Source organism: Ambystoma mexicanum, chromosome 5p, assembly GCF_040938575.1.
Source record: "Ambystoma mexicanum isolate Mex_15411 chromosome 5p, UKY_AmexF1_1, whole genome shotgun sequence".
Classification (NCBI taxonomy): Eukaryota; Metazoa; Chordata; class Amphibia; order Caudata; family Ambystomatidae; genus Ambystoma; species Ambystoma mexicanum.
The window spans coordinates 1,009,540,936-1,009,613,024 of NC_090930.1; positions in this window are offsets into that span (position 1 = coordinate 1,009,540,936).

Below are 72,089 nucleotides of genomic sequence, written 5' to 3' on the forward strand. Positions count from 1 at the left end.
AATGCAGCCATATCTGTCTATGGGCAATGCGAGAAAAAATTACTCGGGAGTTTGGAAACATGTCCATGACTTGCCCAAGTGCCCCCTTCATCGCAAACTGCAGATGGTAACATGTCCTAAACTGTTCCCTCCACAATGAATAATAATAACATCTGGATGATCGAACGCCACCAAAGTGGCACATAGAGGAACCAAATTCAGCCACTTCATTCCACGCACTCAATACCAGTGGACATCCACATGATGGAATCCAAGATGTGCAGCCACTCCACAGTGTTCTGCATGCAATTGCAACCAATGTATCCAGGAGTCCCCAAAATCCATACACTGCCTCCTTAATGACACAGCCATAACCATAGCCATCTGCACTCCTCTCTGCAAACAGACCTTCTGCCACAGTCTCTCCTTACACACCACACCCAGAAAACCTTATTGACCAATCCCCTGGCCTCCACAGTCCCATTTCCATGCCTGCCATCCTCAAAAGCTCCAGATGTGGCACATGTGATGCTCGAACTACTGCAGTGTCCGTGGACATACAGTGCTTTGCGCAGGGGTGTGGGAACATATTTTAACCAAGATAGGGGATTTCCTCTTTAGTGGTGGCTCTGAAAAGAACCTTTTTTTGGTGCTACTGAAGAAACACCTTTTATTTTCTTATTCTTTTTGGGGGATTTTCTCTTCTCTTTCTCTTCGTTTCCTCCTTGCTGCCTGACATAAACTTCTGCAAAGCATCCCTTAGATTTCCAAAAAATGAGCATTTCCAAGGAAGGACAATGAAATGCCATTTCCAGTAAAGTAGTGTGCACTAAGGGAATCAATGTTCTCAGTGGAGGAAACAAACATCTCAGCACTTCCCAAAACCACATCCATGCCGCTATTAACAAGGCACCTTGCAACATTTTGCTGGGGATTGAAGACATTGGAATAATTCCATAGTGCTCTTGGTATTATTTGAGAAAATGCCACCTTTGCATTAGGGAAAAGCACAGTTAGCTTTTCCACAAACAACTTCAATACAGGAACCAAACTTGGGGCACTGATGTAGCTCAAATGCGCTCCTCCACAGTGCACCACCAACACATCAGGGCGACCAAAAGTAGCCATGTTTCTACAAACAGCAAGCAGTGCCTGCAAATTGTGGCCAGGCACATTGCAACATAAAGCCTCCATGCCTGGAAAACCAAGATCTTCAGAAAACCCTCTTGCCTTTGCATAGCTCTCCAGATCACATACAAAATAATATCCCACTATCCATACAGTAACTCCTGCCATCTTCACTACACAACCAACACAGCAATGAAACAAAGTATTGCCATCCTTTCCTGTTAAGCACACTCTGAACACCTGATTGGATAATCCCCATAGTACACTCCCATTTGCATGCCAATCATGCTAACAAGCCCCGGATACAGCACGTGCGATCTGTGGACTACCGCATTGTCTTCGGATCTGGCATGACAGGGGCAGCCCTTCTTCCTTTTCCACTTACACTTTACACCACTATCTCATTGGCTACTGGTAAGCAGTCACACAACCATCCACCAATCACATCCATGATTTCTACATAACTCTATCATCTCCATCCAACACTCCAGATTTACTGTTAAACACTCGTACAGGTCTCCTGTGATTGCAAAGCACCTCCAGCTAAAATTACTGTAAAACTATCCAAGATTTATGCTCCCAGATTCATCCACCAACACAAACTACAGGTAGGAATATGTTTTGTGCAGTACATTTGCAACTCTTTTATAAGTGCCTGTGAACAGGGTACCTGCCACTTATCCACCATACCTACTCAAAAAACGTACTATCATTTGTCCCATCACCTATCATCAAGTGGCACTTACAATGCTACAATGCTATATTCTTTGAAAGTTTTAATTTACCCATATCACCCATTCTAATGTTCAAACTGTTATTCTCTTATTTCCTTCTGTCATTTTGTCAACCTCTTCCCCCACTAACACACCTCCTATAAAATTCCTAGAATGCACACAGAAAAGGAAAACAGAATGTATCTTACCAAAGCATACCAATCACATACATTGCATGCATGTCAACAGGGTGCCTGCCACTTACCTTGCACAGTTCACAGAATGCACCTTTACTTAAAAAGCAAAATAATGTATGTGTGCATTGAGAACAGTACCATTTATAAATGCGGATAAATAAATCAAACAACTGAAATGATTGCTCCACTCATGTAGCAAGGATATATCTGCAGAAAGGTTAATGCAATTGCACACATGAAAACATTCTCCTTTCCAATCTGTACATCTTTCCAATCCTTTTTCTCACCCTACTACAACTTACACTAATCCATTTCCAAACTAAATAGTCCTACAGCAACACACACACTTGCTAAAGTAAAAATAATCAAAATGTGGGTTTGATCGCACTCATGTGCGCTTTTGACCACTCTCACGTTAATGTGTATCAATTAACTCAAAAGGTTTCGGTGGCAGCGAGCACACTAATCCCCACAAACCTCCCACAAGGTTTGCAAAATGTAAACAATGAATTATGGATTGGGGAAGGTAACTCGCGCTCAAACACCAACAAGTGTAGGTTTGAAGAATGCTACAAAAATATATATATCTGACAAGGATCTGCTACACTTTCTGTCAGATAAACCGAAATTCACTTTAATCAGAGCTCAGACGATCAAGCAGAAATTGAGCCATTGAGCCCTTCCTTTTTGAGTAATCATGAACAGAATACTAATAAGAATCGGCACAACAAAAGTAATGGTTTTTTTAAATGTGGTAATTGCAATTTCTGTAAATATGCTCATGACAATTGTCAAATCTTTTTAGATGCTTCTGGTACAAAAATAAGGATTCATGATTTCATAAACTGCAAAACATGCTATGTTGTTCACGCTATTATATGTGTTTGTGGTAAATTGTATTTTGGAAGCACTATCAGACAGTTGAGAGTTTGCATAAGGGAACACCTGATGAGTCTGAGAAGTGTTGACCCTAAATCTCCATTGGCCATACATTGGCAGGAACAACATCAGTTGAGTAATAAAGAGGATCTGCGTTTCACTGGGCTGATAAAAGCAAAGAGGGGGAAAAGAGGTGGAAATATTAGGCTCAAACTAAGACAATTCGAATGTAAACTAATTTGTTTTCTCAGGTGTTCCATTGATGGCTACAACTGTGACCATGAGATGCACATCTTTTTGTAATTACTCACTGGAGGCCTAAACTGATATCTAAATGTCGGTATCTAAGAAAGAGCATTGTAAAATACTATTATTATGATACATATTGTTTAAGATGTGATGCCATTCTGCATTCCTATTTAATTAATGTTTATTCACATTAATTGAGACTTCCTTTATACATATACGACTTCGGTTGACACTAATAAGGGGATAGGTCTATCCTCCCAACATTCGCATTTTCAATGGAATACTTTACCTAATATTTTGCTTTCATATACTTTAGGTAGATTAATATCGTGTTCAGGAGGATCAGGATTCCGATCAGGCAGGTTAGTAACCCAATAATTAATTGTAATTAGTCCACACTAGTATTTTAGTTTTCAACAATATTAGGCATTTAATCTTGTATTTTCCATTTCAAACCCAGCAGGTGCTTACAGCTATAGTTAGTAAATTACGTGTAACTTGTCATTTACTAACTCTATTTCTTTATATTTCTGACTACGGTACTTTTAACCAGGCAAGTTAGATTTAACGGAACAACATCACTTTAAACATGACGTTACCTTGTTTACATCTGACATCATGCGTTGCTGTACGCATGACATCATCACGTATGAACGCATTTGCGGAAACATATACGCGTTCTCTTCAAACTGGCCCAATGCAAGAAATACATATTGCGGGCAGCTGCCGAGCGAAATTGTTCGCAGGATTTATCCATAGTCTTTATTCCCTATACTATTAAGGTAACCAGATCTGCCATGTTGTCAGTTTGCTATCAGAGAGGCATGTGTAACTCTTTCTTCAGGTTCATATTGATTTAGCAACTAACGAGGCTGCTCTATCATAGCAGACACACTACAATGTAGTGAAGACTATGAATATTTAACAAGCAAATCATTATTTAAAGAGGAAACTAATGTGTTTGATCTTCCCTGGCCGTACAATTTATATTTGATACTTGGCTCAATCCCAAATCTCATTCATCATATAGTCATCCTTATCTTTTTAGGTTCTACTTAATTTTATGGACATGCATACTATCTAGCGTTCGAGAATCATCGATAGTATCCGAAGCTCTTCCGTATTATCTACATTCCATTAATGGACACATCATTTGTATCACACTAGGGAAACCAGAATACAGGTAGGAGCTATTTAGAAGTTGCCTAATGATTAATGTCAATGACATACTTCAAAGTCAAAGAAGAATGCAATTGATGCTTATATTGCAAATAAAAAGCACTTTTTCATGTGAATGGCACTACATTTCCGTGATATTTGGCCTGAATTAAACTGGCTGTTTACAAGAACACTCAATCCTACAAGAATATGAATTATTGTCTGATCAGTGGGGTAAGCGTGTAGATTCATCCCTTATCATGCCTCACCTTTTAATACATGATTTTACAGTATGCACCAAAATTTGTCACACCGAACTAGAATTGAATTTTATTTAGAACCCCATACTAATAGCACAATGCATCTTCCTTACAGGATGTGGTGCTTACACTTTAGTGGACAATACTAGTCGCTTGATTGAATCATAATTATTGGGATGTATCATGCTAATTGTAAATGGGCAAGCAGGATGGCCTCACATCTGATAGTGTTCACTTTTATTCAAGAATGTGGGGCATGACGCAGTTTATCACAGTAACATGATAACACTTATTTTCAGTGTCACCAATCTCTAATTTATCCACTATTTGTGTGGTTATGCATTCTAATGTATGATTTCTCCTTGCATTTGTTCCCATTTGACTTCACCCTCCATCTCTGAGCTGAATTGTGACATGTTTTGGTATGTTTCACAATTTTATTTTGTAATATTATGTCGACTTTTTTATGGTTTATGATTTGCATCTATGCCATTTCCAATGAACATAACCTGCACCAAAAACCTAGATTTTGTATATGTTATGTTTCATGTCTGTTGACAACCTTTAACAGGCTTGTAAACGACCAGGTGGTCGAAACACGTGTCGGCTGTTCATTACTGAAAATTAATATTCATCAATTCCTTATAATCTGATTTGTCACAGTGATATATTTTTGTAGCATTGTTCAATCCTACACTTGTTGGTGTTTGAGCGCGAGTTACCTACCCCAATCCATAATTCACTTGCTAAAGTACACCTCATACAGCACACTTAAAAATAAACCACTGTCCCCCTTACCAGAAATGCTAATGGTCCCAAGTCCCCATTCATATACTCAGTGAGAAACGAGTCGGGGAACTGTTCCATCTTCCAGTCGTTGAACAAAAACTCTAAATCGGGGCATTTATTTTTTACTCCAGCACTGCTAAATCCAATGTCAATAAACTCCTGTGGCTCAAGAACATTAGCTTTCTCACTCCTTGCTATAGCAATTACAAAGATTGTCTCAGAGGAGCCACAGCCCAAATGGAAACTCTCATCTGTCTACTGGACAGTCTTTGTGTCATTGTTCCTCATTATTGATTGAGTCTGCACATGCTGAACTTCTTCTCCTTGGCTTCCGAATGGGTTGGGGGTATGTCAGCCTCTCCAGTGTAGTTTTTCACATCTCCTAGGTATATCCAAGCTTGTCTCCCTAGGACCTTGACTGCTGACAGAGTAATGTCCTCCACAATGAAAGGGGCGTTAAATCTGGGCTTGTGCCACTTTCTTGTGAATAATTTAAGTACACATAGTCTCTCAGGTCCGGTTGTGGTATGGTCTTCATATGTGTTCTTAGACCGACACCCGTACGCTTGATTTGATCTGAAATAACAGATATACTAGAGGTCATACATATTAAGTACTCACGTAACTCATTTCTTAACAATTCTGCAGTTGTGTGGGCATCACTCCTTGTCCTCGATGGAGGAGTCAGAGGCGTTCTCATTTGCCTCCCTGAGACTAGTTTGTGGGGTGTGAGGTGGTGGTCAGAGCCGGGATGATTTCTTAATGCATATAATGCAAGGAGCAGGCAATGCAGTCACCCCTTCTTCATGGTCAGTTTCAACTTTGCTGTTCTCTGCTTGAGCAGACGGCTGAGTTTCTCACATACCCTGTTCGCTTGCAGGTGATAATGCTAAATTTTAAATGTTTAATGCTAAGCAATAAGCTAATCTGTTCAAATATACCTCATTCACAAAATGGGGGCCATTTTCTGATCTCAACACCTCACATACTCCCCCTCTAGGAAATACTTCTCGGACTTAGAACTTCACAACGCAAGTGGCATCAGGATGTGTGCATGGGCCAGCCTCAATCCATCTCAACAACGGGCACACTACCGCTATCATATACCTCTAGCCATTACAAATTTGCAGCATATCAACATAATCGATATGTAAATGCTGAAAAGGACCATTTGGTCGGGGAATTAGGCCTCTGACTGTTCGCAGCGTTTGCCCAGCAGTAAACCTTTGACATATGATGCAATTTAGTACATAAAAAGTAACATGTTTTGACAGGTTTGGTACAAACCAGTCCTCTGCAATGGTTGCTGCGAGGCTCTCCATAGTGACATGTGCAGGGTAGTGTAGCGGTTCTAATGCCACGCTTAATAAGGGTACAGACATCACCGGTTTACAAGTGCTGTCTTTTTGCCACAGGGCTTCGGAAGTGGATAAAGAAAACCCCCTCCACATCTAGAGGCCTTTCTCTTCCTGTGGAGCGCCACCTTGAACCTCCATTAACTGCGTTCATGACAAATGATAAAAGCTTTGATTCACAACCATTATTACAACCATATTCTCTTTCACATCAGGAGTATCGGAACTAAAAATATCAGAAGAATATGCCACTCTTTTGGCCTCTTCATCTGCGGCTTGGTTTCTGCATGAAATAAAATCAGTTCTCTTAGTGTATGCTGCGTACTTAACTATTGCAATGGCTACTGCGAGTAATAATGCTTTAATAAGCCTGTCCAATAATGCAGCGTGTTGCACTGGAGTGCTGTCTACTCGAAGGTTGTCCCTCCTTTTTCAACATGCTAAACCTGCATGCACGGTTGACGTCACATAGGTGGAGTCACTGTAAACCGTCACTTCCTGCCCTGCATGATTCTCAGGTGTGACAATACGCGCCACCAATTCTGAAGACTGTTCTGAAAAATGATACGCTAGTCTCGGACTTGCTACCACTTCAAATTCCCCATTGGCTCTGTATCTTACCACAGCTGAGCCTGAATGCCTTTCTCCATCAGTTTAATCGATCTTCGAAGAACCATCAATAAAGAGAACCTCGTCATAGAATTCCTCATAGTTTGAGCAATCATGCCCTTGCTCATCTACTGCCAGTGGTTCAGCTACAAAGGTGGCAGGATTCACCATTTTACACCTGACTATTTTGATCACAGGATTCAATATAACCACCTCATAAGCAGAAGCTCTTTGAGACGTCAGTGTACCCTTAGGTTTCTTCAAAACAGCAAACAGAGCATGCTCAACAAATAATGACATGGAACACCCCATCACTATGCTTGCAGATTTATCGATAGCGAACACAGCTGCTGCCAATGATTGTTCACAAGGGAAGTGATCCCTCATAACTGGGTCCAGAATCCCACTGTAATATGCTAAGGGTCTGTACCCCAATGTAGTTCTCTGTTTGAGTACTGCTGTCATGATTTTCCCATTCGTGTGCAACAATGAAAATAACTCCTTAGAAAAATTGGGAATTTCTAAAACTGGAGCCTCAGTCCATTCAATTTTTTCCTTATTCACCTGTGCCTTTTTCAGGGCCTGCAACAAAGGTCTTGTGTAAGAACTATAATCAAATACCCAGGATCTAAAAAACTGTTGCATTTGCTTTATCGTGTGTGGTTTTGATGTTTTCAAGATCAACTCAGCTTTTTCAGGCGTAACTTTCTTTCCTTCATTCAAGATTAACTGTCCTATGTATAACACCTCTTCCTGACAGTACTGCACTTTCTCTTTATTTACTTTATGTCCTTTTTCTGCTAAAATAATCATTAGCTAAATCGAGTCTCGTCTGCACTCTTCTGTTGTGCTTCAGACCAAAACACTTGGCAAATCAATATTGCTTATGTCCATCTGCAGGACCCTATTAAAGATCGATGGAGACTCACAGCACCCGTGGGGAAAATGTGTACTTTCAGCTTAGTCTGACAGAACGTAAATAATGTAAGATCTTGGGAATCTTCATGCAACGGGATTGAGAAAAATGCATTTTTCAAGTCAATTACAGTAAAATATTGCGCTTCTGGTTGAAAGCTGCACACAATCGTCGCAGGGTCCGGAACTAGAGTTAACTCTGCCTCTACAATCAGGTTATTCAGTCTCATATCCTGAATTAAATGTCATGGCCCACCCTTTTATTTTTTGATAGGATACACTGCGGTATTATATGGTGACTCTGATGTCATTAAGATATATTGTTCCATCATAGCTGATATAGTCTTGAAAATACCCTCAACTGCCTCTCGAGACATGGGATACTGCTTTGCTTGAGGTAAATTTGCTCCTGGTTTCAACTTAATTTTAACTTCTCCCAACCCTTTTAACAGGCCTACGTCATAAGAGCCCATAGTCCATAAGGAAATTGGTACTTTCTCCATATCCTCATAAAAAAATGTGGGACGCTGCCGCACTATCATCATCTTCTGTGCAATCTCTCGTCTTTCTGTCCTGATCCAATACGTAATGCTCATTTTGCACACTACTTCGTCATCTGACGGGTCGTCTCTAAACATATCCTTGTCAGTGATGTCAGTCAATCTGTAACCTTCCCCAATAGCAATCACTGTTCTCCATGGCCTGCCCTCATCATCAAATCCTTTGAGCATTGCCAACTTCCCTCGCACTATGGTTGCGTGTATTTGCAAGTGACAAACCTGTGCCCCTCTTCGTCCATAGGTATCTGTGGCTTGAACAGAAATTCATCAGGTATTCTCATAATTTTGCCCACTAAACCGGGTAACCATGTTAACAAAATGTGTACGCCATATTGAAAAACTTCGGGCTCTAACGGCGTTCCTCACAGAGCTATTTGCCCAGTAAATGCCATGATAAATTCGCCCACGTTTAAATAATGTATTCCTGGCTTTGAACACACTATGCCTTCATCAGTGAAGGAAATCGTCATATTTAGTTTCGTCATTAAATCTCGGCACAGTATATTAACTGGTGTCTGCCTTGAATACAACAACGGGACAGACATATCACACTCTCCTATAGAGACTGGCAATTTCTCAGTAAAAGGAACTCTACTTCTAGCTCCAGAAAACCCTTGAGCATTCATGGCATTTCCTGATAGCAAAAATGTTCCCTCTCGTATAAATGAGCGAGTTGCCCCAGTGTCTACTAAAAAAGAAAATCATTTGCCTCTTATGGTAACGTCAACCCTTTGTTCCTCTTGATGATTTGGCGTCACCAATAGTACTGAACACTGTCCTATTGTGGGTACATACGTATTTCTGTGCCTGTAAAAGGTTTCCCACCCTCAATAGTGACAACCCCTACTCTAGGAGTCATTAACTGTCCTGTGTTTGCGCGCTGATGTATCTACATGGGTGCATGTTGTGACTGCCCTTGTGGGTGATTCAATGGTGCTTTCTATGGTTGCAAAGCCTGTTGTGTTTGTGGCACTTGCGCTTGATACACTTTCCGATCTTGGGCGAACACGTCCCTGCTTTGTGGGCTATATGCTGAAGTATAAGCTGTCCCCCCTCTTGAGAATTGCCAATTCTGTACATACCCTTGGCTCCCACATGATCGTGCAATGTGTCCTGTTATTTCACATGTCCAACACACATGAGGCGGTCTTCTAACTTGCCCTCGCTGCATGCCTTGATTATCATTCTGCTCATTCTGAAAAACGCCTTGGTTATTCTGAAAGTTTCCCTGATTATTTTGAAAGCCTCCTCTTCCGCTGAAGCCTCCTCTGTCTCTCGGCATAAATATGCTCCCTCCTTGCTCCAACTGCTGTGGGTTATTCACCTGCGACATACCCGCTGTATGCTGAGGGCCTAGCCCCTCTCCGCTAGTCAACATTGCCCCTTGTATAGAATATTTTGACAGCTGTTTCTGTACTAGTTTGGCTTCCTCAAGCTTTCTAGCATCTTCTCTCTTTCGATTTTTCTCTTGCACCAATCGGCAATGGAGTGCAATGATCAGCTGTATTTCTGGCCATGGCTTTGCTTCCATACCCTCCAGCTTCTTAAGCTGTCTCAGCACCTGATCTGGCAATCCCAGACACAAAATATCATAGAATACAGGTATCGATTTCCCCCAAGGCTCTTGAGTTTCCAAAGACCACTGTTCCTGAAAATTCTGAATGTAAGCAACAGATCTTTACCTTCCTGCACCTTACATGCCATAATTGTGCCCATATCTGACATATCAGGATATTGTACTCTAATCGCTTTTCAGGCTGCCAATCTGCAATTATTAAATGGTGCTCCATCATGCACTGTGTTCTGTACTGTGTCCTGCTCTCGTCCAAATGTGTTCAGCCCTTTCCCCAAGGATAGCTGCTAGAAAACCCTTGATGTGCCCTATAGCTAACGTGTTTCCTCCTGTCATTTTCTCTAATTCATAGATCTATTTCCCCGCCCACAGCATTAAACTGGTAGGGACAATGGTTCCTGATAGGCTTCTTCCTGGTAATGACCTCAGCCTGCTCACATAGGGTGGCGAGTCCCCGCTCTCACTAAGAGCTTGCCTTTTAGGTTGCTCTGGCCGAGCCATAGGCTCTGGCGTTCTTTCTTTATGTAGGTCTGAATCCGACCACCTCACTTTATCATTCTGAAAACACCCCTCGGGACCGCACGCACCAATACCCTCCTCCCCTCGGAAGGTTTCTCTGTCTTCATCTGACATATCTTGTCCCCAAATAGAATGACTGTCATCCTTCTCATCTCTGTTTAAAGTCAGCCTGTCTCCAATGCTTCCTATCTCAAGATTCTCCCATAGATTTACTCTAGAGGGTCCTGGCATTGTTTTTTGCGATGGCAGGAACTCTTATGTCCTCCCATAATACTACTGGACTCGGTTCCATTAGCTCTTTCTCAATGCCATCAATGTTGCGTGTCCCCTGTCTTCTTTTTCATTCCTTTTCCTCATCAAATTCTCTTCTTTCCTTTGCTTCCTCCCTAACCCTTTCTTCTTCCTCCGTTTTCACTTCTCTTCTCTCAATTGCCCTACACACCTCTTCATCTCTGCGTCTTTGCATTCTTTTATCTCTTAGTTTCAGTTATTCAACTTCTTCTCTTTTCTTGCCTATCTCATTCTTCGATTGCTCTCTGCCTATTGTCATATTTTCTTTGCCCTTCTGCTCTCTCTTCCTTCCTTAACTGTTCTTCCTGATACATGTGTTCCCATCTTTGTGTACTCTTTCTTTTAGACGCATCTTCTCTCAATCGTTTCTCTCGTTCCCTGTGTTTTTATCTTGCTCATTTTGATCTTCCCGTTGCCGTATTTTCTCAATACTCTTCCCATCAAGTTTGAGCAATATATGACCACCCATCCATTCATTCTGTATGAGCGCTATCTCGTTAGCTTTATCTTTTCCTCCTTTCCATCTATTAATTTCTCATTCTATGTCTAGGGTCACACTTGGTTGTTCACTTTTCTCTTTGTCCCGTGGGACTTTAGAGATCACATCCTTTTCTAGAGTTCTCTCTGGACTCTCGTCACTGCTATACACAGGCGGCTGATGTATCGGATTATTGTATCCTGCCACTGATATAAGCTCTCTTAATGGGTACAATCCTTCATCTTTTGTACTATCGCCATTTACTTCAGGCGTGGAAGGGGGAGCAGAAGGCTCGACACCCCCCTCTTTACAGTGGTTAAGCATCCAGTCTTCAGGAAGTGGGTCTTCCCATTCCTACTGATACACCTTCCAAAGCTCTAGGCTAGTTAACCTTTTCTCCAATTTTTTTCCCGCATACGCAGCATGCAAGTATGTGGTCATGTGTTGCATAAACTGCTTTGACAGTGATCCCCCTTGTGGCCATGGCAGGAACATTTTATCTGTCGTGCCCTTAACCCATTATGCACTATACTGCTTAAGCTTGGGTGCGTGTTTTGGCAGCTGTTTGCACAGGTGCATGAGCGGATTAACATCCTCCATTATGACAGGTAACAATCTACAGTTAATACTTACCGTTATTTTACACAAAAAATGCTTTTCAGAAAAACAATATAATATGAGCGAGCACCAATCATCGCCGTTCCAAACCTCTATGTCTCACTTTACTTTAATCTACCTATTCAAGCTACACCATTAACAACTAATTAAATAAATAATCTACTCTCAGCCTACCACAATCTATTACTTGTCGCTCTTTAACATTTCATCATTTCCTTAATAAATACATTACATACAATTTACGAACAGACAAACTGGCCGGCCCCAACATATTTCTCTTCTCAGCGCTCCTTGCTATTTATTCTCACCCCTAAAATCGGATCGGAGTGTACGTTTTTTTTCCCTTAGTGGACCTTGTTCGCTCGTAGCCTAGGTATATCCACTTGGATTTTGAAATAACTTCTTCTAGACGTCCCTGGATGTAGGATTTAAGGGCTTAATCTATGATGCTCCCCATCCTTCATATACTTCTACTTGGCGCTCTTCGTCATCCACTAAATAACCCACCAACCCTCCGTTACTTTATTCCCATTATCACTTTCCCCACTTAATATGCATATATCGTTTTTTGCCACCTTTCTCAATATATTCACCATTTGCTTTTCAGCTCCTGATCCTCGGGATCGTCTCCTCCTCAACCGGCCGCCGTAGCCTTGGGTCCGCTCAGCTGCCTGTAGAAATCGGGAGGGGAATTCTGTGAAAGAGGGACCCGTCCCACCTATCTTGTTGTATCTTGCAAGATCTTTTTCTACTGCTATCCACAGGAAGACTCACTGTACTCCAGCTAAGTGGTGGAGGACGTCTGATATTCCGAGACCCTTAAAAGCCTACTGGGTTGACAGATCTTAAACCATCCTCTGCTACCACCTGAACCCATGGACCTGGGTCCTTTTAGAAGAGGTAGTAATTCTTAGAGATGGATGGGGATGCAGAACTTACGAATATATCAATAATCAAACTGACTCAGGAAGTTGGCAAAACTTAGTACTGTTTATTTGCAATTATCTAAAACAGGGAGTTATAACGGACATCAAAGGATGTCACAAAGCACAATCTCGATGTATTTCATAAAAAACACAACTTTTACACTCAAAATTCATCATTAGTGACGTCACACTACCTGGCAAACTACAAAAACCTACTTGAGAATGTGATAGGCTTACAGGGAACATCTAGGTATATGTTCCATACTGACAGGGAATTTGATTGGGTCTCTAACATCAGGTGACAACTAAGCCCTTCTCTAGTGCAAGTCATCTTCATTGCCACAAAATACACGGCAGTTCATTGGTTACACAAACTATACGGCCCTCTGTTACATGGCCTTCTATAATTGGTTGGCACGCTTGTACCCTTCTGGAATATTCCACACGCTAGCAGCAGGCAGGCTGGTACCCCAGTTGCTTGTGGGCTGCTGTTGACCAAAGCTTCCCACCTAATTAGCCTGACATCTATCACCACTCTTGCGGTCTTCCATTCAATTAAGGCTTTGAATTTGGCCTTGCAGAATTTCTCTGTGCCTGCGAATAAAAGGGAGTGTGGCATGGTTTTATCTTCTCGTTTCTGTGTAGCTCGACCCAATAGTCTATTTTCATCTGGCCATGTGACTGGAGACCACGTTTTTGAGCTCTTTGCTTCATATAATACTAGTAAATGATGAACTCTTGACAACTTCAGTGTTTTTTCATTCCGCCTCAAACAGAAGTTTGTTTCTTTCTGACGTTCATGTAGCTACTTGACAGGCAACCAGGGTCATGGTGGCCTTGTCTCTTGGTGCTGGGCCAGCCAGCTTTTCTTGGATTCTCCTTCGCCATTCACCTTTTTCCAACTGCGCCACACTGAAACCCTTTCCATTCATGGGGTTCAAGCTTTGCTAAAGTGCATCGTGGAACATCCATGTTCTATACATTCCTATGTATATACATTGGTGCATTGCTGCAATCTATTCACTCCATAGCCAGCCTCAAGATTACTTTGTCTACTTGTGTTACAGCATCTGTACAATTGTAAAATGACTTTGCATTTTCTTCAGCATTTCTTTGCATGAGCATCTTAATTTCAAGCCCGAAATGTTGCTCATCTTTTGAGACCTCCTCTTCAGATCTTATAATAAGTCTATGTTCTTTTGTTATTTGTCTTTTCTGGGTGTGTCAGAGCTGCTTTTGACATCACCAGTCCTCTTTCTCCATCCATTTTCACACTTCTTCCGGGACTCTGTCCAGAAGACCATCATATCTTTGTGAATGCATATAGGGTTTTCTCAGTAGATACCTTGTTTCTAGAATTCTTTGCGGTACAGGCATCCTCACTGGTACTGCACGTGTCGCAATTTCCGGTTGCCAACATGTAGGCAACTTGAGAAGCTTCTGGTAGGGGCTTTTGACTCTTCCTCTGCATTTCATCTTTGTCTTTTATTTCTTTAAGCAGTTGGGTAGCGGCTATGTTTAAAAGGTTAGAGCCTGTTTTTTTTAATGTGTGTGCACTCCATAGCATTGAGTTGCTAATTCACTTTCAAAGAGGAGGTGGAAAATGTATTCGACATTTTGCCTGAATCTGAAGTCTTCAGAATACATTCATAAAGAGCGATATTCGGATGAACTGATTTGTGTGCACCTTTTAGCATACGGTATACTGGTCTAAAATGCTGACTGCTGTAACAGGATTTACATGTTCAAATTGGCCAGTTTCTGGTGACTCTTGAATAATGTGGTTGGTTTTGTTTATATATCTTTGTAGTATTCATTGTTTTCTTTTAGATATTGGAGGCCTTGTCTAACTTTGTTTAAGTTGACTAGTTGTTGCCAATTTGTTGTGTCTTTTGATGGCACACCATTAACTAGTACAATCAAAGATTGATCTATTGGCTGTTGCAGTCCTAGAGCTTGAACATAAATACACTACTTTGGCACGGATGCCCTTTAGTAGCTCGGGTGGAGGTAATTTGGCTGATTTTGGCTGAAGGCAGGTGCACTGTTTATTAGTGATAGCACGTGATGGCATTTGGTTATTGTCAAGCTTTGTGTTGCAGTACATGCACGCTCTTGAGGGGGTTAGTTATTTTGTATTTACCTTCTGATGTTAGATATTAAGCTAATTGGAACCATTGGGATTCTTCATTGTCTTCTATTTTATGAGCTAGATCTACTATTTGTGTGTTCTTTTTATAAAACTTTCGGCAGCAACAGACACATATTTGGTCAGGTATTTCAGCAGATGAGTTTCGAAACAAAGCTATTTCTTTTTTGTATGTCTTTATTAGGATGTTGTTCTTTATGAGGTTTTCGGTAATGTTTTCTGAAGGTACATAATTGTCTAAGTCACCTGCACTGAATAGAGTGCTGTCTGATTGTAAGGTGGTATATTATACATATACCTGGTACATTAATGTACTTACTTTGTCGGATTTTAAGGGTGTTCGTTTTTTGATTGTTGATTGCAATGATGTGCTTCTTTCCTGTATTTGTAAAAGAAAGTTATTGGGGATATGTGGTAATGAAGTACTCTTAGGAAAGGTTATATTTCTAAAGGAAGGAGGTGTGGAGTGAAAACGTTAATACAATTGGTGGATGGTTAAAAATGGTTGCTTTTAGGAGCATTTTCATGAAATTTAAGAAATGTGTATTTGCATTTGCAGAAGCTCTGTAACATTTTGTAAATAGAAGAAAAGTTGAAGGAAAAGATTTGTAGCACACTTTTAAATGGCAGTTGGTGTGTATACGTTCAATGTGTTAGGAGCATATGCATACTTCCCAACATGATGCATTGTAATCTGTAGGTGGTTATGTAGTCATAGAGTTTTTGTTTGCATTATGGAACTTCTAGTTCCACTTTTAACTTTGTGAAAGTTGGAGTACAAGTCACAGAATGTAGGGGAAAAAGTAGGATGGCATAAGCAGCTGAAGATTGGAATGGGTTATGTTAGGAAGTATACATTTACTGTTAATATATTAAACTGGCACACACTGAGTGCCAATTACAAATGGTGTACAAATCTATTTTTTCTGTTTTTACTTACTTTTATGGGAAAGTGACACAGTGCTGCTGGGAATACAGATATGCATTGTTTCTACTTTCTTAAAAAGGCTTTCCAAAAATATTTTGAAAAGCACAGCATTTCATATGTTTATTTGATATGCATGTCACAGTTTCAAATTGTAGGACTTGTAGTTTCAGTTTTATAATGGCTGAAGTCAATTGGAAGTGACAGAACGCAAATGAAAAAAGAAAGATTTAAGAAGCACCTATATATTGGAATGGGTGATGCTGGGATATATGCATGTGCTGCCAACATATTAAACTGTGAGATACAAGTGTCACTTCAAAATGGTCTACAGGTCGATTTTGTTGGGTGTTCCCTTGTTTTATGGAAAAGTGACGCAGTGCTGTTGTACATGCACATATATATTTTTTAACTTTCATCAAAATGCTTGTAAAAATAAACATTTTGAAATGCAGAGCATTGTAATTGTTTGCTGTTTCATGTGAGCAGGTGATGAGTGCTGCACTGCATGGAATTTGCTAGAGTGGTTAAAAAAGAGAACATGCTTATTGAGAAGCTTATTACAGAGTGAGTAGCAGAAACCCTCTCTATACATATATATTTGTGAAAGAGTTCAAGAAACCTTTAAAATAATATATAAAAATACTTGTACTATGTTCTGTTAGATGCAGATCTTGCTGAATCTGGAAATAGACATTTTGGCCAGTTGCACAGTAGTTTTTGATGATGTCTTTCATTAACGGGAGATATGTACTCTGAGAAGTCAAGTGTACATCTGAAGTGTTGAAGTGAGATGACAGGTTAGGTATAGAGGTTTTGGATGTGATTGGTGGATGGATGTCTGACTCTTTGAATGCAGCCAATGAGGGAGCGTTGATAACATCAAAGTGGAAATGGTAGAAGAACTGCCCCTGTGTTGCAGGGTCAGAGGACACTGCGGTGGTCCGTGAACAGCACGTGCCACATCCCGGTCTTTTGAGGATGCCTGGCATGGAAAGGGGACTGAGGGGATTAGTCAATCAGGTTTGCTGGGTGTGGTGCACAGGAAGAGAGGGTAGTAGGAGGTTTGTTTGCAATAGTTGTGAGAGCAGTGATAATGGTTATGGCTATGTATTTGAGAAGGCAGACTGTGTGGATTCTGGGGAACTCCTCAATTCAGGTATTGAAGGTATATATTGATAATCATGGCACCCTTGGAAATATTGGATTGGCAGAAGTGGAAGTTTCCTGGCATGCAGTGTGTGGCTCAAACTGGGCAAGCTTGCTTTCATTCTGTGAGAGGATAGCTCACTTTAAATTTCCAGATATTCTGAAAGTCAATTGTGGAGGGGACAGTTTGGGGTATGTGACTCCACTGTCTTTGCAAGTTGCACTGAAACATGTTTTAATGAGCCTAATGCAACTGTTTCCTGCTGCTCAGGTTATTTTTTTGGAAATGAATCAGAGACGCACATAGACATGTCCAACAAACCTTTTCAGTCCTCAAATTGAACAATCAAGGCAGATTGTCAATAAAGATGTATCTTCTTTTTTATATGCAGTAGGAATGTCATCATTTAAGAATGATAATTTCAATTCTCACAGTGTGGATTTTTTTGGCCAGATGGATGGAGTTCACTTCACAAATGTCAGAAATGCAATTTTCCTTTACAATCTTAGAAAAGCATTGTAGAGGTTCCTGTGAGGACAAGAAAAAAACAACAAAGCAAAAAAAAAAGGAAAAGAGGGTGTTTGTTAACAACCCCCCCAAAAAGGTTCTTTTCAGAGCCACCACTAGAGATTAAATAACACATTGTGTTTAATTTCTCCCCCTTCCTTTTGATTGGCTGCGGCATCCACAAACACTGCGATAGTCTGTGGATGATACGTGCCACATCCAGGTCTTTTAGGTTGCCTCGCATGGAAAGGGGACTGAAGAGGCCGAGGACAGTCGAGGTGTCCGCGTACATCGGAGGATCAGCGAATCAGGTTTCATGGGTGTGGTGTACAGGAAGAGAGGATAGCAGGAGTTTTGTTAGTAGGAGTTGTGAGAGGATTGAAAATGGCCATGGCAATGTCTTTCAGCAAGCAGAGTGTTTGGATTTTGGGGGACTCTTGGTTCCACTGGGTGAAAGTGTATGCTGAGCTTTGTGGAATAGCCAAAAATCTTGGATTCCCTAAATTGGAAGTTTTCTGGTACAGAGTGAGTGGCATGAAGTGGGTGAACTTGCTCCCATTGTGTGCAAATATGGTTCAATTGAAGCATCCAGACATTATTATCATTCATTTTGGTGTGAAAGGTTTGGGGAACGTGACTGGACTATCATTGCAGTTTGAAATGAAGAAGACATTGGGAAAGTTGAAGGAAGTGTTCCCTAATTCCAAAATAAGTTGTTCATGCATTGCAGAGAAAGACAGATGTGGATGCATTCCAGTTCATTTGGTCCGCAAATGGAAAAATCAAGATGCAACATTAATAAAGCTGTGTGTGCTTTTGTTTGCGATGTTGCCATGACATGGTTTCACAATGAGAACATTACATTGGATAGGAGCAACATTTTTCGGCGAGATGGAGTCCATCTAACTGATGTAGGTAATCAGATTTTTGTTGAAAACATTCAAAATGCTTTGAAGCAGTTTTTCTGAAATGAGAATAAATCATTAAATTCAGTGAAATATTTTCTAAGTTCAGTTTGTAAAACCAAACATTTGAAAAATATATAAAAGCCAAAAACACAAAAAAGGTTCTTTTAAGAGCCACAATTTTTTAACGCAAAACAATTAAAATGATTTCAATTGTACCATGCCTGGAATTTTTTAGATGTCCGCGTACTACTAAGCTGTCCTCGGACTATGCAGTTTGCACAGGGGCCTGCAACTTTTTCTCTCACTTCTATTTTTTAACTGTGAAAGGTGGCTCCTAAAGGAACCCTTTTTTTGTATTTTTTAAATTTTGTATTTTTTTGGGGCATTTCTTCTCAGGAGAGGCAAGGTAGGGGAGGGAAGAAAGGGAAAGGGCACCATCCACAGGGATGAAGGGGCAGGGGGAAAGAGGAATATGTTGGGTGGGCCTTAATCATGTAGGTAGCAGTGTCTTGCATGCTCCTTGAGCGCAAAGCACTCTGAAACGGCTCCCCCTACATATCGGTGCTTCACAGTACATGCATAGAACTGTGACCCTCGAAATGTAAGAGTCTTCTGTATGGCCTGTGATGCCACAGCTGGGATCCTCTGCCCCAAAGGGGGTATCTTTTGTGGTGACAGGAGCAGATGAAGATGATAAGGTGGAGGAAGTCAACCTGCTCTTACCTGAGAAAGGTATGACCTTTCTCAGAGCAGCCAGTTGGGTCAGTTTGGTGTGGCGCCTCATGGATTAAAAATCCTCTGAAGCAGTTTTTGTGAAAGTGAGAAGAAATAATGAAAATTAGTGAAATGTTTTCTTAGTTCAGTTTGTAAAACCAAACATTAAAAAATATAAAAGTGAAAAACACAAAAAAACAGTTATCTTAAGAGGAACCTTTTTTTAATACAAAACTATTCAAATGATTTCAACTGTCCCACGCCTTGTATTTTTTAGATGTCTGCAGACAACAGCGCTGTACGTGGACTATGCAGGCTGCACAAGGGCCTGTGACTTTTATTCTCACTACTATTTTTTTACTGTGAAAGGTGGCTCCTAAAGGAACGATTCTTTATGTTTTTTCTTGTTTTGTTTTTTTGTGGCTTTTTCAGGTTTTTTTTGCAGGTGAGGGAAGTTAAGGTGGTGAAGGGAGGGAAAGGGGCACCAACCACAGAGAGGGAGGGGCAGGTGGACAGGGGAAGATGTTGGGTAACCCTTAAATTTAAGGTAGTGGCACTGTTTCTCATGCTCTTTGACAACTGCCTCAAAAGCACTGAGAAACTGCCCCCCCCTGCAGAGCGGTGTGTCACAGTACATGCACCACACTGTAACACTCAAAGTTTAAGGATCTACTGCATCCATTATGGCCTGCGAGGCGGCCAGTGAAATCCTCTGCCCCACAGGAGTACCCTGTGTGGTGGCAGGAGTGGGAGAAGAAGATGGCACAGAGGAAGATAGCCTGCTTCTCCCTGAGAAAATAACAACCTTTCTCAGTGCAACCGGCTGGTTAGAATGGACTTGGCAGTGAATTGATGTGGTGCCGAAGGAGTAGTGCCCCTGTTGTCCACGACTGAGTTTCACATCACACTCAAAGGATTCCACACAGTCAGCTTCACATTCGGGACCCCATCTGCGATATTAAAGAACCGTTACACCCAGGACTCACTCTGAGTGCTGCAGGTAGGCATTTTCACTACCTCATCTTCATCTTCCTCTTGATCCTCCTCTTCATCATTGTGCCTTTTCCCCTGTACAGGCCCTCCAGATGGTGGTGGTAGTGGGTGTGGTTGGGGAGCAGAAGTTGGTATAGCAGTTTAGAGGAACTGTTCACGAACAGTTGTACTGTCCACGGACAAAAAAGACCTTGAAAAGCTGTGAAGATTTGCCAGATCAATGTAGAATGGGTTTGGGAGATGTGCAAGGCTAACGTTTCTGCTTGCAACATACTAGATCACAGCACATGGGCACGGTCAAATAATGACGTCCCATGACATCCGCGTCCCCAACATCCGTCCGCAGACATCCTCCAGGTGGGGATTGCAAGGCGCATGCGCCGAATGTCCATAGGACATGCGCGGTATCCACTAACTAATTAACTGTAAGAGAAATTGAAATAATTATTTGAGTAAGGTGTGTACAAAGTACATTATTTGTTGACAGTAAAATATCTATTGTATACCATTGGAGAAATTGTCATCGCTCATTTCTTCTTTTGGGAAGTTCTCCTCTAACCATTCAAGTGTGCTTATAACACATGTTTCTGTAATGAAAGCTAATAAAAGAGAAATAAATACAGTGCACTTATTATTTAGTGAGAATGTCTTGTCCAGTAAGCACCTGCTGTTTATTAATCTGTATCCAGAGTTGTACTGAGGAGATTGTATGAAGTGTATAGTTATTGCTGCATTCCATTGCAATGTGTCTTACATTAAAAAAATCATTTTTAAATGTATTTGCACAAGAAGGTATACTTGCATGTTCTAAACAATAGTTTTGATTTTTCGTACATCTGTTTGTTGGTTGATGGGTACATCTTTTTTGGGTCTTCCCTATGATTTTGAGCCTTGTAAATGCAGCCTGATGTCCACGGTCCACCTTGCTGTCCGTGGACTCCATAGCTGCCACATTGGGGGGGGGGGGTTTACAATAAAAGGGACTTGTAGTAGAGTATAGGTGCACTGGTAAAAACACATGAAATTCACTGAAAAAACTTTGTTAAAGGGATGTTATGGTTAATTTACACTTATAGAAACCCATGAAATTCACAGAAAAGAACGTGGTTAATGGGACATTATAGTTACAAGTAAAACCGGAAACCTTAGAAATTTGTCGGTTATGGTAAGCTAAGCAACCATAACTCATGCCACCACCGTGAACTGCTAAGATTAAGACCCATATATATACACAACATGGTTGTTCAGGGAGAAGAAATATAGGCCCTGATTTACAAAAATGTTTTCAATGAGACTTTCCCATGTTAAAACATGTTTGTAAATCAGACCCCAATAGTCGAAAAATAATCAGCCTTTTTGATGACGATTGCTGCATTGTATTATGACATATAACTATGAATTATGATATCAAAAATTCTGCTAATAGTCTGCACGGATTGGCTGAGAAATATCGATTTTTATATTTGACGTGACTATTATTTTATTGATTTGCATTTATGTGTATGCATTGTGCTTATATTTAAGTCGAATAAAGCTACCTGAGTGAATGAATAATAACCAGAGAGAGATGAGAACAAAGGTATCCAATCCTGGATGTGCTTCAATCATGTTGCTTGGAATATATGCTACAACCACTGGCATAGCTTTGCAATTTCAAAGCATCCTGACTGCTTTGCACACCATTTGTAAGTTGACCACGGATTATATCTGAGTTGCCTGAGCCAGATGTGGTGTGTATTTGCATAACACTCCAAGTACCTTTCTTCTGTGTCAAATTCAATCTGCTCCTCTGGGCTGCCCAAACTGAGTAGACTCACTTATCTACACATTTTAGACATAGAAAGAGGGTTAACTTTACCCTTCAGCACACCTATTTTTCATGGTGGACATCTTACTATGCACTCTGTTTGAATCCGCAAAATATATCATACCTCCTACGACATTACCATTAAATAATAAATATATTTCCCAGACTCTTACTGCAATGTTAATTGGCATTTAGCACCCATTTTCAAAGGGTGAGTGTGATCTGGTACATCAGGAAGGCAGAATGTATGGAACTAATTAAGCGTTAAGATCCTCTCTGGTGGACCGGATCAGGTGCTATTGGCCCAAGTTCCGAGTGAAGCGAGGATGTTTAACAAGAGTTCCCTGCCAATACCACCCAATCAGGCCTGCGGGAGAGAGTCTTAACGCTATTAGCACATTGTGTTGCCAATCCTGTATCCCGGGGTGCTGAGAGCATTGTATTTTCATTCAGTGAATGGCGCGCTTCATGGCATCCTGTTCATTGAATGAAAACACTTCAGTAAGATGGCTGCCATTGAACTGGAAGGCGGGGCTCCATACGGAGCCCTTCTTCCATTTATATGGTGGCCACAACAGATGCGGAGCGGAAGCTGCAACACTTGCTGCAGTAGTGGCAACTGCCGCTGCCGCGTTCAGGTAAGTGGGGATGGGGAGGAAAAGAAAAAATTGAAGGGACAGTGGGGGAAGATGGCGGGTGCTGGAAGCAGCCATTAGGCAGCTTGGAACATGGGCTTACATCGGGAGATTCAGCTCGCGTTCCTTGCCTGCTGATTGGCTTCCTTCACCGTGCCATGTGCTAATTCCCGATAGTGCCTGGAATTCCACCCTCCCTGTAGCAGGCGTCACAGAACATTTGCCTCGTCCTTTCCCCTTCCGGTCTCCCCCAAGCCGCACTCACCTTGGACACTGCTTTTCTAACCCTGGCTTCCACACTCACTCGTGAAAGGTCTTTGCTCTCTTGCCTGCATTTCTGGCTCGACAAGTTCACTCTCCCAAGCATGTCTTCCCCTCAGCTTTGCCTCTCCTGCCTTTGGCACATGGTTATTTCCAGTACAATGTGGCTTTTCTGCAAACACAGGAAAACCCAGGAGACATAGAGGGGAAACGTGTATGTCTCCCTGAGCCTAGTCCCACTAATGGAAGGCTCTCCAATTGTCCAAAAGCGCAATTGGTGTAAATGTAAACTTAGTAAGGAGCAGTGGAAACAAAACTGTGGAGCAGACGTTTTAACGGTTACCAGAGTTAAAGCTGCGGCCATTTTATGATGCGCTACTCTACATTTATTTGCAGTACTCACATGCAGTATTTAAAGGTAATTCATTTCCGGAAGGCTCATGTTTGCTGTGTTTTACATTCAAAGATGATATACGTTTACACACCAATTGACTTCTCGTGCTCTGTTCAGACTTCTCCCCGTATTTGCTCGACGATAGCAGGCTGTTTGTTTTGGAACGACTGCACGGCGTACGTACCATGGTTCTACTTAAGAACATGTTCCACAAATTAATCGATTGCCATGACACAAGGATGTGAAAATGAAGTAAAATGTCATTAATTACTCCAACATTTGTCGAATAAAATCCCGCACGCCTGCTTAATAGTGGATGTATACGTTGCTTATGCAGATACGGCAGCCTCTGCATTTTCTTCTGATCTCCAAACTCCAAAAGTGAATAAATCAAAAGTAATTATGTAAATATGTTAAACCTTATTGACAGGAGCGTGAAGGCACTGCTGAGGCAGAACAGGAACGCTGATGCTAGCATTTATATTCCATTCATGATTAGATGCTGGTTTATTTGACATTTCCAATCCTCTGTATGGAGATTTACAGCAAAAATGCAGGATTTGGTGAATGGAATGCATCAATGCACATCACGACTAAACATTTATAAGCAACATCACTCTATACATCAGAATTGAGGAGAAGCTTAAGAAGTATATTTTGGCTAACGGGTCGTTAGTGGGCCACGTTACTGTACAGCACGCTGCAAATGAGCCTCCATGCACACTGCGTATCTGCTTTGAGCTTATTGAAAATGTAGCCAACGCAAGACACAAATGCTTCAAACCTGCAGAACTGCTTTGAAATATTTTCGTATTGATTTTAATTTTGTTCCTGACAGATATAGATATTTTGTTTTCATGTAAAACGCTTACACCTACAAATGTATGATAGTTCTGGCCTTCAGGAATTTTTTCATGGGGGAAAGCAGCCTCTTTCATAATTGGAACAGCCTGTCTTTCCTTTTTGTCTCTCATCCGCGTCAGGAAAAAAAATCAAATAACTACGCAGCTGTCAAAAGAAGCTGAGCGCGGCTTTCTTGAACCGGACCTGTGTTAACAGATGCGTGTTTGCCAGAATATGCATCTGAGCGGCAGCCCGATGTCAGGTAAATGCTGACCCAGTGCTGTTCGAGCCTTTCCAAAGCGCGGCTATGCTATGCTTGACATGGTTAGAGGAGACACACAAAAGACGCATAGGGCCTGATTCACACAGCGTTTTTCAATGGGATTTAGGAGTTCAAAAACGCGTTGTCAATAAGGCCCGCCAACCTCAGCTATGCTGTGTGGGCATTTACAGATCTGGGGTGGGCCTGGCCCGCTCAGGCCCTATATTGTCTACGCCTCTCTGTCTATGTGGCAATATGTGGGCAGATGTTCTGGTTTGAGAGACTGAAAAGTGAGCAGGCTGTTCCTTTACCCTCAGACGTGTCTGCGCGGGGGAAATACACATTTTCACGCAGCACGACTTGTGACTGGTCATAGAGCTTTTGACAATTATGTGGTTTTGCAGCTGAAACAAAATGTTTCAGTGCCTCTCTTCCTGCCTTAATTTTACGTTGCCACTTGCTAGTCATCTCGATAGAATGCGCTATTACCCATGTCCTAGTTTTCTTTATAAATTGTATCGAAAATCAGTGAAAACATGGTTTGTGTCCTACTCGAGCACTGGCAGGTGTTCATGGTGCCTTTATCAGATACAACAACGAGTTGTGGGCGTGGTGACAATGTTCAGTCAAGTTTTACCTTTCTCTGCCCTCCCTCTAACCCGAACTCGGTTGAGCATGTGAAGGTATATTGTTTCACAATTCTAAATTAGCCTTTGTACTTCACTCTGAAACACCGTCCCCCTAAAGAGTGGCTGGATTTTTGACTAACCATTTAGACGTAATTATGACTATTCATTTGAAACGCCTTTTTCTTAACTATTCAAAGGAATTTGCAACTGATCCCTGAACTCAAGCTCAGAGGTGGTGGGGGAGAGACACATTGAACACATTGGCCTCAATGAGATCTTCTTATTTTGTTCATAGCCCAAGACATTATGATGGCCGTACACTAAGCTGATTTCCCCATTCCATGTATCCGTTTCTATGTATTTTTTAATTCCCAATGTAGTGTGATTCTTGTTACTTTTGATGGGAAACCAACCCTTCTGCATCCGAGTAAGCAATGGTTTTACCTAACAGGCAGATGAAGCTCATGATAATTGAAGAAGCTTTGAAGGCACACTTGCACGACTTTGTCAAATGTACAATGCTTAAAACTCTGCCTGAATTACAATGCCTTGCTATTGGGAAACATTGCTAGTAGCATTTTAGCTTGGTAAGGTCCCCCTAAAGGAACTATCAACATTCAGATGTTGAAATGGAAACTTGAACTGAAAGAGCACTGTTTGCGGGAAACAAGGCTAAATGTGGACTATGTCTTCTCAAGGAATTACCAACATGATTATTAATTGTTGGTTTTCTTTGTGAAGAAATTGCATGTTGACCTGAGGATCAACTACACAACAATTACCATGCATATCTGTTCAAGCTTATGTTAAGCCCCTGGGATTCATACCACACTTTACTGCCATATGCTTGGTCCCTAGTAGCCTGAGCAGATCTGAAGGCGAGGTTGGTGGGGACGGTTATTGGGGGACAGGACACATTCAAGACAGATTTTCTACCTATTTCCTTGAGACACATCACCCGACACACGGTGCTGACTTTGCCCAAAACTAACCCACCCCAGGAAAAATATTGGGCCTTGAGTACATTTCACCTAAAGACTGGGTTTTAATAAATTAAAACTGGATACAGGAAATGTTGAAAGTTACAGTTTAAAATGGATCTCACTGTATTCAGAACCCAACCGGTGGCCCCAGTGCGCTAAGCCAGGTGCATTACCAGAAGACACAAATAAGAAATGTCGATGAAGTACAGAGTTGCATTGCATTTCATAAAATAAAAATAACATTTCTCCTTATTAATCGTGCAACTCCAACTCTAAAAGTCTGAACATGCCACAGAGTATCAGAACTATTCTGATGTAAAGAGTGTATTCAATTTTTCAACATCAAATGAAACATTGGTTTATTCTTTTAATAATATATATTTAAAAGATAGGAATTACATCTTTATAAATGTATGTAAAACCCTATGATGATTACAGAAAGATTTGTATGTGCAATATTTTAAAATTGGTAATATACTACTGTGTAAATGGTTGAAACATCATTGGTCTTCTAACATGGCTTTGGCAAGACTTATTTTATTGTTTCTCTTACGAACTTGACCATGAGCTAAAACCCCATTTAACCCTGGTTACATGTCCAAAGAGGGGGGTTTGTTTATTTTTTCCACGAGATTTAGGTGGGCCAGCTGGATGGAATCATTTTGTTTGTCTTCCATGAAAACCCATTGAGGTGGTCCGACTAATGGAAGGAAAAAAAAAGGACATCTGTTCCAGGATCCTGAAGAATGAGCAGCCCCCACGTTAGAAAGGTCCTTGGAAGAGGAGAATGTTAGAAAAATATTCTACAGATTTTAACATTTAATCAAATCTATGGTACTCCAGGAGATTACCATCTGAACATGACCGGATCGTTGAAGTTTGTTATTGTTTTATTACCAAGACTCAATGGAAAATCCTTGCACTTAGCAGGTCACCTTTCAAGCCTGCATGCAATAAAGTAAACAAGGTGGTCCACCTGAAGGATGTTCAAACAATGGACGCCAACAAATCCTGGCTAATAATCAGCTGAGGAAAAGCTTGCTTGTGCAATTTGCTTATTTAAGGTACATCATTTCTTGTAGTTTGACATATTGAAACACAGAAAACTATTCCCCTTATAAAAATACAAATATACCAGTGACAAACAAACCGAAAAGTATGCTTGAATGACGAGAACCCCCACTTCAACCTGACATGACAGAGGCCTTAGACATGAACATGACAATTGTCTTTTCTTTTTAGTAAAAGTGTTATTATTAACATTAATAATTTTGGAATACATATCTGACATAATTGTGCTGCATATCCAGGTGAGTTTTGGGGCAATAGGATTACAGGAATCAGTGTTTTATCAATGTGGAATGTTCCTTTGGAAAAATATTCAGAAGAAATTACAGAAAACTGATTTAGAACTAATGGGCCACCAACCTTTATCTTTTCACATGCAGAAATGACAATCAACCATGTGTATTCTATAGGCATGTCTGACTCTGAAGCAAGCCAATAGAAATAATTGACCAATCAATCAATATCAATCAATCTCTTTATTTTGAATGTGAAATTCATAAAACATAACAATACAATCATACATAACAAATACAAAGAACATTTAAATCCCTACTCTATGCAGTCAAATTCCTCATTAGCATAACATTTATCAGAAAGCGTTCCAACATTTCACAGGGCCTGCGGTCAGTTGCTTGCATAAGGTACAAATAAACAAATCAACATTGCCTAAAGTTCAGTAATTTTAAAAGGGAAAATAGTAAATCTGTATGAGGTATTTCATAGTGGAAACAGAAAAGCAACATCTGCAAATTGCACTCAGCCAATAAATTATCACGCGTAATATTATCATTCTTCCATACATGAGTATAACAAGCTTGAGACAATAGGTGAAATCTTTGTGATTAGCTTTCTGCCACAACTGTTAGATACCAAGGATACATAGTTCCCCCTATTGTATGCTGGGCTATATTGATGTGATAAATACGCTTTAACTGACAATTTACCATTATCAAACAGATCAAAAATACAATTCTGCTTGAATTTAAAAGTCTTCTTTAACATCAAAATGGAGTCCTTATTAATCAACTCGGATGGGTAAATAAATGGGTCAATGCTTGGTCCATGTTTAAAACATTTTGAGGATAAGCTTGTTCAAATGTTTCACCTTATTTGTTCAAATAGATAACCAGAACCTGGCTCAGGCATATTGCAGTTTGAATACCATAGGAGTTAGGCTAGTTTCCAAGTACAAAAACTCTTCAGCCGTTGCTGGAGAGACCCCTAATATTGACTTGAGGAACTTTCTTTCTATAAGCGCTAATTGGCCAAAATGATTTAGGGCCCATACCCCAGCCTTATATAAGGAAGTTCTAGTAAAGTTAGACTCATAGACCTTTAGTGCTGGGGTAACTGTTTGATCACTAAACAATGTAAAAAACATAGAATGCCATGTTACACTGTGTCTTTCTTCCTGCTTCATACTCAAGCTGAGTTTCCCATGACCTAGGGCCTCATTACGACTCAGGCGGTAAGGATTTTACGGCGGCGTAAACAGCGCCGACCCTTACCGCCTGAGTACGAGGTCCCTTAGCGCCATGGCGGATTTAACACCTGCTTTTAGCAGGTGTTAAAATCCATGGCGCTAAGGGACCATGGAGTTAATTACGCCACCGTAATTTACGGTGGCGTAATTAACGCCTTCCCCACTCCCATTATGCCCTATGGGGCAAAAATGGGAATGGGGAAGGGTAAATGGGGATTGGGGACTTACCGCCCCGCCAACCTCGGAATGGGGCGGTAAGTCCGCCAACCACCATGGCGTAAACGTATTTTACGCCATGGTGGTAAAGTCACGGCCCAGGCGGTAACTTACCGCCTGGGTCGTAATGAGGCCCCTAGTGTCTGAAAATCGTATGCCCAAAAATGTAAAATGTGAGACTCTAGACAGTTCATCCAAGGCCACATAACACCTAGGAGACTTATTAAAAACGTTCTTCCTTTGAAAGGCCAACACCTGGGATTTTATTTTATTGACCTCCATACATTTGGCCTTCATAAAATTATAGTATGTGTCTAGTCATTTCTGTAAGGCTAAAGGGGTTCTACCAAGATGCACCACATCATCAGTGCATGCTACACAGGGAATACATTGGTGCTTCAGCCATGGAACACCTGTAACATAAAGCTTCAACTTTGAATTCAACTCATTAATGTATATGTTAAACAAGAGTGGGGTGATTAAACATTCCTGCCATACTCCTTGTCTTATAGCAAAAGTTGAAGTACATCCACTTTGTGAATGCTGATGACCCCCAGGGGAGATGATTCAGGCTGTAAATGTAGCCATAAAGGCAAAAAGATGACTGTGATCATAAAGAAGACTGGTAGTGTTATTTCAAATGATATATGTACCCAAGTGTTTGGAATTTTTCTTGATTTATTATAGCAGACAATGGCTAGGGAAATCAACACTATTTGGCATTAGGTAACACCTTCCATGAGAGCTCGATAAAAGGGACATGCACAGAAAGACTGCTGAAACAGCGATTTGGAAGACTTTCGAATGCAGTGGGTGAAGGCTACTTGGGCCTCCATCTTGGATTACGCTGGTTTAAAGCATCTCGGACAATGGGACCTTATTCTTGATGGGAAACACATCAGGGGGCATTGACCCCACACCCCTCACCTGAGGAGGACCATGCTGGATATTGTCAGACTAGAGCGACTGAACCGAAAACAGGGGATCACGTGATGACGGGAAATGAACAGAAGACGGACTATGGATGTATACAAAGAACCTTATTGTTGTACCTTGAGGGGCAGAGAAGGCCAAACAGATATGACATGTATTATGAGGGACAAAACCATGAGGGAATATAACGAGAAGGCGACTTGGAGGTGGGATGGGAAAGTTTGCGCAGTGGACGGATAGTGTGCTATTTGTGTGCTACAACATTGCTTTATCAAAAATTATCACTGCACCATGTATATGGTATGACCATTTTCTAGTCTCAAGTCAAATAATACTTCCACCCTACATAAACACAAACATGAGCCCCTGCGCAAAAATTATGCATAGGAATTACAAGGCACTTACCACAGATAAACTATCAGAATGCTTGTCCTCTCTTATGCTTACCATGAGCGACTCAGACCACCCAGATCTACTTGTGGAGAAATATAATACCCAAATGGCCATCTTATTGGACAATGTGGCCCCTATGAAGCCAAAAGCCACAAGGAAATCTAACCGCCAACAAAAATGGTTTTCACCACAGCTGACTATATTAAAGGCCACGAAACGAAGCGCAGACCGTGCTTGGCTTAAAGACCAAAACTCGACGAATAGAGCCACCTGGAAAGTCCATGCGAAAATATACAAAGAAACTATCATAGAAGCCACGCGGACCTATTATAACAACCAAATTGATTCAGCCAATAATGACACCAAGGAACTTTTTTATCTCTTCAGGTCCTGGGAGAAACCAGAAGTTTTAAATCATTCAATTACCCCTACTAAAGAGGACTGTGTTAGAATGCAGGAGGCCTTTTCCGACAAACTTACATGCGCTCAAGATAAAATTCGGAGACAACTACACAACCAAACCCTCGAGACTAATTCCTCTATAGCACAAGAGGTAAAACCGAATCATTTTATTAATCATATTGAATCACAAAAGGAGGAGCTAAAATCTATCCATACTGGTTTCAAATTTCCTGAAATCACAGTCACTGAGGTTGAAAATACCATGAGAGCCATGAACCCCACCAGCTGCCCGGGGGACCTCATCCCGTCCAAAATTATACTAGACCATCAGAGCATTTTTGCACCTTTTCTGTGCAGATTTGTAAACGCCTCCTTCAGGAATTGCACAGTTCCACAAGCCATTAAAGCAGTGGCAGTTACCCCTTTTCTAAAAAAAGCCGGCCTGGGCCCAAAGGATGCCACCAACTATCGACCGATTACCAACACCGTCTTTTTCTTGAAACTGGTAGACAAGGTCGCCACTACACAACTTCAATCACACATTGAAAATACTGGCAGGCTGCATGAGAGGCAAATGGGTTTTCGCTGCTTCCATGGCACAGAGAGCGCCTTGGTTGATCTTCAAACCCACATGCTGTCTCTAATTGAGAAATTTAGATCAGGCCTGTTAATATTACTAGATCTCAGTGCTGTGTTTGATCTCTTGGATCATAAGATCTTACTCCACAGACTGCTCGATACCGGCGGCTTGGCCACCGAGACCGTAAACTGGGTTAGATCCTTTTTGGAGAGTAGAAGATCCAGGGTACATTGGGGTGAGGCTTTCTCAGAAGTAGAAACCATCCTATGTGGCGTCCCGCAGGGAGCATGTTTGTCGCCCCTACTTTTTAATATCTATATCGTCCCTCTCTGCAGAGAACTGGAGAAGCTGGGCTATTTCTTCACAAACTATGCAGACGACTTCCAGTCAATGGAACTATCAGGAGACCATCAAGCAGACCAACTCAAACGAAATGAGGTATATAGTGTGATAAAAGATTGGATGACCACAAACTGGCTATGCTTGAATGCAGGAAAGACGGAACTCATGATTTATGGGTCCAAAAAATCTAGAGAGGCATTAGCCTCAGTTTTCTCTGGCTTCCTGGTTGACGACAGTCTCATTAAAGCCGTTGACAAGGTGAAGACACTAGGTGCATACATGGAGGCTCCCCTGGATGCAGGTGCACATGTAGATGCCATCGAAGAAAAATACTCAATATCATCTGCGAGTATTGAGGCAGGTCGCCCCTCTCATTTCTAAAAAAAAACCGAGCCAAGTTAGTCAGAGCTGTGATTTTACCACGCCTGGACTACTGTAATGCTCTGTTGGGGGGGCTAGTAGAGAAGACATCCACAGACTGCAGAAAAGTCAAAATGCCTCTGTGCGTATAATCTACGGTATGAAAAGGCATGACCCCTCCTCCGATGCCAGAAGGGAGTTACACTGGCTTCCAATATCAGCCAGGATTTCCTTCAAAATGCTAACCCTGGGTCACAAATGCATCTATGGGACAGCCCCAAACTATTTAAAGGACAAAATCTCGGCTTACCAACCTGCAAGAAACCTTTGCTCCACATATACTCTATGTATGCAGGTGACAAGGACAAAGAGAGCCCGTGGAAATGGACGCTCTTTCCCGGTGCTCATGGCTAAGGCCTGGAACAACCTACCAGTGGGGCTCCGAGCAGAAAGCAATCATCTGGCATTTCGGAAGCTCCTAAAGACAGAACTTTTCATCTAACTCTATCTTCGGTTATCCTCACTGACCTTTCCTGCTTGTGATGGAGCGCTTAGACGCCTTAGGGCTTTAGCGCTATAGAAATGTTATAACATAACATAACATAACATTTGTTTGGGTGGTTTGCAAACCCGTAATAAACGTTGTCTTGCTTTGTCCATTTCCAATACGATTTATGAGTCCTTTGACTGATTTACGTTCACAGATGGTGCTTGCGATTTGGACCTGTCATACAACTCGACAGACTGCCGGACCCTGTGAGCCTCGATCGGACACCCTCACGAGCACTCAAAACAACAAGGTTGGAGACCTACTTGAATATCTCCTTGGGGGGTTTGCAGAGGAGGAGATAGGGCCCATGAGAGTGCATGCAAAGCTGCACAGGGAACTGAGGGTCCCGTTTGGGACCAGGGAATGGAAAATGCAGGAAGGGATGTGTTTAGGGAATATGCTGAAATTAGAACGAGGTTTTGGCCTGGATATGTAGTATTGGTAGTAATGCTTGTCTGTGTTATTACTGGGATTTGTGTAGTCCTGTCTCTCTTTTATCCAGAGATTAACCTAGCAAAATATCATGGCTATGGACTGAGCCTGGTACAGTGCACAGGAACTGGTTATATCAATGGGTTAGGGGGAAGGGCTAGAACCTGCAAGTAATTTTGGACATGTGGACGAGTGTATGATGAGAGTTCTTATCCTTCTCAGGGCCACTCTGTGGCCTCTTTGGTTTTTCAGAACCTTTTTTTCCCTCTCTGTACCTCAAAGGAGTGGAGTCAAAAGAACGTATGGAGTAGGGGTACCTGTGTAATGGGGCACGTGCCGAGTGAACGCAGAGTTAAATAAGGAATGGAAAATGGGCAAACAGCAATCAACACAGGCAGAGGAACCCCCAAACTAGTCACCCACCCACCACTCTATGTTTAGGCAGTCTAGTAGTTCGTATTGTGGTTATTTTGATTCATGGCACTATCTGACACCACAAAACTGACTCTTCCTGATTGAAGATACATTTAATATGGACAAACTGGGTAACCTTAGAAAGGTGCTGGAGAAGGAAGGGACTAATATACGATTAGTACAGGGGGATCGCTCGACATGTGGCTGGAAGAGGCTACAGCTACGATCTGTGATGGATAATTAGAGGACTGAAGGCCATTTTTAAAGGGTAGGCGAGATAGAGCAGGGGCTTGGTTTTGCCCCACATACTGGTGAAGAAAGTGCAGGTGGAGCTAAGAAAGGCAGAGAAGGATTAGGAGGACCAGCAAGATCAGGATAGTGAGAAGCCCAAAGATATACTTGATTTTTTTCACTAGTATGCAACAGTGTGTAGGCGCTGGGGCAGACTATAAATAACAAATGTATCTATGCACATATATAGTTGCCTCAGACTGATTAGCAAATCTTTATCAATACCTAGTTTTGATAAATAGATACATTGCAGATCTCTGGTCACTTGATCAAAACCATGGACAAGTCCATAAAGGCCAGCTAAGGGTTATGTTTTAACACCATGATATTGATTGATGAGGAGAGATAGTTTTAGTCAATGATGAACAGTGCCTAAACCAGGTCTAAAACCCAACTATGTGCTTGGGAGGAGGTTGACAACCATTACCCAGTCAAGCAGTTTATCGTAGATCAGTGTGCCCATGATATTCAGGGAGATATCATTAGGTTCAATAGGACAACATCATGATGGACTGTCCCTTGCACCTTTCTTAACAAGCATTGGCAATGGCAATTGTTTGGGCATTTACTGAAGTACTTTGTATTTTGAATTTATAAGCACCAGGTTTCAAGGTGGAGAGTGCAAAGTTTCAAAGGAGGATGCAATAAGGGGTGCAGGTGTGCAATAGAAGGAGAAGGGGATAGAGCAAGGAAGGAAGCTATTGACACAGGGTGCCATCGATGATGAGCAAGAGTAAGAAGGAGCGAGAAAGGGTGAGAGGTTAAGAAATAAAGTGAGAGTGTGAAAGGAATAATGAGAGGAGCAGGGGGTAAGGTGGCTGGTTCGGTGAATAGAGGGAGCAGGGTCTGGTAAGGTGGGGTAGGGTGTCTGACCTCTGGAATAAAGGGTAACAAGTGAGGGGCTAGACAGAGAGAGGTAGGGTTGAGTAGAGAAAGATGGGTAGGATGGGTGGTGGCAGAAAGAGGGGGTAGGGTGGGTGGAAATAGAGAGAGGTGGTGGGGCAGATGCATGGGGGTAGAGAGAGCGGGGTTAGGGCTTATGGGGGTAGAGAGTGTGGTGGTAGGGTTGGTGGGGTGGGCATAGAGTGGGGTTAGTGTGGGTGGTTGGGTTTATAGAGAATGGGGGTAGGGTGGATGGGGTTAGAATGAGTAGGGGTAGGCTGGGTGGGTAGAGAGAGCAGGGGTATGGTGAGTGGGGCAGAGAGAGAGTAGGGTTAGGGTGTGTGGGTGGGGTTAGAGAGAGTGTGGGTAGGGTGGGCCAGTTGACGTAGAGGGAGTGTCGGGTGTAGAGAGATGGTTAAGGTGGGTGGGGGTTGAGAGAGTGGGGTTAAGGTGTGTGGGGTAGAGAGAGTGGGGGTAGGGTGGGTGGTTGGTGATAGGGTGGGGGTTGGGTGGGTGGGGGTAGAGAGAACGGGGTAGGCTGATTGGGATATAAAGATAGTGGGGGTAGGGTGGCGGTAGAGAGAGTAGGAGTAGGGTGGGTGGTCAGGGGTAAAGAGAATGTAAGGTAGGACTGGTGGGTAGGGATAGATAGAGTGTGGGTAGGGTAGGTGGACGTAGAAAGAGTGGGAGTAGGGTGGGTGGTTGTGGGTAGAGAGAGTGGAAGTAGGGTGGGTAGGAGGTGGGGTTGAGAAAGTGGTGGTAGAGTGAGTATGAGGATGGGAGTTGAGAGATTGGGCTAGGGTGGGTGGGTGAAGGTAGAGAGAGCAGGGGTAAGGTGGGTGGGTGTAGACAGAGTAGGGGTAGGCTGGGCGGGGTTGAGAGCGGGGAGAAGGTTGGGTCAGGCTAGAGAGAGTGGGGATGGTGTGGCTCAGTGGGTGGGGTGGAGAAAATCGGGTGGTGTGGTAGTTGGTTGGGGCAGATAACATGAATAACAAAACAGCTTTTGGAGGACCTTTGCTGGCCTAAAATACCCTAAATATAACCCAAATAGCACATGTAATGGGAGGGGGGATTGGTGAGTATAGAGAGAGTGGTAGTGGGGTGGTTGAGGGTAGAGAGAGTGGGGTAGAGAGAGTGGGCATGGGATGGGTGGGTGATAGTTGAAAGGCAGCCTCTGGAGGAATAAAAAAAAGAGTGCTGCCAAAAGTGGCCCAAAATAGCCCAAAGGTACACTAAACAGCCAAAATTGGCCCAATAAGCCAAATCACTACGCAGCTGGGAAATAGCCGGCCGACTTGCTTCTTACAAAGCTGCTGACTGGATCAAATCGTGTTAGGGGGCTCCTCATTTGGAGTACAGAGGAGGAGTTTGGAAAAAGGCATTTTAGTGAGTTGGCCATTTAATGCTCTTTCATTGCTGGTTGCTATGCCAACCAGATACTCTCAGTTCAGAACTCTATTTCTCTCTCTCTCCCTCTTTTTTACCAATGGTTTCAGCAATGTTGTGGCTTGCACCACAAAAATTTGCCAAATCCAAAAATGGGGAATAAGGGGTTGAGGTGCCAGGTATCGGGCAGGGTCTCTGTAATCAGAACTGCTCTGAACATATTCTTGATAAGGGAGCCCAATCAAATAGTGTGACATGATGAAATAAGAATGAGAATATTGCATATCTAGTTTTCATTGTACTTGATGTTGACAGTGATAACATTTAATTAGTACACAGCGACGGTCAATGAGCTTGTAAAAAGCAAGCACGTTCGTCCTTGCCCTGGCCTCACCTGCCCGACAAGGCTCCTAGCACTGCCACATCCTGGAGTTCTTTCCGCGAGTAGCCCCCATTGAAAGGGAGAAGGGTAATCCCCTTCCCCCTTTCCTGGTGGCCATTTTGTTTGTTTACTTTTTTTTACATTCATTTTAATGACAGCAATGGAAGGGGAGAAGGGATTATGTGTAGTCCCTTCTCCCCGATCCCTTGTGGCCATTTGTTTTTGCTTTTTTTCTCAAGTCGAGAAATGGTTGCAGCGCCATTTTTCAACTAGAAAAAAAACTGGTATTAGTTCCCTGGTGTGACTAGCCAGGACACTAATAGCAATATAACCCTGGGGTTGGGGGCATTACTGAAACAGTAATGTCCCGAGGGCTACGTTAAAGCCCTCACTTCAGTCAGGCCTCTAACTATGGCCTAGAGAGCATTGACCTGATGGGAATGTCCCCCTCCTTGGGTTATATTGCGTAAATAAATACAAAAATGTGTTTTCAGTGTAGTGTGTGCAGTGTAAAATAGGGAATGCTTCCGAGCACTGCAAATGTAGCATTTTGTAAGTATTAGTTACATTGATCCAGCAGTATTCACAGCTGTAGTCTGATACCAGATTTGTGGAAGTGTGCACATGTTCACGGCTCCAGGATTGATTGATAACCAGCTAAATTTGAAGGGCCATGGTTATTAAGAAGTGAATGGGTAGTGGAAATTAAGTTAGCCAACCTAAATATAAAATAACCTCTCCTCACTCTTGATGGTGCCCTAGTGATATCGTATTTTTAAAGGGAAATGGGAGGGGTACTCATCCCTGTATTAGAAAGGCAAATCTCCTATCTTGGGTGGGTGAACCAAAATGCTGTGCAGTCTGAATCGATAACACTGCACCAATCAACCAAAACCACACGAATTCTGGTGCAACTCAATTAAACCATACTTTGAAATTGCACAAACATGCTAGCAATCAACAGAGCCATATTTACACGGGAAATGTGAGGTATGCACACATTCTCTGATTCCAGTACTTGGTAGTATTGAGGAAAACACAACTTTTGAATGGTTTGTCATATAACTTTATGTCTAATCTTGAAATGTCTTGAAGTAAAGAGAGCTCTGATACAGTGGCCCACAAGCAGCAGAATTGCTAATCAGAATTAAACATGTATATATTTGATTATGTAATATGATTCATGTGTGTGAGAAATAGCGAGATATACGTAGGCAGGTTATTTTCATTTTCGTACACAAGCTGCCTGTGATTGTGAAATATTGTAGTGACTTAACATGCATACAGATTGGAGACCACCTTTGGATTCATTTCAATAAAACAAAATATGGGTTCCAACAACACCCTGTTTCTTGTTCCGCAGAATTGTGGGTTGGGATTGTATGTCAGGGGGCATTATATCTGCAATAATCCACTTACTGAAAAGACCAACATATCAACTAGTAAATCTCACAGTAGCACCAGCATTGGAAAGATTTGGAGTTTTTCCTACATTTCACTTTCAGTGTTAATGCATTGGTGTTTCTGGATAGGGTTCCATTTATATAAAAGCATGGATGTAGCCAAGGCGAGAAGGCACTTTACCAAGTTACCTCACTTGTGTTTGGGATTATCCCTTACACCACTTATCACATAGCATGTAACTTCACCACTCACATCATCAAAGATATTGACATGATTGCACTTCAAGAATCCTTTGCAAGCTTCTCCAGAAACAATTCCCACAGTTCTCGCCAGGGGTGGCGTCTGGCCGTCCTCTGTTAGTACATTTTTCTGGGCTTGGTAAATAAGTCTGTCTGGGGATTGCTCAAAGGGCATAACCAATAGCCATTTTCTGTACAAGTCTTCCTCTCGTCCATTGTCCACCAATCATTACACTATGAAAATAGCATGATTCCATGCCACATATGTATGGCACATGGAGAATGACCTGCATACATGCCAGAGATTCAGTACTCAGAGGACATGGACTGCAGTCATCCATAATGGGCAGTGTATCTGGCTTTTGAAATTGTCCATCCATCCAAAGGGCCTACCCTTCAGCCATGCTATGTAAGTACTATAAACAGTCTCATTACAAGTTTGGTGGTATCCCGCCGGTAAATGCAGCGTTATATCACTAAACAGAATTAGCACTACCGGCACTTGGTTGCCGGAATTACCATCAGATTACAAGTGCCATTAAGGGCTGTAAATCCCCATTCTATGGAGTCCCATACGACTCCATGGTGGGATTCGCTGGTATTACCAGCACTGATATTACCGGATATATTTGCTGTTGGTGTGGCGGAATTACCGCCAGCTGTTGGCTGGAGGTAATTCCAGTCACCCCACCGGTAAAGTTTGAGTTTGCCAGTAGAGGAACATGATGGTAAACGTTCTTACCGGCACGTTAATTCCACACCAGCAAACTCTTAATGAGGCCCGTCCATAGCAAGATATACTTCCTGCTCCATGCACTGTACTCATACCCTCATAATCCCACATAGTATGCCCATATTGCTGATGTCATCATTGAAGTCATTAATAGTGCCATCTGTGATGCCATCTGAGAGGTAATGAGTGATGTAATGAGCAGTGCCTGGCTGGGGGGAGAGAGGAAGTTATGGTTGTATTCGTAGCCATCACTGCTTTATTTCAGTGTTTGTTGGGTTTTGAATTGTACACAAGACAGCCATCAGCCTTATTTTCTGATGGGAATCAGTAAGGTTTTCTAAGATATTATATTCTATTACCATTTCATGCAACCATACCTACTCTCATTAGTTTGCTTATTTTTTATTCATTATTTACTTTAACCATTCAGGTCCCCCTCCTGCAGTTCACTGCCAGTATTTTACTGGGGGCATAGCCTTCAGCAGTACCGGCCGTGCGATGTTAGCATGGAGTGTGACCTGAAGGGGACTGTTCAAAGAATGTACTGTGGCAGGCCCAAGGTTAGTGGCCAGGCCCCAGGAACAGTGTTTGTAGCTGTTCTGTGTGCAAGGAATTGCCTTTACGCTGTTTGAAAGCCCGACAGAAATATATCTCTATTTTGAGGTCTACTTTTTTGTTTTTCAAAAACATCTACTGGACAGATTTTGACCAAATCAAGCAAAGTATCTGAGGTGGTCAGGCTGCCAACCTCTCATTCAAGTTAAGTGCCAATCAATTCAGGCCGTATTGCACTACATTTTGCAAAAAAAAGGAATTTGAATGGAAAATGTATTATTCACATTACTATCCATCGCGACATCTTTTTCCTCAATGACTGAAATTGCTGAAACCCTGTAGAATGTCCATTACATCTATTATGGAACAATCCCATGTGACAACCCACAATCAATGGGAATTATTTTATGAGAGCCCCCTTTCCCTTAGACTACTTAGCCCACCCTCCAAGGAACCTTATGAAACCTTTCCGAAATGTTCAAAGTTGGCTGTATATTCTTTTTGAAATGTTATATGCCATTCTGACCCAAACTTGTGAGCTTTCGAAAATTATATTTAATTCTAATTTCATTAGGGTGTGCACACATATTCATAGCTCTTCTCAGAATCTTGCAGGGCCAACTGCTAAGTTCACAAACTTGGCAACACTTTCTTTTAGTGTGAATATTCCATCCCTTTGGGGCATGCTTTCCCCACCCAGGGTCTGGATATGTTTCAGGGGGCTTCTATACGATCACCCTTTAAAAAGTATATGAAGCACAGCGTTTTCAAACTCAGATGAGAGTTGCCAGACTCAACATTTTAAGATTAGCACCGATGAGTCAGGCCCCCGGAATTTTATTTTTTCCAGAGCTTCTTGTGAAATAATCAACTATGAAGTAGTTTATAAGTGATTACCCGCAGAATAGTAGAGAGAGAATGAAGATTGTCCAGGCTAAACAACTCAGGCAGTCTTGATTCTATTAAAGACAAGGAGGCGAGCATTATGCTTTACTTCTTTAATTACTGCTCCCACAGCAATTCAACAAAATAACATTTTTTTTTTCAAAACTTGATAACACTGTTTTACACTTCCAGGTTCTCTGGAAGCTTCCCATAAACATAGGGGTATCATAGTTGGAAAAAACAAACTAAAGTCCCGCTGAACTACCAATACCCACAATCCTGTGTGTCCATGTAGTCCTGTAAGCATCCCTGTGCCCAATCAGGGCTGACCCCTGGTCATAAGAGGGACTCTGCCTGCCCCCAAATCCTCTTTCTTTGGCTGGCGGACAGTTTTTTAGTCCAAATCCAACAGTCAACGTGAACCAAACAACAGTGAGACTGCAGTCCTTCCTTTCGCCATACCTCTGGCGTAGAGACAATGCTGCAAAACCTTTACCCACAAACTCTACTATTCTTGATCCCCAATCTGTATTCATGACTTCTTCTGGTCTTCTCCTGCAATCAATAGGAGACAAGATCATAAGGGCGGATTCTTACTCAACACAAGATTATCGAACAGTTCATGCTCAGTCATGACCCACGGGGTGGGATATAATGCTCGTCTCCTTGTCTTTAATAGAATCAAGACTTCCTCAGCTGTTAAGCCTGGACAATGTTCATTCTATGACAAGATGGAGACGAGCATTATGCTTGTTGAAAGTAATTCTTTACTCTATTAGCAATTTGTGAGACAGGCTTAAAATGGAAAGTTTTAAAGGTACTTTCATTAGACCAATCGGCTGACTTCATAATGTCCTGCAAGGACACGCCTGCTGCAAATGCACTGGATTCCATCGCGCCTCTCGCTGAATGCGCGCCAAACTGAGACAAATCTATTCCAGCCCACTGCATAACTTCTCTAACCCATCTTGCAATGGTGGCTGTTGCTACTGTGTGGAAAGGCTTTCTACGCGCAATCAGTAACTGTGTCACTCCCTTAGGCCTCAAAGCCGTTGTAGCTGCCTCATAGTCTTTGATGCACTGCTCTACGCAAAGCTTAGCATTATCAGGAAAATAGGGATATGAAATAACGCAAGAGTCTGACTTTGTTCTATTCACTATTCTGAAGGCTACTCCGTCTGGGTAGAAAATCTTCCTGTCTATCTCTAAGGCTTTCACATCTGAGACTCGTCTACACGCTATGAGACATAGAAGCATGGCTAACTTCCCTGACAATTGCGAACGAGAAAGATCCTTATTATCTGGCCAGGACATAAACAATCAAAATACAGAACGTACATCCCATAGGGTGAGTACTTAGGTGCTGGTGGCTTCTTTAGCTTCACTCCCTTCAGAAGCCTAATCACTGCGGGGTGCTCTCTTATCGGGTGCCCCTTGTCATGGCCTGCTGATATGGCGGACCTGTACACCCCTAACGTTCTGTAAGCACAGCCCTCGCTGAACTTCTGAGCTAGAAAGTTTAGCATGTGTACTAAAGGGGCTGAAATGGGATCAAAACCAATGGTTGCGCAGTACGACGACCATCGATCCCAAGCGGAACAATAGATCCTAATGGAGGAAGGCACCCATGAACTCCTGATACAATCTGCAGCGCACTGCGAAATGCCTGGCAACTCCCAACATTGCCTGAAACTCTGCACACCAGCAGCGTCAGCGTGCCCTCTGCTATGAGCGGGTGAAACTGCCCGTCGGGGCTCTGTAGGAGGTTCGCTCTGTGCGGAATCACTCTCTGAAAATCTGTAGAAAGTTCCATCTCTATTGGAAACCACGGCTGTGATTTCCACATCGGGATGACGAGAACCAGGCTCTGCCTGATCCCTCCTCACCTTCGCTAACACTCTCGTCAGCATGATAAACGGGGGAAATGCATAAAGAACTCCTCCCGTCCACTGCTGGAGGAAGGCGTCCGTTCCTACTGCTTCCGGGTCTACCCTCCAGCTGTAGAACTTGGCAGTTGTGTGTTGAGCCTGGATGCAAACAGGTCTAGGCTCAGGGGGCCCCACAGATGCTGGAGCCTGTCGAAGAAGGATGGGAGTAACCTCCAATCACTGGAGTCTACCAGATATTGTGAATTCCAGTCCGCTACAATGTTCTGAGCCCCCGGTAAGTATTCTGCTGATACTGATATCTGCTGGTGTAAGCAGTGATGCCAGAAATCCTTCGCAAACTCCGCTAACATTCTGGAGGAGGTTCCACCCAGCTTGTATATATAACGAACCGCTGAAATGTTGTCCATCTTGAGAAGGACACAGCAGTTGACTCGGCCCCTGGTAAATGCTTTTACTGCAAAGGAACATGCTAAAAGCTCCAGACAGTTGATGTGGAGCTTCAGCTCCTCTTGAGACCATTTCCCTCCCGTCTGGAGGTCTCCACAGCGGGCTCCCCAGCCTGCTCTGCTGTCGTCCGATTCTACCACTAAATCTGGGGGGTCTCTGAAAATTGCTCTGACGTTCCAGGCTTCCATGTTTTGCAAAGGCCACTAGAGTTCTGTCATGGCTTCTTGGTCTAGGGACACTAGCTGATGATAGCCGAGCCACCCACGAAGGTGTCTGGTTTTTAGTCGTTCAAGGGCCCTGTAGTGCAAAGGACCCGGAAATATCGCCCGATTGAGGCTGCTAGCAGACCCACTATGCGAGCTAAATTGCAAAGCGAAATAATTTTCTTCGCTATAACCACTTTCAGTCCCTTCCAGATTGCTTGCACTTTTTGTGCTGGTAATTCTAGGACTGCCTTCTTGGTGTCTATCACGAATCCCAAGAATTCTATTCTCTGTGCGGGACGGAGATCTGACTTCTCGGAATTGATGATGAAGCCGACGGATATTACTAGGGTGCATACCCACTCTGCTTGGACTAGTAGCTGCGCAGCGCTCTGACCCAGAATCAGTATATCGTCTAGGTAAATAATAATTCTTATGCCTCTTTCGCGGATGGCCGCTGCTACTGGGCACATGAGCTTGGTAAAGGCCCACAGGGTGGACGCTAGTCCGAATGGTAGGCAGGTCAACCTCCACACTTCGCCCCCCCCCCCGGAAGCGTAGATAGCTCCGATGGTCTTCTGCAATCGGCACTGTCAGGTAGGCATCTTTGAGATCTAGCCGAACGAGCCAGTCTCCTGTCCTGAGAAGATCTCGAAGGAGATGAATTCCCTCCATCTTGAAATACCTTTATACTACCCATTCGTTTAGGCTTTTCAAATTTATCTCGGGCCTGACTTTTTCCCCTCTGTGCACAAGAAACATGGTGCAGACAAAGCCTGGCCCCTCCTGTAGCTCTCTTTCTATAGCTCCTTTGGCAGCTAGGATGTGTAATTCGCTGAAGAGCTGAGCCTTTTTGCCCTGAGACTTGAACATAGGAATTGGTGCTTGTACTTGAGAGGGAGAGCCTACAAACTCTAGGTGCATACCCAAGACAGTCTGGAGAACCCACGCATCGCTGGATAGCACGTGCCACACTTACCAAAACTCGGCTGTCCTGCCCCCTATTCTGACTGGAACTGGTGTAGTGCTCACCACTTGGGGCTCCTTGCTGCCTATAAACTCCTCTCCCTCTTCTGTTTCTTGGGAAACGGCTCCTCGCTGGGAAAAAGTTGTCTTGCTGATGCGTTTCCCAGTACTGTGATCTTTGGTTCTGAGGTCTTCTATTGGAGGCGAAGCGACCGGACGCTCGACCTCTCTGGCGTCTGGTCCCGGAAAAAACACAACCGGGAAAAAAACTTTTGGGCCTTTTCCAGGGCTGAGTATGTTCCTACGAATTGGTTCATTTCTTTTGCGAACGCGTCCCCAAACAACATACCCTTTGCCCCTTTGCCTGCTTCATAAGAAGACAGGTCGCTTAACTTACTGTCTATCTTTAATATAACTCTGTGCCTTCTCTCCGAAGAGAGAGTACAGTTTGCGTTTCCTAGCAAACAGACAGCACGTTGAGCCCAGTTGGCTAGGACCTGGGGATCCACGGGCGTACCTGTGTCAATGGCCCTCTCGGCCAAGTCCATAATCTTTGTGAGGGGTCCGGAGAGGTCCAGTAACTTATCCTGGCAAACTTGCCATGCTCTGCCTACTCCTTTTCTTACATCCTTGGATGATCTGGTTACGAAGGTGACCATTTTAGGGTCAAGATCTAGCATGTCAGTGACTTTTCCTGGGAACTCTGGTCTGGGACACTCTGCTCTCATTTTAGACCTTATCTCTTGGTCGAGAAGCTTCCTGATGTGGAGAGTCATATACTGGGCGACTGTGGGTGATGGCACCCAGTCAGTTGATCTAGGATGCCTTATCCCCTACAGATCGAACATATCCCCCAAGGTTTCCTCGTCTGGGAGCAGATCCTGCGATATGGCTGACGAGGGGCGATCTCCTCATCTCCGCTCTCGTCATCTGGAGTGTACCCAGCATCCTCCTTATCCCCTAAATTGTACAGCCCTGGGGCAGGGGATCGAGAGCCTGGCACTGTTGCCCTTTTTAGAAAAGCTTCTTTTAGGCTGCTGACTGGGTCAACCGGCTCTTGAGGAATCAAGCCTACCTCTTCTGATCTGCTTGGGGGTCTCATAGAGTCTCTGCTCTGCCGAGCCTTTTTACAGCCCTTCTGATCAACCCCAGGGCTGGAGTGTCTTCCTGAAGTTCCCTCGCCGGGGCTAAGCGCCCTTCTCTTCCTGGACTGGTCTTGTTAAGCTCTCTGCTTGTTTAGCATAGCCTCCAATTGATCAAGTCTGTGGGTAAGAGGGAGAACCGCTTCTGAGACTGCATGGGATAATGATTCCCCTAGGACCTTTTTAAAACTTAAACTAAGGTCCTGGTCCTCTTGATTGGTCTCCTCTACCCATTCATCTGAGGTCCACTCTGGTGAGGTAGATCTAGATCTGGGCTCCTTAAAGTGTGCCATGATATTTCAATGCGACCTCAGAGATCTCTATACTTCCTTGTATAGATTTTTGAATAATATTTCTTTTTTTTTATTATGCCCAGAAAAAATGCAGCACTTAAATCTGCCCACACGACTCCCACAGAATGTGCCGTTTCAGTTTGCACTCTGTTAATGAGTTCTGGAATGCCGTGATTATGCGTGTTCAGCTCTCTGATTCCTCACTGTAATCCAACCGTTGAGAAATACGCTGCTCTGAGCCACGCGCAGTGGCTGCTGGGGTGTGCCTGCATGCTTGCTGTATCCCGCTGGTTCCTAGAGACCGCGGGGAGGGCCGCTCTACGAGCGCCCGTGAACGAAGATATGAGGAGGCGGGGCCGGGGGCCTTGTGCGAGCCCCAGCTCCTCTAAGCACTCGCAAGGGAAGAGAAACGAAACGTGCCCGTAGGCCGCGGCGGTGATGAAGAGAGGAAAAAACGTGTTACTCCCACAAAATTACATTGTGACCACAATTTCTCCCGCTACCTGGTAGACATTACGCTGGCGCTGTAATTTACACAAGTAAGGAAGCTAAAGCACGTTACGCTTGCCGTAATAAACTAATTACAAACTCTCTATAGATACAAACAAACATTCCCTTAAGACTGAGGTGCACTTATCTCTTGGGAGCAGCAACAAAGAAAGAGGATTTGGGGGCAGGCAAAGTCCCTCTTATGACCAGAGGTCGGCCCTGATTGGGCAAAGGGATGCTTACAGGACTACATGGACACACAGGATTGTGGGTATTGGTAGTTCAGAGGGACTTTAGTTTGTTTTTTCCAACTATGATATCAAGTTTTGAAAAAAAATAAAATGTTATTTTGTTGAATTTCTGTGGGAGCAGTAATTAAAGAAGTAATTAAAGAAGTAACGCATAATGCTCGCCTCTGTCTTGTCATGAAATGTGATTTAGTGTAGTTCAAATCTGGTTATGCTTCACAGTAGCAAAATTCAACAAGGCAAAATTCAGGACTGCCATGTTCCAAGTGGTGAAACCACACAGTAGCAGAAATTCAAATATGGGAGAGCTCACATTCGCAAGACTCAAATGGGATGAACCTCACAGCGGCGAAACTCAGATGTGGCGAAACTCCACAGTGGCAAAACTCAAATTTGGTGAAACCTTACAGCAGCAAAACTCAAATGTGAGGAAGTGCAGCAACAGCAACATCCATACCTGGGGAAACCCTACAACAGCAAAATTCAGATGTGATGAAACCCCAGCAGTAGCAAAATTCAAGTGTGATGAGACCCCACGCTGGTAGGATTCAAAGTGAACAAGTTTAATAAAAAGAGCATATGTGTGGCGAAACCTCATAGTGGCAAAATGTGAATGTCTGGAAACCCCACAGTAGTGAAATTCAAGTGTGATGAAGCCTCACAGTAACAAAATAAGTGTGATGAAACCTCATAGTGCAAATATTTAAATATGGTGAAACCTCACAGTAGCAAGGTTCAAATGTGTGAAACCTCACAGTAGCAACATTTAAATGTGGTCAAGCCTCACAGTACCAACAGTCAAATGTGGTGAAACCTCACAGTAGCAAGATTTTAATGTGGTGAAACCTCACAAAAGCAACTATCAAAATGGCGAAGTTTAAAAACTGCAAAAGTTCCAGTTTGCGATACCTCTCAATGGCATGATTCAAACAGTGGATTTCCATATAGTGATTGAAATTATAGATTCAAGCTTTTGTGAGTATATTGGGTCATCCCTTACCTTTTGTCTGTTTCCTCTGCGTTTGCGGGTGGGGCTGCAGTGCTGTGATGGGCGCCAGGCTAACAGGTATATGTGGTATCCTGCATGTGTATGAATGAGGTCTGAGTCAGTGTAAGAGGTGAGTGGAATGTTAGGGGAGCTTGGAGTGTTCAGGCTCTTGGAGATTCCAAGGGAGACGGTTAGGGACTAGGAGCTGGGCAGGGAACCAGGGAAGAAGCTACTAATGATCTCTCTCTCCTATATTCTATACTGAACCTGTAACCAAGAGAATAAAGCGTGTTTCCTATTTTCTACATACCTGAGTAAGCCTGGTTCCTGCTCCTTGTTATTACTGGCTCAGGATAGATCCTGCAGGAGGCAGGATACATCATTTGGTGACGAGGATTACTTGAGCCCGGAAGAAATGAAAGTAGGAGAAAAGGAGATATGAAGGAGAAGAAGAAGAAGTACCAGTCTGGAGAAATGTTTTCTGGAGGTCTGGTGTTGGAGACACATGGGAGATTAGGTCTGTTGCAGAAGCCTTGGAGAAATTACCAGAATCAAAAGGCGTTTTTTTGGAGAACGAACTATGCAGCTGATGCCTACTAAGGAGATGGTATCGGTTACAGGCATCAGGCAACCGTGGAGGCCCATCCATGGGACTGCACGACAAGAGGGCCCCTTCGTGAAAGTTGGGGGCCGTGTGGCAGTAGAAGTGTGCCACAGTATAAACCAGGCAGCAGGAATCAGTGTGCACATTGTCGTGCACATGCTGGACGATATAGCGCAACTGTCATGTAATACGAGATGCAGCGCCGGCGAATTGGAATATTCAGAGACTCACATATCAAGGTACTGTGGGAAATCGTGGGCGGATGAAAATTGGGCTAAATTTAAGGGTCCCTTGATGCTATGGGTGGCGCGCGCACCTTGCAGGCCGTCCGATGCTTGCGTTCCATCCTGCCCGTTGGGCTGGAACGCAAAAGAAAGGGCCCGGCGCCATTACCCTGCTTTCCGCATTCGGAGACACTATCAGAAGCATTAGAGGAAAGGCCTTTCAAACGTGAGTGAACGTGATGACGTTTGCCTTATTGACGAGCGCTTTTGTTTACAAAACGGATATTAGAGGAGCTCTCCTGTTACGGCCTGGAACGTTGAAGTGAATAATTTAAACATTGCAGCATTGCAGAGCGGAGAACATCGTATTCAATGGCGGCTTGGTTCATGGTTTACTGGGACAGTGTTCTACTTGGAATGCAGAAATTATCGTACTGACAATCAGTAAGCACATTATTACGGGATGCAGGCATCTCGGATTGGAATGATGATAATGTGCGACGCGTTTGTCTTCTTGAGTGGTTGACATTTCAAAAAAAAAAAATTTAGTGAACAGGGCACCACAGGAAGAATTGGAAAAGTAAATTGTAATTATTGAAATATGTGATACGGAACAAACATTTACACATTTGTTTTGATTCTGTGAAAGCATAGTGTCGGAGTTTGCATAAACGTTTTTACTGAAAATCAACATTTATTTAGCTGTCGCTAAGGAAGTTGTGAGAGGACAACTATGCTTTTCTGAACTTTATTGTTTTGTAGCGTGTGCAGTTCGTGAGGGCATAACGAAGCTTTATTAAAGTGTATGCAATCGTGTGTGTATGAAGTATATGTCTGCAGTGAGTGGTAGGAGCGCTTCTAATTGAGAGAAATGATTTTGCACACCTAATCCTGTTTTACGTTTTGCCGTGCACACGATGATATATAAGGGTGCCTATGAAATTATTTCAGGGATTTTATTTTATCATTATGAAGAATGTGCAGAGAGCTTTCAAAGTATGTAAAGCATATGTAATTAATGCTGTTACATATTCAATTGTCTATTCAAATGTAGTTCACGGGGTTGTGAAGTTTTAATGCAATAATGCCAATTGTTCTGTTTGGGGAAAATGTACAGAATGCGAATTCTTTTTGAGAATCATTACCATTTAATGCTTAATGGGTTGTGCATTTTGGCAAATGGGCATTTTGGGATAATGCACATTTAAAAAAAAAAAAAAAACACAATTTTTGTGAATTGCAAATTTGGAAAATTCAAATTTTGTGTTGTGTGCTTGCATGTGTTAAGTTTCTGTGTGATTGTTGGATTAAGTTTGCGTTTGTGGACGCAAGTAGAGTTTGGGTCTGTGATGCAAGGGTGCACACTGTAATTTGGAGTTGTGTAGTTGTAGTGCGTGTGTGAGAAGCAGCACATGTCTTGAAGTGAGGTGCGTGTAGGTGTTTCACGCTTGTACATGCTTGTAGATGTGACGTGTGGGAGAGTGCACGTTTATTGCGGAGTATGTTGCGCAAAATGGGAGTATATAAATGGGAGTTGCATGCATGCAATGGGGTTTAGGCTTATACACCCTGGCCAGGTGTATTGGCAGTAGTATAAAACCTTCAGGAGGAACCCCAAGTTTTGTTTTGAGAAGGTTGGACACAGTAGGGTGTTCCAGTGAAGTTGACCTTAGGGCATGGGCCCTCTTCGGAGTTGTTTTGTGGATTTACAACGCAGTTGTGCGTTTGGTAAAGGAAGGGAATATAGATTTTAGTTTCTCACAGTTGCGTATGTTTTCTATATCAGGGCTACACTATATTGTCTGCGTTGTAGGTAACCGCACGGCAAGATGTTTCCTTTTGTTGAGTTTAGGGTTTGCCCTAGTTAGTTCTGTGATGCCAGGCGGTGCAAGTGGGAGGAGGATATTTGTTGTTTTTGCACGCCAGTTTGCAAGTGGTATTTAATAGTAGTGGAGGGCACACAGTGTTTAGCCAGTGTTATTTAGTATGTAAATTGTGGACTGTACACTGGCAGGGGTTACTGGATTTAATTTCAGTTTGAATTACACTTTTTCAATATATTTTCAGAGTTTTCAGGTCACACCATTTGATTTTTCATCCCAGTGGTGTGTCGGAGCTTTTGGGTTTTGCAAAATTTTGAAATTGCACTACAATACTGGTTTCTTTTCGTCTGGTAGTGTTAAAATGTTTACATCTGAATTTTGGTTTTTGCAAAGGTGAATGTGCAATGCACTACTAATTTTGTCATCTGGTAGTAATTGCATGTTAACATTTTTTCATAGCTTTTGCTATGCAATTTTTAAGCCACAAATTTTCCTTTTTTGTGGTTGTGTTTTCTGTGATCTTTGTATCGTGTGTCATTTTTCCTAGATATTTTCAATTTTTTTCATGTTCTTTTTAGGGGAGAGGGGATGAAGCATTGTTATATTTTGTTTGGCATGTTTAGGACTATTGTGATGGCCTTGTGTAAGTTTGCAAGATTCGTGGCTACACAGTTTTGGCAAGGTAGTTAGCCTATTTTGGGGCGTTTTGGTTTGTGCTCAGGTGTGGCAGACTTGAGGCCAAGAGTGGCAGTCTTAGTGGAAGGTGTTTTGTCTAGGAGGGTTGTTGTTTGTAGTTTTGGGTTTTGTTTGTCCTTTGAGGCAAGGTTGTGCTTGGTGGCGGCGGCACCAAGACCCTGGTGTGGCAGGCCAGGGTGGAAGGAGCACTAGTAAAATATTGTGGTTGTTAGTCCTTACATGGTTGTGAGTTTGGGTGTTTTCTTTTGATTGTAAAAGGGGGGGATATGTGGTATCCTGCATGTGTATGAATGAGGTCTGAGTCAGTGTAAGAGGTGAGTGGAATGTTAGGGGAGCTTGGAGTGTTCAGGCTCTTGGAGATTCCAAGGGAGACGGTTAGGGACTAGGAGCTGGGCAGGGAACCAGGGAAGAAGCTACTAATGATCTTTCTCTCCTATATTCTATACTGAACCTGTAACCAAGAGAATAAAGCGTGTTTCCTATTTTCTACATACCTGAGTCAGCCTGGTTCCTGCTCCTTGTTATTACTGGCTCAGGGTAGATCCTGCAGGAGGCAGGATACATCAGTAAACAAGAAAATTGCCCTTATCCTCTGCCCTTCGCCAGCTGCCCAAGCAAGCCTGCCCTGAGCGATGCATAGAGGAGACTGCCTACAACTCCTGTTCCATTGAAATCCAGTTTGGGATCTCTGTAACACAAACTGAGTGCCACTAGAAGACTAGGAATGGCAGTCTGAATGCACTCTTGATGTCAGGACAGCCAGAATCCATCTATTAACTAGCAGTTTCAGAGTCCCTAGAGAAATAAGAGGCATTTTATGCCCATAGTAAAGATTCTCACATTGATGGAGTTGAAATGTTCATAGATTTTGTGGCCGCATGTATTTGGCAGGCTTTAGAAACATATAGAAACATAGGCAGGATCACTATTTTAATCACATTATTTACATTAATGTGTCCTAAAGAACCAGCTTCTGTTTGTCCCAACCAATGATATATGCAGAGACCTTTCAAATGGGAATAGAAACCATTGCCACAACCATGTTATTGGTGTTAGTTTCAAAAACTACTCTGCTATTTTGCAGATTTGATCTACACTTGATCTTTTAACTAATTTATTTTTTATTCACTCCAACTCATTTTACACCCAGCAAAAGAATTGGAAATAAGAACTAGATCCAGCAGTGGAGAGCTGGAGGACAGAGGCTTGAACAGCGTTGAACAGATGCCATCTGCTAAAAGCATAATTTTATTGCACACCCTTCCTTCTGAAATGTCACTAATCGAGCAATTGCAATTGAAAGTTGTTCTAAAGCCAGGTTAAATATTAGGGGTAGTAAGGGTCATGCTTATTTGGTAATACTCTGGATCAGAATGGGAGATTAGGTGGGGCCATTTGTGCAGAGTTATTTGAGTGACCTTCTAGAGATAGGTTCCTTTTTTTCCAAAATCTTATCAAAGATACCATGTGGTACTACTCAGTTGTGTCAAAAATGATATTTTTGTTTAGCGCACAAAAAAGTCTAGTTTATCTCAAAACGTATTAAGTTGCAGGATGGTCAAAAGAGCCCTTAAACTTCATCACCCGATGTTTGCAAAACATTTAGATGAACTGGCCCTAGTGAATCACAGTAGGAAATAAAGTACTTGTCCTCGTGGCCATTATATTGGTGATGAATATGTTTTGTAGTTGTTCATCAATAAAACGAGACGATACATGATGCATTTCAAAGGGCCTTTGTTCTGTTTATGAAGAACCATTACACCCAAAGAATTGAATTTCATGAGTGAAGGTGCTGCTTTGAATATTCGTGTCAAACTTGAGCCAGTAGGGGCCGTACTTTGACAGCAAATTATTTCTCGAATTTTTTAGTTCACATGTCATAGCTAGGTGATTTGCCCTGTGCTAGTGTTTTTAATTATGTAAACCACTTTAGCGGAGGTGATTTGGTTATCAAAAACAGATTACTGTTCCTAGGATTTTTGGAATGGGTCAGCGAAATGTGTTAATGGATGTCAGTGGTCAGTTGGAGGATCAATAAATGAATTGAAAGAAATCTTGAAACATGTTATAAATCAATGAATCCTGGATAGTGATCTTACCAATATAATCATTCATCCTGTGCATGGACTTGATATTTGCTAGCTTTTTGAGCCTGTAAACGAGTTTCTTTCAGCTTTGAAAATTCTATTTTCTGTTTGAAATAGTTCTTTATTTTATATTTCACTTCTTCCATCTCACGATGCACTGCCTCATAATTAAACTCCACATTGTGAATATTTGTGTCCAAATAACTTATCTTCGTTTTTGAAGACATCATGTCACAGTTTCTATTTTGTTCCCATTTAGGATCTTTATCAAATAATGATTCCACTTAGAAATGTTTTCAAGATTCGCCAAACTGAATTAACATCCTCTTCGCTGCCCAAGCGAGTTATCAGAGTCTTCAGTGTTATTTCTGAGCCTCTGTGTAAAGTCGTTGGATCTCATTACCTGTTTGCTGGTATTAGCTGCAGTAATACACCGAGAGGAATTACCACTAGTTCCACTGGTAATAGTGATATGTATAACTATTCAAGAGTTCCCACAATGACCTCAAATGCCATTTCCCATTGGAATATATTTGGGGAATGGAGATAGTACCTCTCGGTGAAATATAATCAGCACCATCACTGCCATTGTTTTGGAACTAACGCCACCACGAGAATGCAGACAGTTTACAGCTCATCAATGCACAAACCTAGGAGGCAGGCAGAAAAAAGACATTTGTTAGTACTGTTACCTGCTTTGGTTTTCCGTTACCAGCATAGTCATAATACGGCCTCTTGCGTGTTAAAATAATGCAGTGTATCCTCCATTCCCTCATTTGGTGGCAGTTCTTGGATAAAAAAAAAAAGACTGACGAGTGTGTGCTTCCTATCGCTGGTGCAAAGGATAGCTGTGTCATTACTTTGCAATTAAGATGATAGTTGATTCTGGAATCTGATCCATGATTCTGGAATTTTACCCATGCACCTTTGATTTGCATGCCTAGTCTCTTGGTGTGCTGTCATGTAACAGTCAAACACCACCAAGCCCAAATCAACCTTAAATCTTGGCAGACTATGCCTGTCATTTTGATACTGTATTCTGGATTTCATATCTTTAATCAAAGTATTATCAGAAACCACATTGAAATAGCTCCTGTCGCTCTAATTTCTTTCTCAAACTCTGCTAGCCTGGCCATTAACTTAGCAAACCCACTCCCCTGGTGCTGGTTTGGAAGGTACACATTGACCAGTATCAAGGGTTCAGTCTGGATTAGCACTTGTGCGACTTGCAGGTTTCCCTAACTCGTCCAATATCTATCTAATTCTTGTGTGTGCTCATTTTTGTGCAGACGTGTGATCATTCCCCTGGGTGTAGAATAAAATCCCTTTTGGGATTTCACACCCACTCAGTCTCTTCTAAGGTTCTGGTGGGCCTTTGGCTCTGTGAAGCAGATATCTAGTTTTAAGCAGGATATGTGTCAATATGTTTTTTCTTTCAGATGTTTAAAACATGTTTCCTCTATATGCTCATTTAGACCATGTAATGTATGTTCCAAGCGTTTAGCGTGACCATTGCTGACATCCTGTTTCCACAGGACCACTTGGCTTTCTCTGTGTACACAATGGTTGAACTACAATGCATAAAGGGGTATATTATACTGATCAAGGTAGTAAAAGCAATGATAACTTTATAAATAGTGTTAAAACTTGGGATACTGAAACAGGAAAAGAATAAGGTTTGATATAATCATGAAACAATAGAAAAACCTCTGCAAAAATCTAAAAGCTAGTGTACTATATGGGAATGTGAGCAGAATCTGCTACCAGGCAGGACGCCGTGGATATGAAACCTCCAATCAGTCTCAATAACAGACGCTGACCTGTCCTTCCAACCTCTAACCGGTACAATAGCTAGAACAAGTAACATGTTACAGTTACCCACCACCTGTGGTGTCTTAATGCTGGTAGTGTGCGCAGTAACAATTCAGAATATTATGGTAAGTGGTGAGAAAAGGCATAACAGGGATCAATCCCAGGTAAGGCAAGGTTGACCACATATGCATAAACACTGGGCAGTCTTTAAACAAACTTGGTCATGTTTACATGACTTGAGTAACTGCAAAAGCCTCAGATGCACAAGCGATCAGGGTGGATAGAGAGGTCCCAAGTGTCATATATTTATCAGTGACAGAAGAACATACCAGGGCAATTACAGGTGCAACTCTGGTGGCAAGAGATCATCTTCTGCTAATGCACAACCAATCCAAGGAAAATATTGAAAAACACAAAATACCTAGGATGGTTATTTGGGCTCCTGGTCCATGACACCTCCAGGCTCTGAAACACAGTTTCATAGTCCACTATGGCCGGGTTTCCCCAGTCACTCTGCAGATGTTTGACCGGTTACAACAGCTAATACTTCCTTTTAATGTAACAAAGGTTTCAGACAGGTATTCCACTGTAGGAAGGAGATGTCAATGTCAAAGACTCAAATGTAGTTATGATTATAAGGAGATGTATGAGGCGTTTGGGACTATAAAAGTGTACCCTAACAGAAATACTCTAGAAACGGAATTAGATATTGCCCAGCGCACCATGCACACATGAGTACAAGACCAGCTCTATTGGGTCACTCTGCCATCCTTTAGCCCCCTCCCACTGCTAAAACCAGAGTTATCACTAAATTGAAAATGCTGCCAAATAAAATAAGAAAGCACAGTAAACATTACAGCGATAGTAAATCCCTCAATCCACCTAGACTACATTTTACTGTAACATCATGTGGCTTGAATTAACACCTTGATTAAGCATTATTAACGTGATAAGCTTTTTGAATGGCCAAGGGAATGTATTTTGATGAGATTGGTGTTCTGTTGAGTGAATCCTTACGTTCGTTCTTCTGCTCTAAGGACCACAGGTTTCCAGTATATATCACAGCTCTTCGTGTTCCCTTGTAAAGTCTGACAATTAGTATGGTGTCTTAGATAGTTCCTCAGCTCCTAAATGCAGACTTTTTTTGGACTCTAAAGCTTTCACCTTCAACTGTCAAGGCATTCCCGGATTACTCTATGTGAACATAAGCACTTTTAGTGTGTCTATTGGTAATAGTTCACTTGTCTGAACATGATTAAATGATATTCTTAAATTAATTTGTATTCAGAATTTCACTCAATGGATGGTGCTATATAACCTCACAATAGGCCAGTACATTTGTAATGGATTAGATTTATATGAACCCCCACTGATATGAGTTCTTTTTAATAATCTTGTTCCTCAGGGGTCGTCCTAGCAATCTGTTCTTGGTCCTGAGGAAGGAAAGCGAAATAACTTGGTCATCGACGCCAAAACGTATTATCCCTGCATGGAAAGTAGAGACACACAGTTAACAGGCTACTCAATTCTAACATATAGAACTTGATATTTATGTAGACCCCTAAGCCCATCAATTGCCTTGAGAGCATGTTTTTCTAATCATAGTACTTAGTAAATAGCCAGAAAGAGAGGTACCCGACTTCTAACTAAACTGGGTTGAGGTTCAGATTTCTCTTAAAGTGTGGGCTATTTTCAATCAGTTTATAAGTGCTATGTATTTGTTTTGACTAACATTGTTGAACGTAAATATAAGGCTGAGTGGAATCTATTCAATCTACATTGAATATGTTGCGTATTAACTGTTTGTTTTTTGCACTTCTCTTTCTTTTATGTTAAAATTGATTTCCAATATATATATTCATACAAAAAATGTGTGCCTAACCAAATGTTTAATACGTTTGTTATATGGCAAATAATGAAAAATGCTTCCATATAGCTGCTTATGTCTGTGACATGTCTTGGATACAGGCACCCATCAGATAGGCGTCAAATTCAGAGTATGTCCCAAACTTCCACACCTTTGAAATAGTCGAAAAGTTGTTTCTGATTTAAATAACTTTCCTGTCAGGAAACCTTCTTGTGTTATTATTTAAGGTGTTTTCCCAGCCCCCATCAGAGTAGGGGATGGCCCTTAAGTACTAAATCTATCGAATAATCTGCAGTAATCCTTACAATTCTATCAAAAGATCCTTTATAACCTTCCATCAGTAATGTATGGTACCAAGTAGAGCAAAAACCACTGGGAAGAGTAACTGCAAAATGCCTTCGAATTTGGTGCCTGGACCAAAGTAAAGGCTTTGCCTGGTTTTCAAAAATTAAATACAAGTTCGTCTAAAAACAGGGATCTTTCCTCAGGTTTGCAAACTGACTGCAAACTCACATTCAATTACAACCCATTAGCATGATTGGTGGATGGTAGAGAGAATGTTAGATGTCAAATTTGAACGCAGATTCGTGGATTCCATGCAGAAAGAAACTTTTAAAGGGAAAAAAACAGAAGTCCTAACATGAATTTAAGGAGGGTAAAGCTATGCGCATCGGTGGATATTTTGTATTTACCTTTTCAGTTATGGTGACTTTAATGCCCTCCTACCCGCCTTTTTGAGTCTAGGGGCACCACATCCCAACAATTGCAACCCTGTGTGGATAAATTGCCAAATTGTGGACCCCAGTGTACTAACTGGCAAATAGTGGCTGCTGCTGAGAGCGCAACAAGTTACACAGAAGTTCTATTGCTACAGGCCATGACCATCAATCACTGTATGTAAGGTCACGGACTCCGATGTGTGGCACAGGGCCATGATGCAGGTGCAGTGTCTTGATTAGATGGACGAAGGACCTACCCTGACTCCAGCAGTCAGGTTCGCCATTCCTGCGGCATGGCCAAGTCTATGCCTAAGCGTAAGGCTATGGCAGTAGGGCCCAGAAGAGACTTTAAGAGTTCTTGGCAAATGTCCAAATAATCATTATTCCAAAGCACAGCTCCTGAACACATGTTTAGTGACCAGGTGGTGCTCATTAGAGCAAGCTACCAGTAGCAGACCTTGCATTCCTAAAGAGGAACTATTTGTGTTTTTGGAGAGCAAGGGATTGAGTTTAATAAAATAAAGTCTCAATAGTGAAGAATCTAGACTAAAAGTGGGTTAAAGAAGTCAAATATCAGAAGTGAAATTGGTAGAGAATTATTTACCTGAGGTGCTCTAAGATAGAGAAGGAAGTCTTAACCAGGTTAAGCACAGAATAAGACTTAACGAGAACGCAGAACCACTGCCACATACATATTCAAAAATGTAGGGAACACTCAAGCAAGGCCATTGGCGAAGACATTAGAACACAGATGGATGGCAGAGGCATGCATCTGCCTCCATTGTGATGCCACAGATGCCAAAATTAAATTATGCACAGACTTGAGCAGCCTCACCAGAGGTGGCTTTCAGTAGATGTGCAACATTCTACTAACATCAGCCAAATGGTAATGAGCTTAGACAAAGCTAATGTATTGACCAAATCAGATCTAAGATAAGCTTATTAGCAAGACTGACGTCAGGAATTTCAAATATATACAGCTCTTACAAACATTGCTGTTGTGCAGGACAATCAGATTGCTTTCGGCAGATGCTGTATTCATAAGAGCCCCCCAGAAGGCACATGGAGAAGTGGAAACTATGTTTCTTTCACAATGTCAATAAGATAATTAAAGTCAATCATTGGACGGAAGATCAAAGGCCGGTAATGTTTTGGAGATCCCCGAGAAGAGTGAATTTACTCTCAATACATAAAAGGGTACATTTCTAAGATGCAGGAGTTCAGGTGCAGAGTAAATGGTCTGTCCAAATATTGTGTAGGTGAAGCTATTAATATGCCTCTGAGCATTTTAATAAAGAACAGCTTTTGATATGCTTGATTGTGGGGTTTAAAGATGCATTTTCTTTTTTAAAAGGGGGTGACAATTCAATTAAATTGTATTTGTGCCACAGAACACAGGATGTTCTCGTCTATATATCAATCTGAAATGAAGGTGAAGTTTGGTGGGTGCTATCGTTTGTTGAATTGAGGAGAACAGCCATTGTCACCTCAGCTAACATGTTTATTAATCTTACCAGCAGTAAATCCCTGGCTGTTAGTGAATGAGTAGAATATGCCTCCACTTTCCAAAATGGTGGCTGGAAGGAGCTCTGGAAAGAAATCAACACAATTAACACAGCTGTCACCCTTACATTTTTTTTTAAAGATGACAGTAAGGATATGAACAAACACTACACCACAGGCCAGATAACACTTTACTCTGTGTGTCAGTCAATTAATTTATAAAACTGCATGCATAATAAAGTAATTAGTAATGGCACAACTATAAACATTAGAATCCATAATTTCATGAAGTCTCATGAATTCATCTGAGTATTTAATCAAGAAATATCTGCACAGCCCTCTCCAGCCAGGCGTCTGTGGGAGTCTGCTCAAATGCCCAGAGAGGGTAAACTGGTGAAACAAACGAAAGAGCAACACTTTAATTCACCACAGCAAGAACTTGGCAGTCACTGAGAATTGCACAAGCGCCATCCCACAAGAATGGCACAAGAAGGCACGTGTCTGTGCTAAGCAAGGGCCACACAAAGCTGCCCCCAAACTGCAGTGTCGGTTTGTGCACTACATCAGGTCGTACCACAATAGTGTTGACTGTAGACTATCTGCCTACAATCATGACGATGTCAGGAATCTGTGAGGCACCTCAGAGTGGCTGTGAGTGCTCACTACCCCAGCACATGTTCGATCCATAATACGACAAGGAACTCACCAGGTACTGAAACTGAAAAGAACACCTCCAAAGAACTTCCCTGGTTGCTAAGGGTACAGATGACCCTTCTTTCTCCGAAATTTGACTGAACCAATACATAAATAAATAATCACATTCTGGGGAGTTAGAAGTCTGTAATACTCTCACCAGCAATGACCTTAACATGAGTGAATGCTTTGGGGGCTATGGAACCTTCAATCTCAAAACCTAAAATTAACGGGAATGCCTTAACATGCTTCAGGATACTATGGGCTAACATAAACCTGCACCCTCTTAGCTAAACCCATTGTGTTCTCTGTGTCCTACTGCCATTCATTAAGTCTGATTACAACACACAGCAAACAGTTCACAAGTCCTACCCTGTTCACTGTAGGCACTAAGACACACACAGTACAGACATGTCTACAATGGTTCATTCCAAGAAGGAAACACCAGGTGCTTTCACAAAGAAAAAGTTCCTAATCTAGGACAAGCTCCCTTCCTTATTTACCAGAGGATAGCTCAGGGGCAACACCGCTTATTCTGGATGGGTAGCTCAGGGACAACGCGTCTTTCTTCAAAGCCAGACAATGCCAAGTAACATAGGTCCGAATCCCGGTCGTTGATTAGAAAGTGGTCTCTGGTAAAGAGCGTGTTATAAATGATGACTTGATTAATTACCATTACTCTTTTCAAAGCCCAGGCACCTTCCCTACCAACCAGAAACTAGCTGTGATTCCCATGTGTCAAACCTACCAGTTTCACCACTGTATTTATTTATAAGGCGCACTATACAGCAAAATGGTGTTTCCAGGTGCCACTTTCCATCGTTCTGCCCTCCTGCTTCCAATAGTCTCCTATACATATGTCTTTCCCTGTTATCCTAGACAGGGCTGCCTATAACAAAATACAACATTACCTGCAAACCAACCACATCCTAGGACTGCACCAGTCTGGTTTCCGACCAGGACATGGACATGGAACAGAATCAGCCTTGTTGGATTTAAAAAAAACAACTGGACGCCATTAGGGATGAAGGCAAGCTGGCCCTGCTCCTCCTACTAGACCATTCTACTGCCTGTGACCTGGTGGACCACAACATACTTTGCCACCACCTGATATCAGCTGTCAATTTCTCACCCGAAGCCACCTCAAGGGTATCATCCTTTCTGGCTGATAGGTCAATCAGAGTCTTTTCGGATATTACTTGCACCCCTCCCTCCTGTATCTCATGTGTCTCCTACGCTCTACAATATATACAGCTAACCTCTCTGTCACCTCCTTGACTCCATCAGCATCTCCTACACAAACTATGCTGATGTTACACAAATTCTGTTACCCCTCACCAACAACTGCACAGAAGACTTTCCCTCCCTCAATGCAATCTACTTACCTATCCAAGCTTGGATGGCAGTGAACCGCCTCAGTCTAAATGATGAAAAGACAGAAATCTTGTTGGTTGGATCTCCTTCTGTTACAAAAAAATTGGATCTCCAATATGAAAACTTCAGCATTGATGGGCTCCAGATTCCAGTCGATGCATCAGTAAAGACACTAGGGGTTTACCTCGACTCCTCACTCTCGCTGACATGACAGGTCAACGCCATCGCCACCTCAGCTGTTTACACTACAAAGCTAATTAACGCTGCCAGACCATTCCTAGCCCCAAACAACTGCCTGGCCATTGATAGAGCCATCATTGGAGCCAGGCTAGACTATTGCAAAGCTCTCTCTGCAGGCACCTTTACGCAGAACATCCACAAGCTACAAGTGATCCAGAACAATGCTATCCGAGTGGCTCTTATCATTCCAAAAAGAGAGCACATAACGGAGGCAAGAAGAAACATTCACTGCTCCCGATCAAGGGTTGGATCATCTTTAAAACGTTATTTTTCACCCACAAATGTTTGTCTAACTCGGCCCACTCTACCTCTCCCAAAGATTCTCGAAGTTCCAGTCTTCCAGACCTGTAAGATGGGCTTATACCCACAGACTTATCCAACCCAAATCGAAACGGGTAAAAAGTGGTGGTGCAAGTTTTCCATCGGGGACAGCACACTTGTGGCATTCACTCCCAACACATCTAAGAGTTAATCAATTGTACTTGTCCTTTAGAAAAGCATTCAATACCTGGCTTTTCCCCTAAAACACCTGACAGTTCACAGACCTACGGACATTTTCCTTGAACCCGTATTTCCCTCTTCTGGTTGTAAAAGTGCCTTGATGCATGAGGGTTTTGTGTGCTTAACAAATGTAAATTAATAAATAAATAAAATCAATATAATCTCTTGACAACACACAGCTTCTCAAGGGGAGACAGATTGTCCAGAAATCCCTGTGATACAATGCACATATCCAGGAAGTCAGAAAAATTAACCACTGTCACCAAGCACATAATTTTCCAAAATTAAAACAGAAAACATGCAGACTGCACCTGGCCCCAAAATGGCATGAAAGAGGCCCTCAATTCAGCCACTACCATGGCAAGTTATGTAATGCGTACACATTTTCCCATATTCATTGATGCCAGCAAACTGGGATCAGCGCTGCAGTTATTTTGAAAAAATGAGACAATATAATAATGTACTTGAAATTGACATTTTGACAAATCGCTGTTTTTAATCACCAGAAATGGCTGTTTTATGGCCAAAATATGCCCAATGCATGGCTGATATAGCCATGTGAGATGCTGCGCATTGATTGCCCACCTGGTGTTGCCTTGTCTTTCAGCAGGTGGTGAAGCAGCTGCATATGAATTTCCTGTCCACAGTGTATAAGGGTACACTATTCATAGGTACATAAATATTTTGGTGTGCATGATAGCCTGTGTATTGGTAGTGTAAAGGCAGAAAACATAACTGGAGGCATGTGAACAGCCACAAGTACTTGGTTCGAGTCTCATCACCTATGTGCTCCTTTACATTTCTTTATTCCCCCCGCACTTTTCCCCATCCCCCCTCCCCTGCACTTGCGCAATCTCAATGTCACCTGGCCTAGCAAGATTGTTGTCTCTGTCTTCCCTCTGTTCCCCTTCCCTTGCCTCATCGTGCCTTGAAACACTTCTGTATAGGCACGTTATAAATGCCATATCATATCATATCATATCATATTTCAGCCATTTAACAAATTTTAAACACTCAGATTTGTTTTACTGCACTCATTCACTATAATGAATACATCTTAATAGGGAAGAAGGGGTTTGAAATGTTATTGTTCAATATCACACATTATATCATTGAAGCGCTTCATTAAAAATGGTCTCTGCCTGGTTCAGCCTGCACTGGCTGACATCTTTCCTAAGGGACCGCATGTCACAAGTCATCCTGGGCACCTTCTCCTCTCCTACTTCCTTCTCCACCTTTGGTGTCCACCAGGGTTCTATCCTCTCCCCTTGGCTCTTTAACACCTACCATACTCAGCTGGCATTCCTCATCTCCTCCTTTTCCCCCAACTTCCAGTGTTATGCAGATGACACACAACTCTTTTTCAAACTTCCTGCTGACCATCTTGCAACTTCCATGATCCCTGACTGCCTTTCTGCCATCCAGCCTTGGTGCACTTCCAATGATCTCTGCCTTAACGCCTGTAAAACTGAGATCCTTCCTGTTGGGACCCGGCTCCCTCCTTCTTCCCTTCAGTCTGGCCTTCCTCCATGGGCTCTCCCCCTGCTCCTTCCTCTAAAGCCAGAAACCTTGGAGTCATCTTCGACTACTCTCTCTCCTTCCACCCTCACACTCAGGACATTGTCAAGAAGTCCCACTTTCAGCTCTTCCTTCTCAAAGGATTTCTCCCTTTTCTCACTTTCCCCCAGAGGCTTAATGTTACCCAAGCCCTTGTTCTCTCTAGGGTTGACTATTGCAATAGCCTCCTCCTGAATCTGCGCTCTTTCACTCTGCGACCCCTCCAGTTCATCCAGAATAGGGCAGCTTGACTTATCTTTGGCCTTAAGCCCAGGGAACACATCTCTCCTGCCCTAAAAAGTCTTAACTGGCTCTCAGTTGCTGCACGGATTAAAATAAAATCCCTCTGCATCATCGACAAGGCTGTTTGGGCCCGGGGACCATACCACCTTTAACGTTATCTCACTAAACACTCTTCCTCTAGACTTCTACTTTCCTATGGCACCAACTCTTTGTGTGTAAAGCGGTTTGCTAAACAGAGAGTAGGAGGTCTATCACTTTTCCCAGCAGGCTCCGTCCTATGGAACAGCCTCCCCCTCCCTCTGCACCTTGAGAATAACTTTCTTAAATTACGGAAGCTCCTCAAGACTTTCCTCTTTACCTCCTCATTCCCTTCTTCTCTACCCTGCTAATTATCACAGTTGCTGTGATTGGTGGCCTGGGTCCGTATGCATCCTCGGGGCCCCTGACCTCCCACACCCAATCACCCCAGCTCCTGTCTACCCTCAGCACTTGCCTGGCAAACTGTCCACCTTGGAGGCTCACACTTACACCGAACGTGGCTCCATGTCATGTAGCACTCACCACACAATGCACCTCAACCATACACTTCATCTGTGGCTCACCCACGAGCATGGACACTACAGCAATTATCCGCTCTGCCCTCTTACTTGCTTCACTTGCACATTCTGAATACTCACAAGGCATAGTAGGCTTGTCCTTTTTTCCTTTTCCCTCCACTGTTTTTAATATTTCTTATGCCTTTTATGTGTTTACTCCCTTGTCCCCTCCCTTTGCCCTGTGGGCGCTTTGAAACAGTATTTACTTGTTGTATAAGCATTTAAGCGTTTAACAAGTGAACCCGTGAATAAATAAATAATGTCATGACATCATGAAAAAACATGTCTGCGGCACTCGACATTTGGCATACATATTTGAGTTGACCCAGGTGAAATAGTTGAGCCCCAAAAAGGTCATCATTAGTTTAAATTCAAAGATTTCAACTATGCCCCTAGTTTGATGTTTCCTAAACAACCAGGATTTTGAGGAAGTGAACAGACCAAAACAACACCATAAATAGCAACCAGGTGTTTCTGTCTGTACTATTTTATGTTCTGGCTTGCACAACTCTAACAATTTGATTGAGTATAAACACTTTTTTTAAATGTGTCGTTAGCTACTGCTCCCTCCCCCACAGTGCTCCCCTTAATTTCCATAGGAAATGGTGGAAAGTGCAGAACAGAAGCCTCTAAACCCTCAGTAAATGTCACCTCTCACCTGCCACAAACCAGGTTTCTTTGCATTGCAGGTGGGGTTGGGAGCAGTGGCGACCCTAACACAAGTGTCTGAATTGCTACAGTGTTGTTCTACCAGGAATTAGGACCCTCAACTGGGAAACAAATAGCTTCAAGTGCTGTTTGTTTGATCCTCACCAACAATGATCTCAAATTGTTAATTTGCCTCTCCATTAATTATAATATTTCTTGGTGCATTATAAAGAGCTGTTTATTTGTGTATGCCATACCATTTTCAGAAACGTATTGTCCATGAAATCACATTGGTGAACTGGCACATTCATGCCCAACAATCCTGCCATGTGTCAAAATTCAGCAATGAAATGTCCAATACCCCACATGGCCTTTGCCATTGTCCTTTTATTCTTTTTTTCCCTCTCCGCCCATTATTCATAGTGATCACTCTTTGTGTACGGGGAAGGTAGTTTATAATGGCTCCTGTTGAGCAACTTTTCCAATGTCCATATTTAATTTCCCTGTTTAACCCACGATCTGCTGTCCACGTGCCACCTAGAAGTAACCAACTGGGGTGTTGTGTTTTCTTCTAAATAGACCAGAATGGCTGCTCTGGAAGGTGTTCATATAAACTTTTGGAGGGAGCTCCCATAGTTTGCTGCTGCTGGATGTGCATCTTGTATACTAACAGCAAATTCAGGAAAGGTTGGTGCAAACCTTCAGTTGCCATCCCTCCTCCTTTACACCAAAGGTCATCTATCCACACTTAATTCAAGGGGTAAGGTCATTGCTATAGCAACGTATTGGTACTGTAACGGTTCAATAAACGCAGTGCGTATCCACCATCACTTGTGCCGACTTGAAATCTGGTCACCTTATCTTAAAAAAAGTACTGAAGGATTAAAAAGATGAAATGAAAATGTTTCAATCGGGTGATGCTATTTCACGGTTTAGAGCATCCCAATGCCTCGTTGAGACAAGTAGAGCAAAAGAGCAGTGATTGTGGGGGGTGCTTTGAATGAATATAAAACATGGGAGGAAGCAAAAGGAGACACTGGAAGGCAGGCTAGAGGCCAATGGAGTAACAGGTGTTGCTGCATTGTACAACAGAGTTGTTTCCATTTTAGGTTGTGAGGGGCAGTAAAACCATAACTGCCATTTATGCTTGATTGCCGCAAAGCGATGGTAAAATTGAAGTGAACAGTAAAACCAGGAAATACATAATAAAAAACCAAGGCCTGGAAGTACAAGGTGTATTTTGATGAAATAATGCAAAGGAGTATAAGACGTTGGTGTAGGTTGGGGGCAGGTGATCTCATCAGAACATACAAAGGTGTAGGAATGCGGCAAACAGGTGGTTTGCATGGAACATGACATACTTGCACCACGAACATGTGAATGTAGAATCCTTTAGAATATCAGCAAATAATCCAATAGAAAACCAGGCAGCAAAGGTAGAGTCAAGGTACGTTTCCAGACAGCTGTGCAGAAATGGGCAGAGACACCTTTCTAGAAACCCCATCACAAAATGTGGCTCCAAGCACATACCCTCTGAGTTTTTATAGGAGCTCATTTTCTTATCATCGAAACTTGCCAGAAGGGGACTGCTTCTGTTTACCCTTACGTCCCCAACCTGTTTTTAAATAGGAAATCATTGGTTTTAAGCCAGCATGAAATTCTCATGTAGGCTAAAGCCAAGCTGTTTTTAAAGGCAGAGGGGTAAAAGTGAGGGGAAAACATAACTCCTATCCCACCCCCGCCCTCCGTATTAAAACAACTAAAGAAAATTCCCTGCAGCGTGAATGGAGGCCTTAAGACAGACGTAACACTGTTACAGCTCAATTCAAGAACTCTACCATTGTGCTCAGCCGTCCCACCTGATACTGCCTTAAACTCTGGAGGGCATTTTTCATTATATCCAATAAAGCCTGATATGGGACATAGCGATCACATGGCTATTGTTCAAGCTCTCATTGACTGCCTTCAATGATGACACTGACCCGGAACTTCTCATACTTACAGCCTAATTGGAACTATTGTGTGTGCACTATTGTGTGTTCCTCTCCTCATCACTTCCCTAAATATGGTTGTGTATGCCAAGACATGTCATATCCTGGCTGTGTCTTTGCTCTGTCCTGTCCATGGCTCAAGTATGTCAACCGATCATACTATGGCCTTAAACTGCTGTCGGCTTTAACGCGGTTGTGATCTTGGCTGTGGCTTTGCTCTGTCCATGGCTCAAGTATGTCAACCGATCATACTATGGCCTTAAACTGCTGTCAGCTTTAACGCGGTTGTGATCTTGGCTGTGGCTTTGCTCTGTCCTGTCCATGGCTCAAGTATGTCAACCGATCATACTATGGCCTTAAACTGCTGTCAGCTTTAACGCGGTTGTGATCTTGGCTGTGGCTTTGCTCTGTTCTGTCCATGGCTCAAGTATGTCAACCGATCATACTATGGCCTTAAACTGCTGTCAGCTTTAACGCGGTTGTGATCTTGGCTGTGGCTTTGCTCTGTCCTGTCCATGGCTCAAGTATGTCAACCGATCATACTATGGCCTTAAACTGCTGTCAGCTTTAACGCGGTTGTGATCTTGGCTGTGGCTTTGCTCTGTCCTGTCCATGGCTCAAGTATGTCAACCGATCATACTATGGCCTTAAACTGCTGTCGGCTTTAACGCGGTTGTGATCTTGGCTGTGGCTTTGCTCTGTCCATGGCTCATGTATGTCAACCGATCATACTCTGGACCTGAACTGCTTTCGGCTTCCACCTGGTTATTTGCAAGGGCACGTCAAGATGGGGAAAGGGGTTAGTTCTAAGACTTTTTTGTCCAGAGGAAAGGAGGCACATCATCAGACAGAGAAGATGCTTTAATAGCATGCATTTTAGAGTGTGTGTGCATGTGTGCGTGTGTCATGCTCTGCGAATTAAGAGTGCATGCAGGGTTTGGTTTAGTCTGTGTTCCAGGGATAAAACAGAGCTCTTAGGATATGTAAATGTGGGGCTTGAACTGGCCGGTGAGAACTGACCCTGGGCTTGAGCCTTTGCATTTTGAATGAGTTTCGGGGCAATCACTGATCGTCATAATAAGGCTGTTCTTCGCTGCTGCTAGATTACTGCTTCGGGTATCCCACCTAATGCATTCCAAAAAGACTGCTTTTCAGATGGCATCCTTCAAAACGCATCTTCTTGCATGTTGAATATATGTATTGATACATGTTCCTATTGAATGAATTATGGAGAAAGGCTTTCTTTCGGCATATCAGCATCTACCATCGAGAACGCATCTTTCACCCTGATGATGCTGGCTACAGAATTCGGCCACGGGTCACAGTCTGTGCATGTGTTTTTCTGCAGCGTTTAGAAATGCAAGATATATGTGCCATGGAAAAATATCAATTTTTGTGTGAAATTGCACTGTAAAGCACTGATCCTTTCCCGGTTGTAATAAAAAGGGCATTAATACAGCATACACTTAAAAAATTTAACATTTCAAAACATAAATTGTACAAAGTATTAAAAAAAAAGAAAAAATCGAGCACTATAATCATTACAAAGCAACTTGCTATTACTCTCCTCTGAATCAGGACGTTTTCACACTTGCAGCACAAATACCAAAACCACTTCTTTTATCATATAACTTCTAAAGATTGCATTACAATGAAAATCCATTACACGTTGGCGAGCAGCAAAGCTACACTACCAGAATGGCAATTTATTTCCTATCATACTTGAAGAAGCAAATAACGAGTTAAAATGGAGGATGTTGGGGGTGATTTTCATTTCTGCTGTGCATGTCGCGATTTTTATTGTGTGATAAACACTCATGTAAGATTAATATTTGCCATCAAAATATTGCAAATAGAATCGCTCAATATAGACACAATAGCACTATGTTTTGAAATCAAATCATAAAATGCCATTTCATGACGCACAGTGTAAATCATATAATACTGTACAGTTGGAGCAGAGTTAAGGCCACAATGCAAAGTTATTACATCTGTGTCGGGTTCACACACCGACGCACTTCCATGTGGTTATAGGTTATAGTATCGACTCAAAAGGGTCGAATGACAAAAGGGTCGAGTCAATTCGACCGAAAAAAAGGATCAATTTTTTTTTTTTGGGGGTTGGGTTTCAGGGGCCCCCCCCCAAACCCCTGTTTTTGGTGTAAACACACCGTTTTTAAGCTAAACTAGAGCAAACAATATATATATACATTTACATTTTTTTCGATCCTTTTGTTTTCGGTCGAATGCACTCTCACCTTTGGCATTCGATCCTTTTGTTTCCGAAACTTTAACTGGACACTCTTCCATGTGTCCTCACTGCCACCCACAACTAAACAAACTGCTAGACAATGATTCGAGCACTGATTTCTGGCCTGGGTTTGAGGTCAAATAATTCCAAGAAATTACATGGTGCATTATGAGGGTTTCTGCTGCTGAAAATTATAATAGCTTTTGTGTTATGGATGTGGCGTTTCAGAGGTTTATTGAGAACTCAATCAGTGCCATTGACCTGCTTACTTGTAAGACAGAATCTCCGAGGACCTGGGGAGATATATACGATAGAAGTTTTTTTGCAACCAAGAGCAGCAGCTCATTGGCGGCTCTTCATTGATATTGGCAATTGTTGGGAAGCGTAACCCATGTCCATTCCATCCTGTAAGATACACTGTAAACAACATACAACATATTCTAGTACAATATCAGAACGGGCCAAGGAGACAATGATAACGAAGTCTTAAATTCAGAAGGATTGCTTAAATCTGGGCACCGCCAGGAAAAATGAAGCCTGACTCCGGGAGCACCTGGTGCCTCATGAAACTAGGAAATGATCAGCCATGTAATAATGGAATTTGGCATGACTGACAAAGAGTCATCCTTAGTAGACCACCAGGAGGTGCAGACCAACGTGATTGTTCCTTGAGGAGCTCTGCTACCCTACCTTCCGCATGGCGGCCTGAGAGTACATGGCAGCACTAGAGGAGACCCCAAGAACAGTGACACAGAGAAGGCGAGCCCCACAGCAGGTGGTGCATGATGTCCAGAATGGGTTGGCACTGCTCCGGACCCGTGTTGGTGTGGAAGGCAGTGAGGAAGCCCTGTCTGAAGGGTGACAGAGAGACCAGCCCCATCGAGTTTTCAGCAGGGGGGAGTCCACGGACGACTCCCAGTGCAGGAGGGATCTGGGGTCCGGGATACGTAGTGGCATGAAAGAGTGGCAGTAGCTGGTGGAGTGAGCCAGTGACCAGCGGGACTCACAGCTCAGTGAACGCGGCTGATTGGGAGCCTCGACTCAGATGCAAAAGTTGGCCCGGGCGGTGAAGGGGGCCTGCCCCATTGGAGTGTTAAGGAGGCAGCGTCCAGGGATTGTGGAGGCCCGGCATTTGGGCCGGCACAACAGGACGTTGGCAGCAGGGACCCTGGGCCACATGGAATCCCCCATAGTGGAGACGGGGCCAGAGGGCAGCAAAGGTGAAGGGTCTCATCCCGTTTGTGGCTGCTGCTGGTGATATAGAGAAGGGAGAGTCTCACAGAGGTTTTTGGGGAGGTGTAGAATCTGCCCCCTGGGCCCGCTCATGATAGGAGGGGAGGAGGCCTGACCGCTGATAAGGCAGGTGAAAGACGGGCATGGAGGCAGCAGATTGATGGCCACGAGACAGACGGTGGGCCCATCAGTATAGCAGGAGGCCAGTCAGAGAGGCTAGGCCTGTGGTAGAACAGGCACATGGAGAGAGTGCCAGCCGGTTGACTCAGGCCCCACGGGGTCCTTGGCGGCAGCCGCAGAAGGTGAGCCAGGAATGGACTGAGGGCTCCTCAGCCACAAAGGGTGTTCACACAGGAGAGGAGGATCTGGCCCAGCGTACGGTGACGGTGCAACTGTGTGTCACAGGAAGCTGTGAGAGATCCCAGGTGCCCCCTGGGTCCCAGTGGGGGCTCGCGAGGAAATCCCCATAGTGGTGTCCCATGCTGGCTGTAGGGTTGGGTCACTGGGGGTGTCAGACTGGGTTGGAAGTGCCTTGTTCGCAGGACATTGAGAGATTGGATACAGGCACTGGGAGGAGGCCCCTGCTGCCTGGTGGAGCATTTGAAGGTGCCTCGAGCTGGCGACAAAGGTTCGGGGTGGCATACATGCAGCAGTTTCGGATGGAGGCCCTGATGGAGGGAGGGGGTGCGGAGGAACTGCCGCCACGAGCGATGGCTGGGGACATTAAATTCCTGCAATAGAGGAAGGCATAAAATACATTCTGCAGGAGGTTAAGATGATGCATGAAGAGCTCCAGGCCTCGATTTTGGACTTGAGGGGCACGGTCGAGAAGCTGGAGAATAAGGTGGAAGGGAGTGAAAATAATTGCCTGAATGTAGACCTGCTCAAAATGAAGTTCAAGAGCCATCTGACAGATCTCGAAATTTGGGAAGTAGATTACCAACTGAAGTTGGACCACCTAGAGAATAGGGAGGGACGGAATATCCTTCGAGTGTTTGTCCTCCAGCAGAAGAAGGGGGAGACGGTCAAGTAAGCTGAAAGGAAGGTTAAGGGGATAGTGAGCGTCCTGTTCACTGAAGAAGTTGGAATAGATGTTGAAATGGAACTGGCCAATAGAGGAGGGTTTGCTAGGGAAAAGGGCCGGAGATCAGTGGTGGTGAAATTCCTAAGATACACAGAGAAGATAGCGGTCCTAGACAGAGCCAAACAATTGCATTCCATCTAGTACGATGGGGACAATATACAAAAGTATCAGGACCTTTCAAGTTTTACATTGGCAAGGCGCAGGGATTGTCGACCCCTTATGACCTGGCTGTCAGAGATAAATATATGGTATAGGTGGACCTTTCCAAATGTGCTGGTGTTCAAGATAAAGAAAGTGGATTGCCGTATTACGAGGGGCTCAGAAGTGGAGCAGGTTCTTTGACACCGCGCAGAAGAGGAGAAGAGCGGAAGGGGGAGTGCGACTGGGTTTGAGGGGCCGGTGATTGGCCAGTAAGATTTCAGAGGCCTGACCCAATGGAAAAGGGCCCCCAGGGTTAGGACATTTCAAAAGCATAACAATCCCCCCGCCGGTGAAGTGACCTCTCGGGGCTCGGCGGCTGCTGAATTTGCCAAAGGAGTATGTTGACCTCTGTTGAGATGGTTTGGATTCTGCTATTTTGTTCACATTGAGAGATGTTAGGGGGGGCTGGGGCGGGGGAGTGTTGTTCCACCTATGGTGGTCCAGCATTGGATGGGCATCTCAGGGGTTTGAGGGGGGGTTGTGCTAGGGGGGTATGGTTTCTGGGGGGAGAGGGGTTGTGCAGCATTGGAGTGGGTCTGGGAACTAGGGATAGTGACGGCATGGTGTGCTACGGCAAGCTTGAGTGGAAAGGGATGAAGCAATGGCAACGGCAGGGGGTGATAAGGGAGAAAAGGCAGATCACTTAGCGGTGGGGACCCTTCTATGTGAAAGGGTTGAACTGCCTGACTAAGCACTCATTGGTGACCATGGAATTTCGGAGAGCAGGGCTTGATATAGTGATGCTACAAGAAACTAGGTTCCTTGGTGGGGAAGAGAGGCATATTCCATCGGGATTGGTCGGCAGAGGGTACTGGACATCGGGGGGTACAAAAAAGGGGGCAGTGGAGATCTTACTGCATAAGAGAGTGAGACTGTCTGAGATCAAGGTTTGAAGGGGGAAAGAGAGAGGGCCTTGCTGGTTGTTGGTAAAAGTATGGGGCTTGGGTGTCGTTCGCAACTGTATACTCCCCAAACCAGGGCCAGAAAGTCTTTTTGATACACATGCTGGCCCATTAGAGGAAGGAGGGGGGAGACCCTAGCCTTGATAGAAGGGCCCTGGTCTCTGGCAGGGAGGAATTAGGGGGATCTGATGGACAGCTTAGTTATTTATGGGCTTGAAGATGTCCTGAGATGGCTTCACTCACAGGAGTTGGGTTACACCTTTTCTCCGTGCCTCATGGCATGTAC